Below are 71,923 nucleotides of genomic sequence, written 5' to 3' on the forward strand. Positions count from 1 at the left end.
GAGTCCGAAGTCGTCCTTCTCCGGCCGCAGCTGAAATCGCACCGGTCGTTATTACGCGCCCCGACGGATGATGGATTAGCCCACTGCACCTTACCACACTCTTGCCTCGCGCGCTCACCTCGATGTTTTTTTCCTCTCTCCCTCTCTCTCTCTCTTTCTCTCTCTCTCTCTTCCGATGGCGGCGGCGCGATTTTCCAAGATCGTGGACTTCGATATCACCTTGAAGCGGGTAAACGAGGGAACGCGCGTCGCCAGCGAAAAAGCCAAGGAGTTTTCGATGCTCCGTCTCGATTGCCACTTTCGACGAGTACACGGATTTGGGAAGATTCCCTTTGCTCGGATAGCGGAAGCTTCGGGCTTGAAAAAACTCGGCGTGCTGTGCGCGGACAATTTCAGAAACGGCCGGCTGAAAAATCACGCGATCAGCCGCGGTAACGATCCCTCGTGCCGAACAATGGGGCACACGCGCGCGACGCTCAATCAAACAGCCGTAATGCCGCGCGCGAAGAATTGCGAAAAGCGGCCTGTTAAAATGCAGAACCCAGCGCGCGGAAAGTACCTGACAATACGGCGGCGGCGAACAAAACGCAATTACACGGAAAACGCGCATTGTACACGCGAGAAAGAGAGAAAGAGAGAGAGAGAGAGAGAGAGAGAGAGAGAGGAGGCCCTTGAGAAAAAAGAAAAAAAGAACTCTTTCGCGGAGCTCTAATCCCGCTTAAAAATTTTGCGCGCGCGCGCGCGCGTGTGTGTGTGTATACGCGCGGGCCACTCATTAACGGAGCACAATGGCGAAATAAACTTGTAGCGTAAAGTGGCGAAACGCCGCCGAGCGCGAGAATGCAGGCGGCGCGAGGTGAAAACGGACGGGCATGAAACGCTGCGCGATCCTTCCACGGCAAGAAGCCCGCGCTTTATAACGGAGAAACAAGAGAGCGAGCGGGTTGGCGAGCCGCGCCCGATTTCCAAGGGGTGCGTCCTCCGTCTCGACTTTTCGGCTCTGCTCCGTCGAGCTCGCGATAATTCGCAAATCCCTCGCGTTGCGCTTCCAGCTGGGGCCGGCGAGGAGTGCGCGGCTTGCTTTCTCCGCGGTAGCCGACTTTTTGTCAGCCGACCGAGCGAGCGAGCGAGCGGCCGGCGGCGGCGCAGCGCGGGAACAGAAAGAAGCGCGCCGCGCGTCTCCGTCCGACCGTATAAAGGTATACGCGCACGGCTCGGCAGCGCGCCGGACACACGCACGGGCCGCTTCGAGCGAATTACGGGCGTGTGCGTCGGCCTGCCAAGTGAACTTGTGCGGCTGCAGCTGCCCGAAAGGAGGAAGAGGAGGAGGAGGAGGAGGAGGAGGCGGACGCCGGGCGCAGGTGAATCTCGCGCGCTCGCAGCTCGGGGCCCGTTGATCGAGCGAGGAAAAGCAGGTGATGTGTGTCGATCGCACGAATTATGGTCCACGCGCGCGGCGATGGTCGTTCCCCTTCTGCCCGGACGACTTGCGGCGCGTGTCGCTTACCCTTGTCTCCGCGAGTTGCGCGGCGCTTTCTTTGGGTCGGCCGGTCGGTCGACGACGCGCGCGAGCCGCCGTTGCGGCAGCGCGTCGAATTTTGCCGGGACCACCGGTTGCCGCCGCGAGCGCGCGCGTTCTTGCTTTTGGGTCACGGCGATTTTACGACCACGGCCCAGCTCGCGCATTTTTTTTTTGTTTTTTTGTCGTTGCGCCGAATGCTTTTTCTCCGATCTCGTCGACCGACTGCCACTCGGTCGATACGTGCGGAGCTCACTTTCAACGGAGTTTCACTTTCGTTTATACCTCCAAGCTTTTCTTTGAAAAGAATCTTAGAAAAACTTGGAAAAAAAATATCGAGCGTAATCCTCGATGCCTTGGAAGCTTTGCAGCGCAGCTTTTCTAAAAATCTTCGCCCCGAGTCGCAGCAATTAACTCTGCGGCTGCTTGCCGAGACCAGTAACGCGCGCATTCGCACGCTCCGTGCGCGCGCGCGCGCAAAAGGAAGGGAAGAGCGCGCGCCACGGCAGAAAAGTATATTTACGACTTGCGGATCATTTCCAATTTTCTCGAGCCGTTAACGAGGTTTGCGCGCACGGGGCGCGACTACCGCGCCTCTCCTCGATATATTGGCGATGAGCAAATAAAAGCTGCGCGCGGATCTCTCTCTCTCTCTCTCTCTCTCTCTCTTTTATTTTCCCTCTCTCGGCTCGACTCTCGGCGAAACAGCGAGGCAATCTTTTTTTTGTTGTGTCGTTTTATATATGTATATATATGGCGCAACGGCCAATCTCTGGTAATTACATAGCCGGGGCTGGCGCGTCCTATTAGACGCGGCTGCGGCCTCGATGCGCGCGCTCGCCGTATATATATGTGGGTTAGTTATAGAGCCGCGCGGGGTTGACTCTTTTGCGGAAGGGACTTTGCGCGCGGCGCCGTAAATCATCGTCGCCGTGCCGCGCTCGGGCATCGGCGCTCTCGGCGCTGCGTAGCTCGCCCTCGCAGCGCCGATTATTTTCGCGCTTGGCGCGATTCCGAGGCGCAATCCCCTGAAAAAGCCAATCGCGAGCTCTTCGAGAGCACTTATCCGGCTCGAGGCAGGCACTGCACACGGAGACGGGATGCTTTGAATAGTAGCGCGCACGAGCGCTTGGCAGGTGATAATTTACGTCGACACTAATAAACCAAAATCGTGCTCTCGGGGGGGAAAAACAGCACGTTCGGCAGTAAATCCACGCGGAAAGAGCGCAACGCTTTGCGGCCAGATCTCCGCCGCGAAATATCCCCGCGATAGAAGTTGGCAAAACGAGGAAGCGATCCGAGATATATATTGATTTTCCGCGAATCAGTGTAAAATCGAGCGATCGCTGTCCAATTAAAGCCGGCGCGATGCGGGCTCTCTCCTTCGTCGCTCTCCTCTCTCTCTCTCTCTCTCTCTCTCTCTCTCTCTCTCTCTCTCTCTCTCTCTCTCTCTAATCGCGCGCCGATCGGACGTAGAATTGCGATTTAATAGGGGAGGAGAGGAAGAGCCGATCGAGCGCGGAGAGGAGCACCTGTCTCGGAACGAATGAATTAGCGGCTACCGCGCGCGGGCCCCGGAGGCCCTCAGGAAGCGTTCTCCAAAAAATGTTCAACGCGCGCCACTCGCCGCTCGCCGCGTTGGTTGATATTAACATACCGCGCCCGTTCAGGGGCCTCGCCTTGCCTGCGCCCGTACTTTGTTCGCGAGTGAAGAGCTGCGGTTGCCGCGGTGCCGCGCGGCCTTGTGTGCTACTTGTTGCTCGAATTAATACGTCGCCGGCGCACGGCCACTTTGTTCGTCCGTCGTTCGCCGTGTCTCGACGATCCGTGCGCCGGGCGCCATCGATCACCGAACAATCGTTAAGAGCTCGGTAATGATCCGCGGCAGCGGCGACTCGATCGCAGCGCTGCCCGTCGAGTTAACGATTGAAAAGCCTTGGCCTCTCGAGTTCGGCCGGCAACGATCGCGCTGCGTGGAAAAACAAATTCGATTTCCCAAACGAGCCGTGAAATTCCAGATCGTCCACGGCGCATCGTGCGCGCACTCACGAAACAATTGGACGCCCTCGTCCAGAAGTAAGAGGAAGAAAGAAAGAAAGAAAGAAGAAAACGACGAAGAAGGAAGAAGGCAGAGGCGCCGAGGCGGAGACATGGATTGAATAGGACCATTAACCTCCGCTTAGGAGGCACTTACTGAGTCGGATCAGCGCGCTCGGACGAAAATATAGTTTGGCGCATGTTCGAGCGCAGGTGCGCGCATCTTTTTTCTCTCGTTAGTTCCTCGGGAGGACAGGTGAGGCGTGCGCCGGCTTTTCTTCCAGGAATTTCTCGCGCTTCCCGAGGAAAATTCGGTGTCTCCGAGTGGACGTTGCATTGCAGGTGCGAGACGTTCCGAGCCATTTGAGTTGGAATCCGGCGGCGGCGGCGGCGGCTGCTCTTCCAGAGAACGTTTAATTTGGCAGCCACGTGCTGCGGATTCTTGGGCGGCGTTTGTCGGCCGTCCGTTTCTTTAATACTCCCAGTTGTGTGCGTGCTACACTTTCGTAAGTTATTGTTCATGCTCGGAGAATCCCCTCCGAACCTCGAAAATTATACATTATGTATGATCGAGTTTTTTTTTCTCCTGTCTATTTTCGCGAGTATGCGAGTATTTCTCTTATGACTATAAAATCATTATGAATGGGAATATTTTTCATGCTTGGCCTTAGTTATACCTTTTGCGTGGCGCTCGGGATCAGGGGGGAAGGAACATTCTGTAGGGAAACGACAATTTATGGTCTGCAACTAAGTGGTTCTAGTGTAAAAACTGCGGGGAATATTATGCGCTAAACACTTGTGTAAGCGGAGCTAAGTTATTATTCAGAAAAAAATTGTTGTTTGGAATTTGTTTCACGGATGGCTTATGGCGTCGTCTTGCAATTACTTGAATTCTCTTTACATTCACGATAAAGAAACCTACTAAAATTGGACTTAATAGGGTATTCTACATGTTCATATTTATCTTTCATTAATTGCCTCTTCTTTTTAGTTCAATGCAACATCGGCATCTGAATTAGTGCATTACATACGTACATTATTTTTTCACACAAGGTTTCATTGACAAAGAACAATTACTTAATCAAAACTCAGTAATTAAAAATATACAAGTTCAAGGTGTCATTGGTACAATAAGAAATATATTAAAAGAAAGTAGGTAATAGTAGTAGCTTCGAATCGATCGAGACGAAGGAGAGATGAAGGTGAGCGAAGCTCCCGTCCCACCGTCTTATAAAAGATTTGTGAGAAATCAGTGATTAGAGATTCAATTTTTGAGATTAAAGGGAGTCAAACCAATTTTTATTTCGTTGTACGGAAGAATTAAAAAATTTTTTGTAAATCTACCAAAATTAAGATTGTATATCCATATAGTTACATTTTTGCATTTGTCGACATCTTTTAAAATCGTTATGCTTTGTATGTCTTTGCATCGAAATGTCGGTGCGCAATAAATTCAAAGTAACGGCTTTTGCCGCTTCCAGGAGTTCTTCCGACACATTACATCACCGTATACAGTTTTATCGGCATACGAACTAATTTCAAAACTTACGAAAAGATGAAAAATTAAATCTTGCCGTGTGTTGGGCGCGTGACACGTCGACCACGACCGACAATGAAGTGAAGCAAATGAGCAGGGCCGGATGACAATCCATTTCCGAAAATCGTAGATTTGCTAATGAAACCAGGAATAATTCATACGAAGCTTGGGAACAGCCGAATAGCCTGATCGTAATGCTACCCGGCTTTTTCGTGTAGCCGCGATTTTGGTGAGAGGCCGCCGCTCGCCGGTACTTGCAGTGCATGTGCGCCTAGCGTGCTTCCCGCACGCTGCCCGAGCGTTGCTCGCAATCTCGGTCCCGCATGGAAAAACGCACGGCGATGCCAACTTGCCTTACGCCGTGTGCAAAATTTATTTAAATGGACCCTTATGCTCGCGCTACGAGCGTCAAATCGAGTATGAAACTCGTAAAATGCGTTGCGCTAATCGACAGTAGTTTGCCGGCAATCCCCTTCAATTCGCGCTCAACCCCAATAAATCCCTCGTGCAAAACCAACTACTCCGGGTGATAAACCGTCGAGCAAATTGCAAACAAAGCAAACTGCGGCGCGCAGTAAACTTGTAACAAATGAAACGAGCCGGTAAAGACATTAAAAAAAGAAAAAAAAAAAGAAAAAAAAAAGCTACTTCCTTGCGCGCAATAAAACGGCAATCATCTTGGAGCTGCTGGCCGGCGGCTGAAAAACAGTGGGCTGACAGGTGCGCGCGCGTGCGTCTGGGCGCGCGGCGCTCGCAGCTGAGAGAGGGCAGCATAATTAGGGCCGCGGCGCGGAGACACGCGTTCGCGCCGAATTTATTGATTGCAATTACAGTAATTTTCGTGCCGCGAGCTCTCCGCGCGCGCGCCACGGCGGCTGGGGTAATTGCCTCGGCGACGGCGACGGTCTTTAACGAGGTGACGCTCGCAGCGGCGGCGGCTTCCAGGACGCGCGAGCCCCGGTCCGAGTCGGGATCGCCGCGCGGATAACCCGCGTTGACAAACGTCTCTATTAGCGGCGCGCGCTCGACAGACCAATCAATCATACGCAATCGGCAATTCCTAAGTAGATGATCGATCGCTCGAGAACATAGAATTGACACACTGCGCTCGGTCGATCTGTCGAGAGAGAAGGAGAAAAAAATAGATAATCTCGCCTAATTGAGACGCGATCGAAGGAAGCGTATACGTAGCGCGCGATATGCAAGGAGAGGGAATGCTTTCGGGAAGCTCTAACGCTCGCCAGTCACGAGATCGCGGCGCGCACGCGATCGATGCTCGTCCTCGCCCACGGGGCGTTAATCGATTTCGCCGCCACGAAACAGTCAACTTATACTTTTTAATATCGCGCGGCGCGGTGTGTCTGTCTGCGCGTCTCGTCTCCGCGGGCCGTCGGTCAATCGTTACCTTTGCCCGCGGTGGCGGCGGCGGCGGCGGCGTCGACGGCGTCGTTCTCGAGTTACCGGGGCCAAATTGATTTTTAAACCTATGCAATATATCCGCCGCGCGCAAATGCTCTCCAGGCATGTTACCTTTAAAGTCACGCTACGAGCTGCCCGTGTCGCGTGGCTCCTCGTTCCTCGTCTACGCCGATAAGCAAACACACTCGAGCTTTTCATTTGCCCATCTCCCCTCGTCGATTCCCGGTCGTCGGCCAACAATTTCACGCGGCAATGTTGCTGGCGCGCGTGCGACTTGATCGGCAAAAAGCGCGGCGCCGCTCTTCGACGCAAGCTGGCTTCGTTTCTGCCTTTTCGTTAGTTTTATATATACGAGCGCTGTTAAAACTGACTCGCGTGTCCTGCGCTGAAAGCAAAAGGGGAGCAGGTGCAACGGTAGCTCGGACAGTAACGACGAGGAGGACTACGGCTTACGTATATACACACGCGCGACTTACTTGACTTCGCCTTCGAGACAGCGGTGTAATTGCTGTTTGAAGTCACGTACACTCCGCAAGTATACCAATTAGATCCACGTCGGCACTTTTGCGTGTATGTATAATGATCAACAAAGTCGATGGTTTTCGAGTCGAATTGCAGAGAATGCAGCCCTCGAAGACACACTCGACTGCAACCAACGCGACGAGCCAATGTGCCCCGGCTCGATTGAATTTCTCGCGTACTCGCTTTCATCACCTGACCTTTTCGCTATCCATTGAACGGTATTTTTATTGGTCCGAAGTTTGGCAACCTCTTGATTCCAATGCAACAGCCATGAGAGCCGCTTCCGCGTAATGGAAATGCCTTTTAAGCAAGCAGCTTATTTCATGAAGGTTCTCGTAATATCAGGTGCGCGGCTCGCGATGAGAACCGAAGTAGCCTCGGCTGTCCCGGAGAGAAAGAAAAATCCACCAACGAAAGCTTGGATAGACATGCATGGAAAAGTGCGCACGGAAAGCGGATGCAAGCTTTTTCAGCCATAACGCATCCGATCTGATATTTTAACGGGCGTCGGTTTGTCGAAATCGGCCGGGACTTCCGTTTACGCGGAGTCTCGCCACGCACCTCGCATTGTGCAATTCTCTCGGGAAAATTTTTGCACGCCAACTTTCCTAATTAATGGCCACTTAATGCAGTCGCCCGTCTCTCGCCACTTTGTTGCAGTTGCGGGACCTTACTTTGTGTTCTCTCTCTCTCTCTCTCTTCTTTTCTTTCGTTCGCGCGCGCACGCCCGTAAAAGAATATATCTGATTAATAGTTGCCGAGTTACGTAATCGTTTGGGAGAGAAAGAGAGAGAAAGAGAAGTCGTGATTCGTTTATTTCTTATACAGTTTTGAAAGATTCATTAATTGGAGAATAACTTGCTTTTTGTGAGAATTGCGAGAACCAAATTTAATATTCGAGCTCGAACTGTACTTAGATTTAAATTAGGTTAATATGTGTATACTGACATTTTTTACCGTTAGATGGTTCATTATTTTGCTCTATATACAAGCACACCGAGAATTATTTAACGTACCAGATAAACTAACATTGATTGAGATTTAATGTTATTAAATGACAATAGAATTGTAATTTAGTGAATTAATTGTAATGTATTTCTTATCGTAATGAGTTTATAACCGAATATTTCGAAATTTTTATTGCTTACATACAATATCAGTAAACGTTATTTTTCTTGAGATCATGCCTGTGAGAGATAATCCGGAGTATCTCGCTGTAACCACATTTAACTTGATGAAAAGGAAAAAAAAAAGGAAGAGTAATTGGCGATTGTACACATTCGCAGAATACAATAATTAGCTGCAGCAGCAGTCGAAGGAATAGTACGAAAGAACAAGAAGAAAACAAAAGCGAACGCTCAGCAACAATCGTCAGTCAATTAACCGATAGCAATAGATTGTAAACCTCGGCTGCGTTAACGATTATTGTGCAATGCACCTTTGAAACACGCAAACACGTATACGTACGTACACGACCTCTTACTCGCCTTCTTTTTTTTTTCAGGGTCCACCTGCGCCGCCTGTGTATATCCTGGAGCAGAAAGAGAGAGCGAGAGAGAAAGAGAGAGGGGCGCTTCGTTGTCTCTTACAACAGTAAAAACAAGAACAGAACGAGCCCATTGTTTTACGTCGCTCGTAAAGGAGAGAGAGAGAGAGAGAGAGAGAGAGAGAGAGAGAGAGAGAGAGAGAGAGAGAGATTCTGCCGAATAAAATATAGTGGCGCACGCGCGACCCTTATACATACCCCGAATTAATTCCCTTGTACTATTTCATTTCTCCCTCCAAGAATAAGAGAAAGCCTCGCGCCGATTCTCGCGAGATAGCAGCGGCGACAAATTAAATTTATAACGGACGCGATGCTGCTGCTGCTGCCGATCGTAAAAAAACGTCTCTGAGCTTGGCCTTTCTCTCTCTTTCTCTCTCTCTTTCTCTCTCTCTTTCTCTCTTTCTCCTCTTGCTCGATTAGAATTTATGCTCGAGCTTATAAACCAGGCTTCTGGGTTTTGGCGCGCCTGGGAATGGAATATTCAAATTTCGAGGGATAGGGTTTTGCTTTACCTTTTTATTTGGAAGCTTGCGTGTTTAAGGTCGCGTTTTGTCTTTTTTTTTCCTTACGAGAGTTCGAACAAACGAGTTATCGTCTATAGCAGTGACGAGTCCGCGAGTTGCTGTTGTCTTCTATTTCAATGACTGGATATCCACTTCGTCGCGTGAAGTTGTTCGAGCGCGCAATCGCGAGCATCGCTCGTTTGTTTGTTGAATCCCGATTGAGCAACGCTCGATAGCCGCGCGAATAGCGCCGCGACTCGTAACTTGGCATCGAACGAGCGCGCGAGATAAGATGGAAGCGCGCGAATAGTCCAGACTAAATACAAATGACATATTCGTCGTCGGACAATAACCAATAAGTCTGCTCGGCAGGCCGCGCGCGCGGCTTATAATCATACGGACGCGGCGAGAAAATTAATGAAGCGACACCTTCGCGCGCACGGAGAATCGTGACTCCGCGAGCGTTTAATCTCGGAGGCCCGTCCGTCTGGTCGTTGCCGTGCGCGCTCGCGGGATAAGGGGGGGGGGAGGAGGGCGGCGGGGGCGTGCACCTTGGAACGAAGAAAAGAGCTAATATACGACGGCACGCCTCTATCGGCACCACCTAACGAGGACTGACTTTAACGGTTAAATAATATCGGTGCGAGGGCCAGATTAAAAAAGGCCGCGCCCGCGCGCTGCCGATTGAGGCACGGCGCGAGAGGCGAAATTTATACTTTGTTTTTCGCTCCGAGCGCAATTTACCTCGCGCCGCGGCGTGAGCGAGCGGGGCCTCGATTCTCCTTCTCATTTTTGCCGGCGCGAGCGCGCCGCGCGAGAGGGCGAGATGGTGTTGATTGGCGATAAAGGCGCGCGCGCGCGCGAGAGAGAGAGGCGGGGGGAGGGTTGAGTTGTTGCTCGCGCGAGAGATCGTTCGGCGGGGCAATACGGCGCGCCGAGGAAAGTTCGCGCGTCGTTAATTAGCGCGGACGACGATGGAAGCGAGAGCCGGCGCGCCCATAAATCCCCGTTTCGGGAAGCGAGCGAAGGGCGAGTTGACGCGCGTGCTCGCTCATGAAAATGCACATAGGCAATTGCGAAGGAGAGGGACAGAGGGGGTGGCGAGCAAGATCGAAACTGTCGCGGCGCCGGTGATGGATAACGCGACTGCGATTTCTCCGCGGATTACGTGATTTCAGCGATTAAGCTCGGTAAATCCGCCCGACCCCCTCCCGTCCCCCGGCCGACTACCAGCCGGACGCTCTTCGCTGGAAGTCATGCGTCTTGTGCGCTGCGAGGGAGACTACGCCGACGTTAACGATCCAAGCGCGAGCTTCCAGCTGTAGGCACACTTGTTTTTCGCAGATCGCAGCGAGGATTTCCGACGTCGAGGGGGGATGCCCGGAGGATTCTCCTTTTTATTTTACGAGCGATTTTCGATTGAGCGAGCAGACAAATCACCTTCATCGCGGCGGACCGAGTGCTTTTTGTGCCTCGGATCCGTCCGCTTTGGCTCGAGCTCTCCGTGACCCGCCCGAGGCAAGATACACTCTGCGCCACTTGCAGCTCCCTATTTATTCATTGCGATCGTTTCGTGTATTCATGATAATTAGAAATCGACCCTCGGTTGATTTTAATTATCATTAATACCGTGGCATTGCTCGGAACATCTACCAGTTTTCAACAGTTCGGCTTCGTCTATCGTTCGGCGATTTATTAGGCCACCTAGCGCCACGGAAATACACCAACTTGTCGATAGGTCAAATCGACAGACTGTTCGCTCTCCTCTCTGCAAGCCGTAACAAAGATCTACTTTCCGAAAGGCGCGCGCGTGCACCCGACAATGGCACGATTGCGCAAATCGCCAGGCTCACAAAGCCAATCCCACGACGGAGATATTTGTTCATTCCTACCACATCATCATCGTCGGCGCTTACGAAAGCGAATCAGTCACGAGAGCAAGCGGATCAGGTGGCTTTCGATAAATGCCACGCGGAGAGTAATTAACGGCGCGCGTGTAGCGGGTTAAAAGAAAGAAAAAGAAGAGAGAGGGAGAGAAAAAAAAAGAGGATCGAAAAGAGGAAAAAATAAACGGCGAATTAACCGGAGAGAAGAGAGAACGCCGTGGGTGGCCGCAGCAGCTTAGCAGCCCATCCATTTTTCTGATTGCTCGTTGTCTTCGCGCCGGGGGGCGCTTTTCACTTCTTGGTTTTCTCTTTTCGGGGCATTCGTTAAAATTCCAGCAGCCCGGAGTCCTCGGCGCGCGCGTTCGTCATGGCACAACGTAATGTCGTCGACGACGCGCGCGCGCGCCAATCAAACGGGCTCCCCTCTCGCTGTTTATGCGACGGTGGCGCACTTCTGCCGGGCCCGCGAGATCCCCGCGGTTCGTTCGAACGAGATGACGCGCGAGCGCCGGTATCTCGGGTGCTAGCCCGAGGAGGCCAATGCCGATTCGCACGGAGCAACGGGGAAAGCCGGCGTTTCGTGAAAATGATCTCGTTGAGCGCGAGCCGCCGACGCCCGCGCCGCTAACTGACCATTAAATTCGAATGTTCCGGGCATCATCCATCGGCAGGTTCCCCCACTCGCCAGCGGCGCCGAGCAGAGGGGGGGAAAAGGCCATCTCGTGTAATCTGCATCGATCTCCCTCTCGGGGAAAAACATTCCCGAGCGATCCAATTCTAACACCTCTAAACACGCAATCTCAGCTGCTGCTGCTCTCTCTCTCTCTCTCTCTCGCGCGCGCGCACGCTCGGATTCCACTGCCCGCGACTCTTTTTTTTCTCTTTTTGTTTTCGATGTGAGCGCCAAACGAGAAGAAAATGTACGCAGTCACGCCGCCCTCATCAATCTTGTTCGATTATTCCGTGATGGGCGAAAAAAGGAGAGTGCGCGTGGAGGTTGAGAAAGAAAGAGGCGAAACAAAAGAAGGAGAAGGAACCCCGAGAACGATTTTGATTTCTATTAGGCCACGGCCATTGTTGCTCACCTTGCGGGGGGGTCGCTCGATTCCGCGTACGCTTATAAGCTGATTTCTTACTCCTCTTGTGCCTTCGGTCTCTTTCTTTTCTCTCCTCTCCTCCGACTTTTGTCGCCTTTTGTGTGCGAGGAGAAGCCTCTCTCTCTCTCTCTCTCTCTCTCTCTCTCTCGAAAGGCTTTCTCCATCGAGGCTGGGATTTGTTTGGATACCAGCGAGAATTTATAGAGCTCGAAAATATTGTTGTGGTTTCTCTTCTGTTCCTCGGAGAATTAGAAACAGAAAAATTATGGTCCTTGACTTTATATTTTGACAGACTTCTGTTACCGATACTCGACTTGATGAAATGACCGCTCAAGAATGCGCGTACATAAGCAGTTTATGATGCAATCGTGCATTACCAACCCAACGGTGATATCGTAATAATAAAAAGATGAAAAAAACCGAAGCTGAGTATCCCCCGAAAAATACCTACTGGAATCGATATTTATTGGCTCTAAGGTATATATAAGCGTTTCCAATTTCCATTAGGTCATCCGACAATGGAGTATTGGAACGTCTCCTGTTCTTGCGCTCCAGTAGCCCACACCAATAATAGCACAACTCATCCCCCGAAAGTTTGTTGCGACAAAAGTAGCTAGAGTGGATGGGTACCTACCCTCGCGCCGCCCGTCTCGATTTCAGTCGGAGCGCGCTTTTTTTTTCTTTCGGCAACAATGAGGAATCAGAAGTACGGAAAATCGCGTCTCTCTTGGTACGTTTTTTTTTCTCCGGCGACAATGTCCGGATTACCGGGGCGGTACGTGAAATTATAGGTGCTGGAAATCCCCCAGGGTAAACAGGAAGGGACCTCGAGTCAGTTCATGCAGTAAATCGAGAGACGAGTGGTTGACCGAAGAGCTCAATGAGCTAATCCCCCCTCTGAGGAGAAAAAGAACGCTTTGCAAATAAGATTTCGCAGACGCGCGGCTGAGCTTCAAAGGGAAACGATTGGAGCTCTTTGTCGGACTATGTCACCTGAGAACTTCTTGAGTGGCGCTCTCGTTGAGGGCTGCACGAGAGAAAGCAAGCACGGACAATGATCGCTCGGACGCGATGCACGGGACCTTTCGAAGCATCGATATCTAATAGTCGTCTTTGTTACGCGTTGCCCTTCGTAGGCGACGCACCCGTTCAACGCAACCTGCCGTCGTGCAGAATTTCCAGTTCAACTTGAACGCAGTTGAGCTTCTCGAGGCCAGATCTGATTTTGCCGAACGTCCGTCCGTCCGGCGCTACAGCAAGGCTCGTTCGCGCGGTAAAGGGAGCACAACCGAGTATCGAAATTTCCTACTTCCTGCGAAGAGTCGAGCGAGGGAGCCTCGGCGTGCAAATGGGAAAAATCGATCGCTCGTCCTCGGGCCAAATTTCACGGGATCTTACGAGAAATTTGTATCCGGTCGTGCAACAACATATTCAGCACGGGTCGATTAGCATAGAGGAGAGCATAGGAGAGGCAGTCGAGCAATCGACAAGACAGAAGTCCCGAGCGCCGCGCGCGAGTCAATTGATTGTGCAATTTGGCGCGTCAAAAGAAAAGGAACGGGGAGGAGCGGACGCAAAGTCGCCGTTCCCACGATTAGCATGGAATTAACATACGGCCATAAAGCTACCTGCGACTTCTTTCCCTCCGCGCCGCGAAGAGCCGGCCGCGGCGCTCGACTCTCATTTCGCCGCGTAAATCATCGATCGTCCTCGGTCCGCGATGCGCGCAACGCCGTCCTCCCGTCGACGCCCTCGCGCGCGAACCGAGCTTTTGACGAGGCCACCTGTTCGTCTGTAAATATTGTTTATCGAGACGCCAGTTCGCGAGTCGAGCGGCGGAGAGAGCAAGAAAATGAAGACGAGGGCGCAGGAGAGGAGAAAAAAATAAAGTAAAATAAAATAAAACGGAGAAGAAAAAAAATGAGAAAAAAAGGCATTAACGCCACTTGGCAAGGCGGATACGCCTATCGTTTCCTCTTCGGCCGGCTTTAACGGCGCACGAGAAATGCGGACGAGCGAGTTTTCGCCCCGGCCGCGACGACGAGGAGGAGGTTACTCGGCTGTCTGAGCGCGAACAATGCCGAGCTGCCCGCGTAAAAATGCATTTCTCAATCAACGCTCTTGATGTCTTGGTTATTTATTATTGCTCCTTTTTTTTATTCTCTCTCTCTCTCTCTCTCTTTCTTTTTTCGCTCGCCGACGCTCTTCTCAGACAGTAAATTTTCACTATCTCTCGCTCCTCCACGTTGCAGGTTGCAAGCACGCCATTCCCACACGCGGCAGAGGATGCTGCCCGTGTATACAACTCGTATTATGCTAATTTGTTTACTTTCTTCTCGACTGCGCGAGGACGGGATTGCCGATCGGTCGATAAATCAACGGCGACGTACTGTCTCTCTCTCTCTCTGGATGACCGTTCCTCGGCCTGTGCGTTGACTCTTGACCAGATCGTAATTCTCCGAGACGTTCGTTAATTGATTGCGAGCTCGATTCGGTCACCGTGCTCAAGCAAGTAGCCGCAAATGTCGAAAAATATTCGACTTGATTGCCCATTAACACAACGACTCCGATGACCATTTTACGAGAGGCGCTGCTGGTCTCGCCGTCGCGCGTCGTTCGCTCGCTAACATCAGAGAAGGGTACCCGCGATTCTCCCGAAAACTTCGGGGCAACGACGCAGCCGTTCTTCCCGTTTCAATTTAAAAAAACGGCGGCGCTCGAGCCAAAACAAACCGAGAACGCGCCCGTGACAATTGTCCTTTCAATTTGGCGGCGCACAAAGGGCTTCGCAGAGTCATCGCCGAGCGAGGCCGCGAGGATAGGAGGCGCGAAATCGACGCGCGCATCCCCGCGAGGAACGCTAATGCAAACGAACGTTTTTAACGCCCGAGCGCGGAGCCCCCCTGCCGCGGTGGAATTGGATTAGGCTCTCTCTCTCTCTCGGGCGCGAGAAATGCAACAACGCCCATCGACCCGCGGCCGTCTAATTGTCGAGTTATTGATGCGAGCTCGCTTCGATTCGCGCGCCCGCGCGGGACTACGGCGGCCTTTTATTTCGTAGTGGGCTGTTATTAATGAGGCCGATTACGCGGCGAAATGCCGCGCGGCGAGCGCCTCTACACCTGCGCCGAGCTTGAACTCGCGCGAGACCCTCCCACAGCAACAATGCAGGCGCGCGCTCGCGCACGCTCGAGTTGTCCGCGCTGCCTCTTTTTCTTCGGCTCGCGCGCACCTCCCGCTGCCCTTCCCTCGCGCGGGCGGAGGAGGTGCCCCAGGAATTCGGAAGTGCTCGAGCGAGTCCGCGCGATTAGCGCGCGCGAGCTGCCCGTCGTCCGTGAATAATCGACTCATCCGCGGCGCGCAAAGAAGCGAGTCGGCGCCGAGGTAGCGCGGCCCATCAATTTTTACGCGCGCTCTCGCGCCGAGCCTCGCGGCCCCCCTTTATCGCGCGACAGCTCAATCGGGCATCCAGGCCTTTCCGGGCGATTTGCAAAAAGTAATTTTCCCCGAATCGAGGGAAAATCCAGAGATTGATTCTTCGCCGTACAAATCCTCGACCCCTCCCCCCCTCTAATGTCTCACACTCGATGCCTAGTGCGAGAGCTGACCCTTCTCTCTCACTCACTCTCTCTCTCTCTCCCCCCCGTCGGCCAATCGAACGGAAAAAAGGGATCTTCGGAATGTCCGAGAGAGCAGCTTATATACGCACACGCCAGCGAATCCAAGTTTATACTTGGCGCGTATATGAATTCGTTTCGCGCTCGACTGCACTTTTCACTTCGATATCAATTAGAATCTTGTCTCGCCTGAACGTATGTATGCTCCCAGTTTCTTTGCTGGCGCGCTCTCCTTGTGCATTATATATGTAGGCGATCAAGGAAGTCTGATTGGAAATGACTTTGAATTTATACGTACGGCGGGCATTAAGCAGTCGCTATACAGAGTGCCATGAAAAAACGAAGGCGAGCAAAACTGGTGCTATGCGCGCGCTCGAATGATTTGCCAAGTGAAATATCGCAGCCGTTAGGCGAATTTATCGCGCTAATTAAGCATTAATTTCACGCAGATGTAGAAAGCCATCGGCCAACGTATTTATAAAACTTGTAAAATAATGATGATTGAGTTATGTCCGCGATCATTGATTGCCCGCGCTCGGCTCGCGTTCGGATGACATTTGTTGATTTTCTCGACACTCCAACGTTCTGCAGATGCATACCCCAACGTACCCCACTGACTTGCCAAATTTATAATGAACGAACTATATCGTCAGCGTTCGCTCTGACCATTGAAGGCAATCTCGTTTAGTATTGTAATTTGAAAAATCATCTCAAAGCATAGTTCATTAGTTGTGGTTCATGATTTTTTTTTTCGAAGGCACCGCGATCACAAATAGACACGTAAAGTTTCATTGCACACGCAAAGTTCAGCCAGCGAATTTTACACTTTCGTACTCTGCCAAGTGTGAAAATTGCGTTCAATTGAAAATATTCAACGCGAGATACGCTTAAATTCTTACGCACACGCACAATCGCGAGAATGATATTTTTTACCCATGGACAGATCTTCAGTTGAAAATTGTGTAACCCTCAAATCTCCTTTCAGCCAAGACCTCAACAATGTGTGGTCTACTTTCTTTACTCATTAGTTTCACTTAAAAATGTTCCCTCGACAAAAAAAAAATGAAAGAACGAAAGAAAGAATAGCAAAGCTTGAACCTTTGAAGTATAAAAAAAACATCCAGGCGGATCGATGGCGTCGTGAAGAAGGGAAAAACCATCTTATCCCCCGATGTGGCGATCGCACCGACGGAAAAGTCGAAAAGGGAATAAAAAAAAATGAAAGAGAGCGAGCAGCGAAGATTGTCGTTTGTGAGAAAGGCAGCGGAGGATTAAGCGCAAATCCCGGTCAACTCGGCCGCGCTCTCTCGATCCGACGGGCGGAAGGGAGCGAGGAGAAGGAAAACGCGAAAGGTCAGCGTGGCGGAATCGGTTGCGTGATGCGACGGAGAGCAGCTGCTGCGCGGCCTAATTCCCCATGAAATGAAGCGTCTCGCGGCGACTTGTGCAGCGACTCGCGGGGATTTACGCGGCCGAGGATTTGCGGGCTTCTTCTTTTATTTATTTATTTCTTTTTTTATTCCGCCTCGCCGTGCACGCGCGCCCGGAATCCGATGGGAATGTACGTTTATTTACAAGGTGTCTAGCCATCCTCTTCCTCGGCGATGCCTCGCGCAACGATTTACATTTTAAATGATCGGCCGCTCGCGCCCAACTGGAAAAGAGAAAACGCACACACACGCACACACACACGTATGTAAATCGTCCGCGCGCCGCGAGAGAGCGAGGCTACTTTGAATTACAATTGGCCGCATTTAAATAAATTACGATTAATTCGGATTTTTAACGCGCTTTGTAATTGCCGCCGCTGCTATTGCACGCGTTATCCGACACATGCGACGTGATTCGCGCCCGCGCACGGCCACACGTAAGCAGCCGTCGATCGCTGCGTTCAACGTCGCTCGGACATTGTCAGCTGACTTTTTTGCATAATTCAATATTTATACGGCGCACCGACGCGACTATGAGCATCGAACGACAAAGGAAGCTGCTATGCAGATGCGCCGCAGCCGTGATCTTTCCGCTTCCTGCATCCTGGCATGCGCCGATGATTTTTTTTCTCGAAATTCACTCGATGACGATCATCCCGTTCGCGCGTCAACGTCATCCTGCATTTACACGAGACAGCGACACCTCTTTTTTTCCGGATCCCCAGACTGATTTTAATTGAGCTACACGTCTTAATTAATATCAATCGATCTGCTTTCTCGATCTAGATCGTCGCGCACGTTAAAACGAGAGCATCGTTCTTTTCTCTCGGTCGATCCGTGTAGCTTCGAGATCGTTATTTCCGATCGACTCGAGCGATATCTCCGCGCCGTGATTTCGCCTTTTATCGCTGTTTTTCTACGGAAAATTACTCGCCGCGTGAAACAATCTGTCAACAGATATATTTCGACATTCGGCACTTCATACGCCGATCGCGGCTCGTCTACGGAAATAGAAATGATAAGGCTCGGCCATTCTCTTCGTGCCGGCCGCCGCGATTCGCGAAGAAAGAAACGAGAATAGAGCGTTCCCCGAGACGTTCTGCCGATCGGCCGCTACGTCCTCGCAAATCCACGCTCGCGCGCACGAAAATAAACCCGTCGCCGCGCAGCCTCGTTTCCAACGGATCCACTTTGAGCACCAGGCTACGCGAACTAGTCGTGTCATCCTCGACGACGTTTTAATTACCCCCCCATAGTTGCCGAGCATAACGGTAGCCAATCGCGGCCGATACGCGTCAAGGATTTTCTAACGGACCTCTCCCCACTCCCTTTATTTGTCTGGTGAAATTTTTCTCTCGATTCTTTTTTTAAGGACAAGGAAGGATACAGACGTGAGGAGCAAGGTGTAATGTATGCATACATAATGAACACATGCGAATCACATTTTTGTCTCGTATTACTGCTGTACGATAATTATCGTTTAATTTATTTTTAAGTTAAAACTTTTTATACAATCATATCTTACAATGAAACTTTTTACATCCCGAGCATGACAGCATTTCTCCTCGTGCTCCCTACACGTTTAATACTACGGAGACGTGATTTATTATGTCTTCGGGAGGTGGCATTGGCGCGCGATACGACTCGTGTGATACGTTTTCCAAATAAAAAATCTGCGAAGCTCTCGCAAACTAATCATCAGTCTTTCTTACGTGCATTTTTTTGTTTGTTAGTTCTTCGTTTGGAAAAGGAGTCGTTCGCTTACCTCCCTCGCGCGCGACCTAACACGAACAGCGACTGATTTGCATTTAGCGATTTGAAGAAATCATGAATCACAATGTCTCGATGTGGCATCGTCTCTCTCTCTCTCTCTCTCTCTCTCTCTCTCTCTCTCTCTCTCTCTCTCACGCTCCAATTAAAGTCGTTCGATCTATTTTGTTTTGCGCAATAATTAATAATTAACTTGCTCTTAATACTTTTGACTATCTATGTTTATAGCGTATTATTACTGCGATACCTTGTGTGTTTTCAGTGAGTGTGAGCTTTGCTATAATTGGAGTTGTCTTTTGTCCGGTATGCACAAGTGGCGGATAGGAGGGTACGTATGGGTTTGTTTTCGCACACTAATTATTTCATTATACAATTAATCGTAAAACACGATACAAAATTTACACTCTCCCTCTCTCTCTCGCTCTTTGAGTCTGACTATGTATTATCTCGAAAATTGATGACAGCTTGGCATTTTTGAACGCGCACATATCATATCAAAATGCCAACGCCCAAACGGCAGCGAATTAATAGCAAAAGAAAAGCTAAACGAGGAGAGAGTGAGAATTCGACACACATGTATTTTATACATACATATACATACACACACACATACACACACACATATGTATGTATGTATGTATATACTTTATTTATTTATATAATATGATGGAATTTGCGTTTTGATTCTTTTTAACCAATTGTCTATTTATATCACTAATAACCATTTACAACACACAAAAAAACGACTTGTATTTCGAGAGCACAAAGGGCGTCGCACAGTAAAATTGCCCTATGGCAATCGAAAATTGCACGATAATACACGGTTGGGACAAGGGGGCGGGGGAAATAGAGAGACGAATTCTTATCCTTATATGTTTTACCTTTTCAGTCGAATAGTCGTGGACACTGAAAAGTCGAGTTGAGTCTTTGGAAGGTTCGACTGGGAAAGGCGGAACACACGCATTCGCGAACTCGCTCACTCGACGGGCGATTGCAACGACACACATCACTCTAAATCTGAATCAGTGAAATCTCCACTGTTTTTGGTAATGATGAAGAATTCCACTTGTAAAACAGTGACAACTTATACCGCCAACGCGTATTTTGCTTATTGCTTATTTTGATGAGTAATCATGTGAAATCTTCTATTTTAAAATTATTCGCGTACAAGTGATGAAAACAACGAAACATATAATTTTATAATCCGCGAGCTTGGGTGAATAATTGTAGAAAATCGCATCGACATAAGTATGACAAATCATTTATTCAACTAATACAAAAAACTTACAAAATGTCTAATTCGGAATGTTCACTTATCGAAAAGAAGTGAAGAAAAAAAATTCGTATTTAACCTAAAAAATTCCTTTATCGTATTCCTTTTAAAAAACATCCTTTTGTAACAATAAATACTTTACATTTTCATATTTTTGATTAACCTAACTAACAAAACATTTATAACACAACAATAATTAGTTTCAATTTAAAAACGGTGAACACTCACCATTGAAACAGTGACAACTCAGTTTACAGATGGACTTTCACTAGGAACATAACGATAATCCACTGCTAAAACAGCGAAAATCCTCCGATAGATCAGCAACAAATTATAGAAGAACCATTGAAATGTGACTAATTTTTCAGTGATGAATATTATTAATATTCAATATTCATCATGAATAATTCAATAGGATTTTCACGATTTTAGTTGGATTGAATTTTCACTCATATGAAAGTGAAATTTCAATTTTTTTCGCATTAAGCTTTCCTTGTTTCAACAGTGAGTTGACTGTTCATTCAGTGAAAACAATTTCACGGATTCAGATTCAAAAAGTAAGGACTTCAGTAACACTTCGCGCGGGGCTGTAAGTGCTTGTCGCGTACGATTGCTTTTTGGTGTACTTGTCATTATATGTTTGTGCACTTGTCTTTCCGCCGAGTGTTGAATGAGTGGTTGGCTTCGTTTGTACTTAAAAGGGGGAATTTCGGACTCTCTCTCGTTCTCCATTTTTTTCATCCCTATATCGCTGGACCCTTAATAAAATCTTGATTAAAATCTCTCCGACTTGAGTTCGTTTTCTTTACAATATGTACACACGCGTTTGATCAAATCGACGACGATAAAATCACGCACAACAAACGACGAAGTTCCTGAAAATTGGTTTTCCTTGTGAAGTCTCCTTAGTTTTGAGTAACGATAGGATTTCCAGTTGTTGGTACTTGAGGCATCATTATTCCCTAATAATGACGCCATTGCTGTTAAAGCTTGGTAAGACCGTCCATGTCCCTGGCCTTATCTCGTAGGAGCGTATATCGTACTCTGCTTTGCGTCTTCGTGGCAGGACATCTGGGCGGTTTTTTTAGTACGCAACGCTCGCCGTTCATGCGTACTCTGATCGCCAACCCGCCTGTGATTCACAAAAAGCAAACGACGTGTGTTTATTGAATTGTCTCCCTCGGCTCCTGGAAACATCGCGCTTGGCACAGCCCGTAGACATCGAATTGAATTTGTCGTTTTCGTTTCTTTATTTTCTTTTAACAATAACGCTGGAAACGTTGAAGAAGTCAAAGATTAGCGGAGGCAGAACTCACCATCGCGTTCGTCGTGGCAGCCAACTGAAGACCCTGCAAGCTTGTCATGTGATGCGAATGCGAGTGTGAATGGGGATGCGTGTGAAGTGGTGGCGGTGCCGGTGGCGCGAAACCTTGGTGCAACGAGCCCGTCACACCCACTCCGACTCCCGAGTGGTACATGTAATGCTGCATCGCTGGATGCATCGTGTGATGGTGCTGCGAGGACCCTGTCACGGCAATAAATGTCACGTAAAGTGGTCGCACGATGGCGAGGAGCGCCGGAAGAGAGTGAATGGCCGCACGGACACTTACGATACTCGCCCATGGGCGAACCGAAGCCAGTTGGGAATGGCTTGTTGTCGAGGTCGAGGTGTCCACTTGCTTTGATCATGTCTCCCATAACGCCCCCGAGGCCGAGGCAGTTGCCCGCCTTCTTCTTCTTGCTCTTCGACGAGAGCTTCCTATTGCGCGTCTGGATGCCCTCCTTCTTCATCGTCAGCGGTCGATTAACCTGCAACAGTCGTAGACGACACATACGTTGAGAAAGCCAGGACCACTTCGTGATCACACCGCTTTCTCGACGCGAGGGCCAAGTTCCGAGCGCGGCCGTGCCTCGCCACAAGATGGCGGCGGCCGTCGCCGAAATGGCGGAAGGAACGCAGTCCAGCAAAGTGCAGAACCGTCGTGCGTGAAATCAAAGGCCGACACGGTCTTATAGCGGGGGCAACTACCGACAACCGGCATGGCACGAGAGAGAGAGAGAGAGAGAGAGAGGAGAGAGAGAGAGAGATGCGCCGTGATTTATCGCGTGCAAAAAAGATCGCGTCGTCGCTATCTGCCGGCAGCCGGCTTAGATTGAAATAGTCAGCGTCGGGTAAAAGAGCGGCATTGTGCCCTTATCTGGCGACGCCATCTCAGCTACAGCAACGCCAGCAGCTCTCTTATAAATACACGCGCTGCTTTTATCGGCCAAGCTCATCGGGGTTAACGCCCCTACGCGTTTCTCTCTCTCTCTCTCTCTCTCTCTCTCTCTCTCCCTCTTGGGCTGGCTCGCGCGCCAGCCGCGGCTGAAAATTTCGTTCCTCGCGCTCTCAAGGATTTCCATGCCCCGGCGAGAGCGTCGAGAGAGCGAGCGAAGGATAAATCAGTCAAGGACGCGCGCCGCCGGGATTCATATTGCTGAAACAATGCTTAGGCAGGCAGGCAGGCAGGCAAGCAGGCAGGCAAGCGAGAGCGCCGCGCGGCCGTGTACGTGCGCGCATGTGTCTCCGTGACGCAACGCTGCACCGCGCTGCGAGCAAGGGAATACATGCACCGTTCGACGGATCGAGAAATTTATACGCGTGTGCCAACAGTCCGCGGACATTATTATTATTTCTCTCTTTAGTTTCAGCTTGTACGAGCGCGCGCTTTGGCACTGCCGCGGCACACTGCGCGCAGCGGCGCTCTCTGGGTGAAGGTTAATCGCGATCGTTTAAACTTTTCAAGACTGGCCGCGCTCGTCGCAAGCGCGACGCTCGCTCGCGCGCCGAGCAAGCTCGCAGATTGGACGCTTCTCTCGTGTTTATTCTCTCTCTCTCTCTCTCTCTTCTTCACTTTTTTTTGCTCGCGAGTTAGTTCGCTGTCTGCATTCGAGAGAACAATGATCGTCTCGATGAAGCCTTTCGAAACGTATAAATCTCATTGCGAGCTAGACTATAAAAAAAGAAAACAACAGAGAGGCAATGTTTATGTAAGTAACGCCTAGATGCAGAATATTTTACGCCTCGGAACGACGCAGCACGCTCCGACCGACGGAAAATGCGAATTTAAATAATCATCGCGAGTGCCAGACCGTGAAAAGCCAAACAACGCGCTCGCGCGCCGAAGCTAGAAAGTGAAAAGGAAAAAATAATAATAATAGCAAAATGAAAACGTAGCAATCAGAATTCGATTTTTTTCACGCTCGCGCGCAGACGGAAAGCGAGGGGGGGGGGGCCGAGACGAGCGTTCTCGCACGCGAGAGAAGGCAAAGATCGAGAAACTCGGTTGGCGCGAGGATATTCGCCGCGAGAGTTTTCGCGGGCGTTTTATCGAGCGTGGCGCTGGCGTCGAGAGCGAAAAGCTGCGCGCCGCGCGAGCGTGGCAATTAAGGAATGCCCCCGCCGCCCGCCCGCGGGTCGTCGTGTCCGGCAATTATAATTAACGAATCGACTACGCCTCGGTGCAGCTGCGCGGCGAAATCAACATCGACCAAAGCCGTGGGCAGCTTTTTTTATTATTATTATTTTTTTTTTCTTTTTTTTGATGCCACCGCCGGCTTCTGTTAATCAGACGCAATTGCCGCCGCCGTTCTGCCGAAAAAGAAGGGACGCGCAGCGCTACAGGGACGCGACTTCCGTTTAACGAGACGCAACGAGATGCGCATTTGAATACAATGTGACGAGAAAGAGAGAAAGAGAGAGAGAGAGAGAGAGAGAGAGAGAGAGAGAGCGAGAGAGGTGCAAACAAAAGAGACGCCGCGCCGCTCGCGCGATTGATGCGACGCTCGCACACGACGAGAGCCGCGCGATGCATTCGCGATTCGGCGAGTGCGCGCACTGTGGCGACGTGCGCAAACGCAGCCGAGCGAAGAGACACGAGATCGCGCGTCTCTCGGGGGAAAAAAAAGCGCGTCCAGCCGAGTTTTTCATCCGGTCGCCGCTCTCGGCGATGAATCATCGCGACGACGCGCACCACGAGGTGTACGATTTATTCGTCGAGAGCGGAAAGCGATCGGGCATTCCGCCGCGGCGTCGCTCTCGCGACGAGGAGGCGGCGGCGTGCCTCGCGCGTCGCCGCGAGCGGACGAGAGAGGAGAGTCGTAAGCGCGAGAGCCGCCACGCCGATGCGCGTATAAAAAATTCTAGGGAAGAGACGACGCGTGCAGCACGCACGTCGTCCGCCGAAGACACACAAAAATCCGAGAGAGGCTTCGCGCACGCATGATGCCGAAGAGGAGGCCGCCGGGCACATAAAGCTCGCGCGACTCGAATACATAATAATCCATGCCGCGCGGCTTGCGTTCTGCGTAATGCGATTTTATAGCTTCCGCCGCCGGGACAGAAGGAAAAAGAGCGCACAGAGAGAGAGAGAGAGAGAGAGAGAGAAATTTGTAATATTGCGACGTTGCGCAACGATGCGCGTACACGTTTATCGCGCGGATTCATCTCTCGAATTGGAATATATGTATATGGACCCAACGCGCGACCTCCTCGACAATGGAGAAGCATCCGGCTTTTTTTCTTTCTCTTTCTCTCTCGATGCGGGTCGTTCACCTAATTAACGATTACCGAGAAAAACGTTGTCGGTTAATTAGGAGTCGATTGATTTTTACCCGATTATCTCGAAGCTGTTATCTAGAGTAGTTGCAGACTCGCGGTTAATTAAAACGTCAACAAATCATATGAAGAGCGTCTCTCTCTCTCTCTCTTTCTCTCTCTCTCTCTCTCTGTCGACGATTTCGGGGAAACGCAGAAACTCTTCTTGCCAATTAACGGACGCGCCGCCACGACGACGACGACGACGACGACGACGAGAGATTATCTCTCTCTCTCTCTCTCTCTCTCTCCCGTGGTCACCGCGCGCGGGTGCATGTAAGTACGACGACGAGGGCAAAAAAAAAGAAAGAAGAGAGAGAGAGAGAGAGAGAGAGAGACGAAAAAAAGCACACGTTTCGCTTCTCCTTCGGCCGAGCGTGGGAGGTTAAAAAGCGCCAGGGAGACAGCGCATTAGCGATATATCAATTACTCGGCTATTGGAAAGCGGAGAGAGCGGAGAAAACATGCCCCCAAAGAGGGACACAATGGGTAGACGAAGAGCAGCGGCTTCCGTTGGGCGCGCGCACGTCCTGGGAGGCGTGCGCGCGCGCGGGGTAACGGATACCGCGCTCCCCGGGAGGAGTATCGAGTTTTGCCGCGCGCGTGCTGGCATCGCGGCCGTGGCGTGTCTCTCTCGCCACTCGAGGGTGGGGCGCGCTTCGCGCACAGTAATTTGGGTGCAGATACTTACGTTGTGCAGCTTGTAGTAGAGGCCGCAGGCGTTGCACACTGGCTCGCCGGCCTGGTTCCGCCGCCAGAGCGTCGTCGTGGCGGTCTTGCAATTCGCGCACGACGTGCCCGCTCTCCGCGCCGCCGACTGCAGTGACTGTACGGACAGAAGACACGAGCAAAACCCGTCGAGATTAGTACACAATTACACATCTGTGGTACGATTCGCGAGCAGCCAATGCAAGGAAAAGACGCGCTGCTCTCGACCGAAATTTTCGCGGGAGTGCGAGAAAGAGAGAGCGAGAGAGAGAGAGAGAGAGACGGAGCGATTTATCATGCAAATGCGCGCGCGAGGACGACGGAGAAGCAGCAGAAGAAACGAGCGCACAACCGGTTGTGCCACCGCTCGCCACAAACTCAGGAGGCTTGACGGATATGACATCTCCCGGCTTTATCACAAGCTGCTTCCCGCTGAGGAGGCTACTTCGGCCTTCCCCTCCCTCTTGCGGATTCCCCGCATTCGTTTCGTCGTCGTGCTTCCGAGCGGAGAGCGCAGCCGGCGAGCTTTATTAATTCTCTCGCTCTCCCTCGCGCGCGAGTGTCGCCGTTGTCGATGGCCGCGAGAGAACGCGCGTTCGAGTCGGGCGCAACGGCACCTCGATGCGCGCGCGGAAAAGCTTCGGGCGTGTCGGCGGGATTAGGCCAATGGACCGTCGGGTAATTAACATTGAAAAATCGTCCAAGGCTGCGCGCGGCTGCACGAGCGCTCGCTCGATCCGGTTCGTTCGCCCGCGTTACACACTTTGCTTCGGAGCTGTCTCCCTCTCCCTCTCTCTCTCTCTCTCTCTCTCTCTCTCTCTCTGGCTCTGCTACGTCCAGCACGCGAGATAAGGACGCCTGCTATTCGCGAATGCCTTTTCTTTGTGTGTACCCCACGGGAAAATCGATTGATATTCCGCGCTTGACTCGCTCACCGCGGGCGCTTACTTGTCATTCGCCCCGAGCACGCCGAAATTCCTCTTATTCTTGCTCCTTCTTCTTCTCCCGTTATGAATGTATAAGGTGAAAGTTGGACAAATTACGACGATACGTATGCGCCGATTTTTCCAGACGCAACGAAAACACGAAAGACAAAAAAAAACCGACGCGAGCAGTCCGAAGTGGAAGAACAGAAAGTGAAATAAAATAAAACGAGCGAGTTAGCTCAACGGTTATTTTTAAAATTGATGATCGCGAAGCGGCGCAATTACCGTCTCGCTCGCCTTCCAGGATCCGCGCGCGCGTGTCTCCATGGCGAACGCGAAAATATCGTTTCGCTTGATTAATAATAATCTGGATTAACGAGGAGCCGCTGGCTTATAATAGATTTGGCTCGAGCGGTGTACACGTGTAATCAGGGCACATCTTTCGGAATGCGGTTAGCACCGTTATCGATTCGCGATTTATTTATCCTACGCGCGCGCGGAAAGCGTGTAATCTTCTCTCTCTCTCTCTCTCTAGCGCGCGCCGAGACGATAATTATCGTCGGACCGAAAAAGCGATAGGAAATTGGCACGACACGAGGACGAAAATTTGTAATTGCTCGGCGACGCAGGCGAGTCATCGCGAGTGATAATGGTCCAATTAGAAAATGGCATTGCGCGACGCGGGGAGGACTGGGGAGAGAGAGAGAGAGGCGCTATCTGTCGAGCAGCGCGTGTGTGTTGTTTCACTGCGCGAGAGAGATAAACGCGTACCTGACTCATTGTCTTCGAACGTGATTCCCCCTCCCGCCGCCCCTCTTCTCTTCCCGAGTATCGACGAGCGAAACGCTCGAGGAGAGAAAAAAGGACTCGCCACGGCGAACCTGTTAGTCCTGCAGTCACGGCCACACCCGCGCACTGCCGGCTGACCCTTTCTCCTCTAGCGGCGCGAGAGAGGATATCGTGTATGTGCGCGCGCGCGCGCGCGCGTGTGTGTACGTTGACCCAGTTAGCGCGAAATTCCTCGCGCGCCTCCTTGCTTTGACAATGAAGCTGCTGATCGACGACGAGCGAGCACCGGGATTGATCGCTCGCCGATCGAACGCGTCGAAATTGTTCCGATCGTCGCCGGCTGCGCTCGCGCCGCGGCGCGCGTCGCTTCGTCTAAATCGAGCAACTTGCCGGACAGCAGTAGATAAATCAATAATAGCTCAACGTAGCAATTACCTGTCTCTCTCTCTCTCTCTCTCTCTCTCTCCCTCTCTAACGTTCGTATTTACGAAAAGGAAAAAAACCTCTCTCGCATAATTCAATTTCATTTCCAAGAATCTTCTCATCATTGTGTTCGAGTGTACACGTACGCGGCTATCGCGATAAATTGCCGAGCGTGCTATTTAAAATAGTCCCTCTCTCTCTCTCTCTCTCTCTCTCCGTCCGCTGCTGCGATCGCCTCGGGCGCGCGCAACGCGCGTACGTGCGGCTGTTGTGCAACGCGCACAATGCGCATGTATCCTGTTCGCGCGGGGCTCCGCCGTGCTGCAAGGCTTATCGGGGCAAGGTGCGCGCGCCGACGAGCCTCGCGGCTCGTCGTATTTTCGGATCGCGCGCGGCGCGAGTGGATCGCCCTCCCTCCCCCCTGCCCCTCTTTTTTTTTGTTCTCGTCGGCTCGTCGAGCTGCTCGCGGGTAACAGCGCCGCGCCCTCCCCCGAGCGTCGTCCGCGTGTTTCGCCGGAGCCGATATGGTATCGTCGGCGAAGCTGCTGGCCGGCTCCGATCGGGAACGCGCGACTGCCATTACGCGAGCCGCCGCGGCAAACCGGTCGTCGTCTCGCCGCGAAAGCCGCGCCAGCTACTTAGTCATCGACGCTAATTTGTTATCTCGGTAGCGCGCCGCGACGCGCGCGGTAGCTCTCTCTCTCTCTCTCTATCTCTCTCCGTCCCCGCGGATTCCTGGTGAAGGAGCTGCGATCGGAGGCTCGCGCGGACGTCTCGATGCGATCGACAGTCGATGGCTCCGGCGTGGTAATGGAGCGATAGAAATAACCAGCGGGATCGAATGGTCCACCAGACGAGCGCGCGAGCGCAGCCGATCGTTTTCTGCTCCATCATGCATTCGTTGTCCCGCAAATGACTACCGTCTCGCGGCGAATTGCCGTTAGTTACGCGCGAGGTTATCGAGCGGAAGGCGTTGCCGAGACGATCGAACGATCGAACGATCGTCTTCGCGCTCCGCGTTGTCGCGAGCCTGCCGCGGTGACAAATTAGGGAGCCCGATCGAGCTCGAAATAAGCGCGTCGCGACTGGAATGCCAACGAAAAATCGTTATCAGCGCCCTTACAGCCAGCAAAGAGCTAAACACGCGCAAATGCACACCTTGCCGTGCGACCGAGAGAAAGGGTGGCGCGCGAGGCGCATGCGCTTACGCCTGCGTCGTGCAAACACGCCGGAGGTCTATGAGTATTGACTCGGAGGACGGCGGCGGCGGAGGCGCCTTAACAATTGATTTTCGCGCGCGGCTACGATTTGCACACACACACGCGCGCGCGCGCGCGCCGAGGGTCATTAAGCGGTAATCCGAGCCCGGAGCATCAAGCGTTTCGGCGCCCGGCGACCATTGGCGGAAGATCGCGACCAATGATAGAGCGCCGACAGCTGCTTTTTTCAGCTCGCCCCTGCCGCGTGTAAGCTCCCTGGGAACGGGAGACGAGAAGAAGCGCCGAGTCAACTCCTCCCTTTCAGCCGGGAGCGCGCGACGCCGAGCAGACGCGGCGATCGGGGCGCACGCCGTGCTCGTCGCAAGCTCGCAAGCTCGAGCGCCGACGATGGCGCGCGCACGTACGATCGGCTGAATTATGTATGCCCGATGCAAATGGCGCCGACGCCATCCATCTCTTCGCCCGCTTGGACATTCTCGTCGCGCGAGCCGCGGCGTTCGCACGCGAATTTCGGAACGCGCGAATAAGGGAAAGCCCGCGCATTGACTCCTCGTGAATCTATGTTACGTTCGTGCGCGGATGATCGATCGTGCGACGGGAACGAAATCAAGGCGTACGGCGATCGTTAGAAGGCACGACGCACGCCTGCGACTTATCGAAATCGGAGTGCGGCGAAACGTCGATCGCCCGTTCAAACTCGTTTCGCGAGAAGCGTCTATTCGTCCGGCACCTTCGGGCTGCTCGAACAAGCGAGTACTGCGTGAAAAAAAAAAAAAAAAAAAAAAAAACTCGTGATTTTAGTTGATTCTGTTTTGAGGATATAAACTATAATTTTGGGGATCTGTCGATGGCATCGAGAATAAAATCGATTCTGATGAATGATGAGCGCTGGGGCGCATTACAAACTTGATAAATAAATCGTTTTGATTAAACCTACACGTCACGACTAGTGCAGCGAAATAGATTTGGCAACGTCGCTAGCAGCCAACGCCACTTAACCCTTCGGCCGGCTTGCTTCCAACCGAAAATAGAGTCGGAGAGCATTGCAAAATATGCAATATGGATTTGTTATATGATTCTGTGATTTCAATAGCTTCTGAATATAACGTAATGTTGCCGTTACGTGCGAACAACGGTACGAAGATACAACTATCTTTGGCTTTCCATGATAATCGATGTCAAGCAAAAACTGAACGCTCGGATGGAAAAATGAATACCCAGTGGGAGAGCGTTGGAGCGTCGAACGTTTCAGCGTCGGGACACGAGCAGCGCGGCATTGCCGCGTTGCATGTACCCCCCGAACTACGGCCTCCATTTTGCATCCTGAAAAACACGTTAATGTCCGCTCTTTGTACATTATAACTGCACGCACACTTGTATTTTTTGAAACTGCTTTTGGTTCCTTAGACTTTTATATAGCCTTGATGAGTTTTTGAATCAAATGGCAACTTTCTTTTTTTTTTTCCGATAAACAGAAGCTTCCTCGGGCTTGTCAAAATTAAATCTTTTATTGACGATCAGACGAAAACTAGGCGGTAAGCCGATTCCGAAGTTTGCTCACGCATTGATCCATATAAAAACTAGTTTTGCTTCAAATTTCATTCGAGTACCACTGGTTGGAGTTTACCACGGAACTACCTTGAGTATGGAGTACTGAGTTTTCCTTATTTCCAACTTGAGCGTCCAGAAAAGCGAAACGTCTCCCGAGCGAGCGAAAAGGCAGGCGAGTCGTGCAATTTTCGGGATCGGCTCGAGGGGCCGCGGCCCCAGCGGAGTAGGCGAGCGACGCGCTTCGAAGCTCACCGGCGTGCCGATGGAGGACAACGACGAATCTGGACGGTTCCTCTCGCGCGAGCGCCGAGGTGGGAACTGTGTCGGCGACGCAGCGCTGCACACTTCTGCGGGCTCGCGGAGCACGAGAAACGCGCCCGGAGCCAATTAGATGGGCGTGCGCCGAAATAAATCGCGCGACTACCGCGCGGAGAGCGCTGCGGCTAACCTATTAGCTTGTAAATTGCTTCCGACTGGTGGGCGAAGAAGCGCGAGCGCATAAATCGCCGATCGTACAGCAGCAGTGTACATAAATATCGAGAAGCCGAGGCCGAGGCTCGTGAGCGCGGTGAAATTGACTTTATTTTTCGTTTCTTTCTTTTCCTCTCTTTCTCCTCTCTCTCTCTCTCTCTCTCTCTCTCTCTCTCTCTCTCTCTCTCTCTCTCTCTTTTTTTATTTATCATTAATTCCTCGTCGTCGATCCATCACGCGAGCGACGCCGGCACAGAGCTACAAATGATTTGTCAGGCGGGCAAAGTGTATGCCTATCTGGAGCGTCGATATTAATCGCGCGCGCGCAAGAGAGAGGCGGCGAGCGGCGCGATGCTGTATATATACCGTTAGCAGCTTGGAAACCGATCGATCACCGTGCGCAACGCGAAAGGACCGCGCGAGCGCCACGGCTCTGTGGTCCGAAATCATTGTTTTCGCCGGAGGGCTCCGTTGCCTGCGTGGAATACGCCTCGTTAACGAATTAAGATGCTGCGGGCTCGAGGAGCCGATCGCCGCGGCTAGATACGCCCAACTCGGACTCTCGACTATTAATTAGGCTGCGCGCGCGAGCGGCGATAGCATCGCCGCGCACCGCGAGGAAGTTGTATAATGCCGATTGCCACTGCTGCTTTTCTGGGAAACCTGCCTTTTTGCGCGTTGTACGCTGTGCGCTGCTTGAAAAACCTCGACAACAATGCCAACTCCGCAAAAATTACAGTGCGGCCCCGGCCAAGCTGGAACGCTATGACCAGAACATTAAAAATGATAGATCGTACATTAATTTATCCAAGACTTCTCGCGATTGTTTCGAGAGCGTCACTGTAGCGATGTTGTTGCGAGCTCGTTTATCAAGATCAAATACAGCAGGAATAAAAGCGTTGCTGCTCTCGGTCAAAAACCGATAGGTCCGCCTGGTTACTGGCGAATAACTCGAAGCGAAAAAGGTCGTTCGATGACGGAACTTGCACGACACCAAAGGAAAATGTTTTGGCATCATCACGAGTTTTTTTGCGACTTATTAAGATTATTAGAACGAATTCGGCACCATGAGAAATATGGATTTTTGAGGATAATTTTCCTGTCCAACTTTGTCTGCATTTCAATAAAAAATTAATTGATATGTATGAAAAAAATTTGGTAGAATAAATCGATTTGCTTGAAACAAATCGGGTACATACATCGAAAATTGAAGAACGCGTAACCGTCGGTAAGTTGTTGGTTCGTCTTCGACGTTTCATTTTAATTAGTTTATACCTCTCGTGGTATCAAGTTTCTTTAAGCCATTTGATAGCAGATTAAATATTCAAAATTGTTTAGAAGATAATTTGTGACGAATGTCGATTTGTGAAAATTTTCATTACTCAATTGCTCAATGAAATGAAGAAGTTGATGAATTGTTTTAAATTGCCTGACCTAATTATGACGTCACAAATTGGAAACCTACTACCTCGACTGATCAATGACGACCAATAGTCTTCGCTGTCGTTTTCTCTGTTGTTTAATATCTCCATTTTCGAGTTGAAACGCTTTACCGTGCAACAAAAATACCATCTTCTATAAATTAATGTTCATACAAACGCACGAGGGTAGTGCGACGAAACAAAGAGACCGTCCTCGATTAACTATGGCCAACTAGTTTCTCAAACGTCTACAATAAACAATAAAAAATAGGAGCCCCTCGTGGCAACGTCCACCCCGTGGAGCGGCAAAAAAGCACAGAAGGGAGAGCGCACAGAGGAGTGTCGAGAGGCGAGCAAATAAAAAAGAGAGAGAGAGAGAGAGAGAGAAGGGCCGCCGAAAAATTTCCCAGCTGTTCGCGTCGCTATCTGCCGCGGCGATCAAAGATGGCGGCGCGGCGCAACCCTTGCTACCGCCAGGCCGCTATCTACCGCCCCATCGCCTGCCCGCCCGTGGGGGCTAGCGACTCGCACCCGCCTTTACGTGTGCGCGGATGCCGCGGAGTTTTTTTTTTTTTTTTTGGTTAATGACGGCGCGCAGCGAGAACAGCGCCCGGGAGCCAGAGGTTGCGATTCTTTATATTTTATACGTTTTGCTTTTGGCGCGATTCGTTGGAAATGAGCGCGAACGTCCGATCCTTTTCGGCTGAAAATAGCCCGAGTCGTTACGTGCACACACGGCTCGCCTCGAAAAATCGCCCCATTAACATTTCCATACATCCCTTTGTGCGCTTTCGCTCGTCCACCGCCAGCAGTTGCGCATATACGCGTAGCGCAAAAAGATCGTATCTCCGCGCTCTTTGGGCCTCTTTATCCGCGCTCGTTTTTAGACATTAGACGACGAACAAGCATACATATGCGAAAGAGAGAGAGAGAGAGAGAGACCCCCTATGACAAAAAAAAAAAAGTGCAGCAGCGAGGCATTGTGCGAAAGACATATGTCACCCGCACGAAGATTCTCGCGAGCGATAAGTGTCAACGGACGTTTGTTACCGATGAAGAAAAAAAAGCGAGAGTAAGCGTAGGCGAAGGCACGAGCGGAGAGCCTCGGCAATTTGTTTTATCGAGCGACCAAATATTATGACGAGATGCGCGGGGAAACGCCCCTGAGTGTACCCACACGATGACGTGGGAATGGTCGTATTAACAAGTGCGTAAGCAAAAGAATTAGTGCGGCTCGCGGGCTTAGCTGGTTCGACCGTCGACGACGATTTTTCCTTTCCTTGCATTCGCTGACGCTGTCGATCGATGAGGCAGCGAGGGTGCGACAGCGGGGATTGCTGCGTGCGTGTGATACTCACCAGGCGTCTTTTAGGCTTGATCAATGGTCGATTCTGGCCGTTCATCTTGTAATAAAGTCCACATGCATTACAGAGATAGTGGCCGGTGCCGTCCCGTCGCCAGAGCGGCGTGGACGTTGCTCCGCAGTTCACGCATTCGCGGCCCTCTGTTCGTGAAGAAAGAAAATACGGCTCTGGTTAGTGCTGCGATCGGCGAGCCGAGGCTGCTTAATGAAAGAACAAAAAAACCAAAAAAAAAAAAAAGAAAAGGAAAAGCACTACTGCCTGGCCGTCGCTGAAAATACGTGAAGCGCTTTTCGGCGACGGCCGGACTACTCGCGAGGTTCTCAAGCACGGCATTGCTCGCAGGAGATGTCGCGCTCGAGACTCTCTTTGCGCGCGAGCGAAAGTGGCGCGATGAAAATCGCGGCGCGCGGACTCTCGCGCGACATTAACTCCGCAGCGACGGCAGAAGAGAAAAGCAGAGCTCTAGCGAAGTTTTCTTCTGGCGTCGCGTGCAGAGCAACCACCACTATCGAAAAAGTGAATGAACGAGGTAATGAAAAATAAGAGGCATGCAATAGCAGACAGACCACCAAGCGATTACCAGAGCAAAAGCAGAAGTCGCTTCGTGTTAGTGACACAATAAATCGAGAGACAAATGCACGGAGATTATATTGGTCACAAAGATCGCCATTTCCCATTGGAGTTGTCGATATGTTAAGATCGTGGGACTATAGTAGGAGCAAGAATTAGAGGAAAAGGAAATCACACGAGAGGGAGATTTGCCCTTTTTGGCCAGGTTCCATCGTGTGTGTGTTTGTGTGTGTATGTGTGTGTATATCTGTGTCTATGTGTGTGCGTTACATGGTGCAGAGTAGTGAGACGGTTGAGTGAGTAACACGAGAGAGTTGGAAAAGTTAGATTAGGGTTGGGACATATTCACGTTATATCGTGCCGTCGCATCTTGATCTTCATCTTCATCGTTCACGTGTTCCCCTTCTCTTCAGCTGCTGCATAGCTTTTGTGTTTGTTGCGGGATAGAGTTGATTGCGCGAAAAAACAGAGACAAACGCCTGATTAATTAGTGCAAAAAACAGGTCGCGGAATAGGAAATCCAATTAGTCATTGTTTGCACGTCGTTTTTCTCCTTTTTCTTTTTGTCCCGCGGAAAAAAAGAAGAGCAGAAAACGCGCGGCGTGTGTGGATACAGAATGCTGCGTGTCGTATACGTGGTTCTTACTCCAAAAAAATAAAAAGTTACAAAAACGTAGCCACACCACATTGATATAGATAACTTCCAAAGAAAAATGAAAAAAAAAGGACTGAAAAGAAAATCGTGCTCTGCTCGTGGTTGTTGTTTTGTGACATTGCGTTACACGTTTACACAGAGGTTCGTGGGTGCCACTTCAAAAAACAGACTTGTTGCAAAATACAAAAGTATAATAAGGGCATATCGTGATTCGCGCGAAAAACTTCACTTGACGATAATTGCTTTTCGATTTTACGGCAAACAATTGCGTTGACCGTTTTAACAGCGACTTTGTTCTCTCACGACCGCCACCGAAAGCTTTTAGGTAATGATGGGATTCAAACAAAAGATAACTAGGAGTTGTTAAAGTTAATGAAAATAAAAATATGCTTAAATGACTAATGCAAACACCAGGAAAAATTACTTATTGTTGTTAAAAAATAACTCTGCTTACGAGTTAGCGGTAATATTCTCGCGTTAAATCGCCTTGGAAAGTTCAGAAATAGAAGCTGCAATTGCCAAAAATTAAGAAACTAGAGATAAATTTGTCACGAAGATTCATATTTCTTTGCAAATAATATGCAAATAACTTGGACGTGTTCTCAGCTATAAAATATCAGCACGGCGCACACGTATATGTAAAACAATCGTTGACATTTTTCAAAAGCAAAAGTGTTGATATAAGCAACAGTGCAATTTTTCATGGTGAAAACAAAAGGGAAAAGCAAACCGAACGAAACCAAAGTGTGACCAAGAGGAAAAAAAAATTAAAAACCAAAGAAAGTAAAAGTATAAAACAAAGAAAACGAAACTAAGAAAGAAAGAGGATTGGTGAAAGAAAGGAAAAGCTAAAAGTCATATATGTGCACGTGACGGGCGTGTTAAAGAACCGCTTACCGGCGGACGTCCTGGATTTGTTCCGAGGTTTCTGCTGCTGCTGCTGCTGCTGCTGATGTTGCGAGCCCGGCGAATTGGGAGTGTTTTGTCCGGCTACGTGGCCACCCAATAATTTGGAATCGGGACTGAGGCCGGGAACAACGGAAGCCGCAGCGGCGGCGGCCGCAGCCGCGGCCGCGGCAGCGTGACTCGAGGAGAACAGGGACGAGGCGGTGGCACCATTGTGGGGGTTGTGGGAGTGATGGCTTGGGTATTGCAAGTGCTGGTACATGTACGCGCTCGCGGGGTCGTAAGACGACTGCCCGTACGAGCTGGTCTCCCTAGGCGACGTCGGCTGATTGCTCTGGTAATCCTGACTCGTCGCCGTCGAATTCTGCTGCTGCTGTTGCTGTTGCTGCTGTTGCTGCTGTTGCTGCTGCTGCTGCTGCTGATTACCTTCGCGCTGCTTGACTTGTCCGCCCTGCGACTGCTGCTGCTGCGGTGGTGACGGCGCACCGTGCTGATGCCCCAGCATCACCGATGGCTTCACGTCACAGGAGCCCGTGGTGCCGAGATCCTGGTGGTGCATGAACGCACCCATCACCGCTGCGTGCGCCACCGCCGCCTGGTAGTCGCCTTGGCTGCTCGCCAAGCCCAGACCGTTGTTCGCGTTGCTCGTCTGACTGTTGTTGTTGTTGTTGCTGGCCGCACTGGCGCTGTTGCTGCTCGCCGTGATGGAGTCCGGCGTGGCGTCCTTCGGCGGCGTCGGCGGGAACGGGAACGGATGGCCGCTCGCGTGGCCCGCCAGGCTCGCCGCCGTGCTGCCCGGCGGCATTTGCGAGCCCAGGGGACTCTGAGGCTTCTCTTCCGACGAGCCGTTCGTCGAGGCGGACGTCGTCGCGAATCCCCACGGGTGCAGCGACGGCGCGAAGTGCGGTCGGCACACCTGGCTTATGGGCCCGCCTGGCATCCCACTGCTCGACATTCTGCCTGCAATCGCAAAGAGGGACGGGGGTGAGGCGGTTTGCATTGGCGCGCCTGTCGGGCCATTCCTGTCCCCGAGCAATTCGGAACCGTGCGCGCGGCTCCTCCGAGGTGACACGCGAGCGCACTCGAGGAAGCCCTCGCGTTGTCTTGCGAACGACATCGCTTCGCGTGCGCCCGACTGCGTTTGTGTTTACGTTTCAGAGCACGAGGAATAGACACCTGAACGTGTCCGCGCGCGTTCGCGTCGACGCGAAACCGAGTAAAACGCGCGGCGAAAAAGCCAATGGCGCCTCGGCTTTTCGGCGGCGGGGAGCGTTGATTAAGCGATGAGTATTATGCGAACTCGATAATGTTATTAGCATACACGGGAGAGAGCGTGCAAGTCGATCGATACTACAACGTCGCTGGCGGGTGAAGCGCACGTATATACGAACGTAGCGTGCCAGGGAGAAATTATGATTCAGAGCTCGCTCTCTCGCTCGACTATGAATTTTCCGTTCGGCGACAAATCTAATTTACTGAATTAGAAACTTGGTGCGTTGTAAATCATGACGTCATTATGCCCGTGTATTTTTCGAGGTGAAAGGTTTTTCGCCGAGCGCGCGCGTGTATTGCAAGAGCGGCAAAAGCGGTTATATGCTAATCGATCGAGAGTAGCGCGACCTCTTGCGCTCCTTTTAACGCGCGTCGGCCATTTTTCGCCGTGTTTTCTCCGCGAATCCGTTTACTTTGCGTTCGGAAGCCGGAAAGTCGAGCGTCGGCGCTTCACGCGACCCTCCGAGCGGCACGAGGAGAGCAAAGCCACCCTGCAAATTGATCGTTTGAGTAGCGGAGAAAAAGTAGCGGGCCCTCGAGAGCGAGAGAAGGAGAACGGGCCAGCAGCACTCGTCGACAGGCTCTCTGGCTTCGGCCAATACACAATACACACCCTCGAGCGAGCATCGAAAGGAGTCATAGCGCGTGCACGCGCACAAAAAAGAAAGACCGAAGAGGAAGAAAGAAGAAAAAAACAAAACAGGAGAGCAGCTCACTCGAGCCTCAAATTAATGGTCGCTCCGCTCGTCACAAGCTCGCGCTCGCGTGGATATGCTTTACGAGGTCGTCCCCCTTGGAATGCCAACGAGGCTCTCGCGGCGTACACGGCATATCAATGCGATTCCCCGTGGCCGAGCGCGCGAAAAAGAGGATTGCCGAGAAGACGACGAAGGAGAGGCTTTCTCAATCTCGCTGATTGAACTCTCTCTCTCTCTACGCGCCGGAGAGATAAATCTGGGCTCTGTGGCCCCTGTTATTTGTCGAGCGGGGGGTCGAGCTGCACGTACGCGCGCGCGCGCGCGCGCGCGAGAGAGAGAGAGAGAAAGAGCGAGCCCGCGATAAGAGAGGGAAGCTTCTCCTTGGCTCCGCCTTCGGAGCACTTGCAAGATGGCGTCGCTCGCGGAAAAGAAGGTCACTCGTGAGGCTGCGCGCGCGCGCGAGAGAGAGAGAGGTCGAGCGTGAAAAGAGCGGGCCCGCGCGCTGCAATTACGCGCTGCAGCTCCGCGCTCGGGCGCGCTTCCTTCCGGCCGCGGTTCCGCGGCGAGGCGCTCGCCCATCGATTGCTCCTCGCTCTCGGTCGCGAGCGGCGAGCGCTAATCGGCGCCGAGGAAAAAAGCCGTCCGGGGCGGCGACGTTGTGTACCCAGTCGTCTGCGCAAAGTCGAGAGCAAGACAGGGGGTTCCTCGACCCCGGGGGGCGCAAGAGCGCGTGCAACTTACTGTGGGCGTAGTGGGCGGCGGGGTGATGGGTGGGGCCGGGGTAGTACGCCCGGTAGTCGTTGCTGGCCGCGGCGTTGGCGGGGTGGCTGCCGGCGTTGGCCGCCGAGGCGCTCGTGGCGCCGCCGCCGCCGCCCGCCGAGCTCGTCGCCGCAGCCTCGAGGCTCCGCGGCGGCTCGTACCAGCGCGCCGCGCTCGATTCGCTGCTCATGTCCATCGCGTAGTCGAGAATTTTCGCGGCCTTGTCGAGCTTATATTGCGCGCGCAACCGACGTGCGAGCGCAATATAAGAGCCGGATCAGGGACGGATCTGCCGAGCGCCACTCGCCTCCTTGCTGCTCTCCGACGATCCTGGCGGCCTTCCTCTGCGCGCTTCAGACCCGCGCGAGCATCTGGCGCTCGCTCCGCTGCAAAACACTGGAACAACAGAAGCAAAAAAGAAACGCACACATAGTTTTCTTGGGCTGCCGTGCGCGCAGCTATTTCATTATCGGGCTCTATCGACGCCGAGAAATCACTTCGTTTATCGCGCCGGGTAATGATGAGAGACCATTGTGTTCCGTGCGAACGTACGTGCGCGCTGCGGCTCTTATCTGCCGATTGCCACAGCGCTACGCGATAATCATTCGGCTGGAGACTGCCGCGCGTTACATACTATCGTCGACGTGTCTTGCGAGAATACCTTTCGATTTATTATTTATCATCGGCTGGGTGCTGCGCCAATTTTCCCGCTTCGCGCCGTACAAGAAAAACAGTATACCGTCCAACTCGCTGCCTTCGGAGTATAATTTGCGAGTGTCGGCGTTGCGTCGAAGCTCGTGGAGTAGGATTGGATTGGATTGGACGTCAGCTCTCAGTCTGGCACGCACAAATCAAACGATAATTGATGCTTGTCTGACTGCGTCAGCCAGTTTTTTGCGCCGAATTCGGTCGAACTCACTCACTCTTCGAACGATTAAATTTCAAGCAACGGGAGCCTTACGCTCCTTACGCCACTGCTTTATTATCGGCAACTCGTCGCATATCGCAAGATTACGCCTTGTCGACCGAGCGATCGAATACTCGAAATAGCAATTTCGCGACGACGATTGCTATTGAGAAAGAAAAATGTCGCGGAAATTGTCCGAGCGGATCGGAATTACTCGATCGACTTGCCGTATTCCAGTTGAACGAATTGTCCGACGCGCGGTCGTTTATCTAATCTCTCGGGTTTTCCCGGCGCGCGGGGGACCAGAAAAGGCCGAGAAATCATCACGGGTTAACTGGCCTCCTTTTCGCGTTGCATCGATGCGCTCGTGGAAACGAAGCTGCCGTGCGCGCGCGCGCCTGCGGGGGGAGGAGGCTGATATCGAGTTAAGCGCACTTAATCTCGGCATATGCTGCAGGTGCATAACGAGACGAACACACGTAACGCGGGAGGGGAGAGGGGGAGGGCGATAAGCGAGCGTGCACTATAAAATCGCGATACGTCGGTGGATCTCGCGACGATAATCTGCCCGAGATCGAACTGAAATAGTCGAGTAGCGAGCGACGCTAGAGTAACAAGTTGAAAAACGACTTACCGATGCGATCGTCGCAGACTGCTTATATTTGGCAGCGATCTCGATTCTAGGCCTAAGATCGGGACACTGAGGCCTCGTCGCGAACGCCCAAATTATTTATCAACGCGATCATCCAAGGTCAGACTGACGCAAGCGAGCCTTATCAAACCACTCGAGAACGAAACGCTTATTTTTTTTACTTCGCTTTATTTTTCCTTTGCCTCGCGCGTCGCTCGAGCCCCTACGCGGCGGCGATCCTGGAACGCTGCGGGGCGCGCGAACACGATGTCGGCGGCGGCCCAGGCTCGACGGAAAAACTGGCGGCACTCGTTTGGCTTTTCCGACCCGACTCGCGCGAGTGAATCGCGGCCGTTCATTCGGCAAATAAAGTACTCCAGGTGAAATATCGATAAGATCCGGAGCCGAAAGCACGGCGATAAGATTAAGAGAGAAGACTCGATTAAAAATTAATTAAAACGCCGGGCGCTCGAGAAAGTACGGATATTTTATATTTGACGGCGAGAGAGGCTTATCTGCGCGACGCTGCGGAGTTCACGTATGTGCGCGCAATCTGCGCCAGCGTCGTCGCGGCCACTCGAGGACTGGGGCTTTTAGGCGGCCCGATAACGCGCCAGTTTTCGAGAATTCTTTGTTGCGATACGCGTATTATGCGCCTTCTCGTAATCTCCGCGCGAGACAGAAATCGTTCGATAATCAATTGATAGCTCGCGGCGACGACGAATATTATGTCAAGCAGTACCGTAATGCAATAGCCGAGTTTAAAAACTGATTTGAGCCGTCAGTCGAGGCATTCTGGGTCGCTCGTGTCATTGCGACGAGCGCAGTCTTCGCCCGATCTCCCCCAGTCGAGGTGCGTACCGAATGAAAATTGGTCTCGACCGTTCGGCCGAGCAGTGTCGGTGCACTCGCGCGCGACTGCCGCTCTCGCTCGGACGAGAGTTCGATTTCGACTAACCCGCGCGTCGTGACGCACCAGCGTCTCGACGTCTGCCGCACGCGCGGGACAATTATATCCGAACCGCTCGCTCCTCGTTTGGCCGTTCCTTCTCGCGCGGTCGTCTCAATCATCCGCCCACGCGTCGTCGTCGGCTAAATCTCTCGCATCCTCTGAGGCCACGGCTTCCCGGCGGCATTCCACAGCCCCGCGGCTCAAGTAAATAATTAGCTCGGACGTGAAGAAATTAGAGCGGCGAGGCGCGCGCCTCTCCGAGGTTGAGCCTCCGTAGCGGCCTTATCGGCGCGCGACTTTTGCGCACGGAGCGATCCACGAGCAACGCTCGTCCCCGGCAGCGATAACCTGCCGGCCGAGCGAAATTCAGAAATTCGCGCGACTCGCGCAGGTACCGCAGCCGGTTATTTTGCTGTTTCTTTGTTGTTCAAGTTACAGCGTGGAGAAGTACTCGTGTGTACGGTTCACTTTTTCTTCTTGAACTTTCGTTGCGAGCTGACTTTCTCGTCGGTGTGTGTATGTGTGCGTGTGTGTCTCTCTCTCTCACTCTCTCTCTATATATATATATACACATGTCGACTAATCTGGAAGCAAATATTGGCTTCCTGTTTTAATATATACTATACTGCTATGTGTATCAGATCTGTCCGGCGGACACGGCGAACAAGGCTTTTCAAGACTTTATACGCACAGTAATACTGTTGATTATATTTGCGTTGCTGAAGACCAATCGGTCCATATAGTAATGTGACTAATCTGATATCTGTAAGTCAAATTCTAACTAGCAAGCACACACAGGTTTCAGGAAAACAAAGCCAAAAAACACACAATCCGGAAAATAAAGTTAAGAACAGAAAGGAGAACAGAGGATTGAGAGAGCCTCACAACTTTACTGTCGTATCTACAGCTAATCAGTTATAAACCACTCAACAAGCATAGTCTCCAAACTGATTAACAATGCGAACAAACGCCTTCGTGCTTTGTCCACACATACAGACTTTCATAGTCTTATAGTCGTATAGCATTCAAGTCCAAATCGGATCTTATTGCATTAGACTATGTAAACAAAACATGTTTGGCGCAAGGAAACGCAGGGTATTCGCGCCTAACCTACACACTTTAGCCGACGATCAGTGAGCCGACGTGGGGACGGTCGAGGCGTCGCGACGACGCAGCACGGACTCGCGTGCGCGCGAAGCGACCTGCACTGTCGCGGAGTGGCGATCGGCTTGCCGTCGGCAGGCGGCGCGCCGACAAGATCTCCGCGAGGCAGGGCTCCGGGTTTCTCTATCGAACTAGGCCGCGGCGTTGCACTACCTACCTTATCTGTGCGTCTGTCTTCGCTTTCCACTTCGTTAAATTAAAGTCACACTGGCACAACCGCAAGCATCGGACCGAGCACAGTCAGAATGCACACTCGTACATAGGCATACATATACTGCATATATTATATATAAATATATATATATATGTATGTATGAATATATATTTATTTGGTCGTCAATCACACACTGCACTGCACGTAACTATCGTCGCGATAGTCGGCATCGTGACGCACTCGCGCGCGACGCTTGCTTATATGTATTTGGGCGATACAGGCGTGTAGGTGTGCATGTACGTGGGACGACGGACGAAAAGCACGGCGATGCGAGCTGCTTGGCACCCGGCGCGGAACTAAGGCTCGAGCGGAGCCTCTCTCTCTCCCTCGCTCCGGCGCGCTGCCCCTACCACCGCCGCTGCCGCCTACCCCCCCTCGCGACTCCCCCCCCCCCCCCCGGCCGACGGTCGCCGCCGCCCGCATACGTGCCGCTTCGTCCGAGCGCGCGCGGGCTCGAACTCGGCTACGCCTACGCAGCTGCCATTGGACGGCGCGGGCGGGGCTTGCGACCTGCTAGCTGGCTCTCTTCTCTCCCTTTTTCAGGCGAGCGAGGGAGACGAGACGGCGCACGGGGTCGCTCGTATGCGCTGTGGGTGTCCGCTCCTCGTTGTCGTCTCCTCTCGCACGCCGCGCGCCTCCGCGTCGCACCAGTCGGAAAATCGCGGGATCGCGCTGCCAGGGGCGCTCTAATTCAATCGATCGCTCACCCTCGCGATGCAATTGCGCGGATAATGGAATGCGCGAAACACGACGCCAAGATAATGGCCGATCGCGTCGACGAAAAAGCGCGATCATCGATGCACGCGCGCCCCGGAAAACAGCCCAATGACGACCGCGCACGGGGCATTCGTCACTGCGTTGGCCCGATGTCCCGTTTTATTTAGTGATTTTCCGCGCGCGCACGCGAACTATAATTTACGAAGACAACGTAACTTTAATTGCCGGACGCGATGTCACTCGCTGACGCGCGCTCTTTTATCCGTGGAATTGCCCCCGGAAAGGGAAAGTGCTCTCAAAAAACGCATCGTTATCGCGGGGAGAGATGCCTTCGCGCGATACTCGCCGCCGTTGTCGAAACCGACTAAACGTTTCATTACGGCGATTCATCGATAACTCGATCTTTCGAACGACGTTTGCCTCCGTACGCTAAAGATAATGATTTACGATTTGAGAAATGGAAAAAAAAATTGACGAGCGAAGGAAAATCAGTATGTGTTTTGCGTGATGCTATCGGCCAACGCACATAAAAGTAAACTGGCGAATTGACTTTTCTAGCACTCGTTCGTGCCTTTTTACTTTTACGGACAGTGCTCAGGGCAATTTCTAGATCGATCTTGTACAACGGTTTTATCTATTCGCACTGGTGATTTTGTTCGCACTACTCTCTCTCTCTCAGACTCTCAGTCAGGATTAAATGGCCTTTAAATGGTTAAATATATAATACGTAAGTTATCTGAATCGACATCGGAGACGAACATTTTAATTCCATTGTATCCATCCATTGTATCAACGTCTCAGTCGAAAGAGGGCCACGATATCGCAAACAAAGCTGACATCGACTCCTCGGCAAATATGGAAGCCCCTCGCACGATAGAAACGTCTCACACGTCGAAGCTCATCTCCTTCGCGCCGACGACATCCGACGGCAAGGCGCGAGAAGAGCGAGAGAGAAAGCGGCGGTGCGCCTATGATACGACATGAGGGATCAATCGGGAATGGTGTTCGGCGTGCGCGCGATGCGTTATCTCGACCGAAAAAACGAGAGCGCCACGCGCCTGCGCGTATAATATCGGGAGCCGGGCGGTGCGTGCGGGTATTATAATGCGAGATCTTGATAGGACGCGCGAGAGCTGGCGAGCTGCTGGCGCTTATCTTGATGAGATAGGCCGATTAAGATACGCCCCTATCTGCTGAAATCCGAGAGACGACAATGCGCGAGCTGAAGGCAATCGAGAGAGAGAGAGAGAGAGAGAGAGAGAGAGAGAGAGAGAGAGAGAGAGAGAGAGAGAGAGAGAGAGAAAGCGGGAGCTTCTTAATTCCCGACTTTTCCTTATCCACGCAGCACCGACGTAGGGCTTCGCTGCTGCACATACCTACGTGTCCTCCGCGCGTTCTTTTCTGGGTCGTTCTCTCGCGCGAAAAGCCGTCGCGCACGGACGCACTCGAACGTACAGCGACAACAATGGCACGCCACGACAGTTCCAGCGGCATCGATATTGCGAGCCGGTACGCGGGCCGCGTGCAGCGCGAGTCAAAGATTCGTCGCTGGACCTCTCGTCGTGGCGTGCCCGAGACGACCGCGGCGAGAGCTCCTCGACGCCGTGAAATTTTTGCCGAGCGAGCGCGATCTCGTAGAGCGAGAGATCAGCCAATCAGATAGGAGCGCCGGGAGCGCACAAAATGGCGGCTTTAAATCAGCCGCTCGGCCCCGCCTGCCGTTGCCCCCCCACCCCTCCCATCCCACCCTCCCTCCTACTCCGGCGCCGCGCGGCGCAGCAAGCCAGCGCGAAAGAACTCCGCCTATCGATTCATTTTTGACGCGCTTGTTTCGCCCGCTCTCCCCTCCCCGCGCGCCACCCCTTGCTCATCGTCACTCGCCCGAAAAAAGAACCCACGAGCGTTCAATTATCGACTGACCGGCGTTCGACCCTCATCTTTCATCTTATTGCGCTGTGCATCTTTCACTGCTGCTCCAGGCCGTGGATCTTGATTCGGAGTCGTTTGTTCGCTTGACTATTTGAGCTGTTATACGAGGGTTCAGATGCCGACGATGATGGCGTTAGAGGGATCCGCTGCAACGGAAAACATTGGTAAATGGCTTGACGGTGAATATCAGGAATATTTTTACAGAACCTGAGATTCTATCGTGGTTTTCAAATCAAACACGAAATGTACAAAACGTTCCTGTGAACGAACTTTGAGAGAAACTCGAAATTACCGTGATAATACAAAGCCTCGTGTTTCTCGTGCAACAATTACCATCTGACAGTTGTAAAGTTCAAATGCTTTAAAAAACATTTAAAAAGAAGATGAAGAAAAGAAAAACAATTTAAAATGTTATTTAAAAAGCGATTCCGGCAAACGAGAGAGTACAGGCCGGTCAGCGGAAAAAAAACAGCTTCGAAAAACAACAAATTGTCGTACAAAACCAAGTTGGCGGGTCTCCAAGTCCGCGCACCAGTGAATGTGTGCGTGTGTGCGCGGACTCCGAATCCAGTCGTCGAGTCTCCCTTTCTATCTGCGAGATAGCGTGTTTACTTAATACTTCAGCTACTTCCGCGTCTCTCTTTTTGCGCGCTCAGCCCATTACTTCTCCCTTGACCGGCAAGCGAGATAAGAAAACGACTCGTGTGTGTGTGTGTGCGCACGCGCGCGCGTCTATATGCGGAAGGGCACAAAAAATCCAGGAAAACGATGAGAGATCGCTCCGCCGAGGAAAAAAAGGCCAGCGTCTAAACTCTCTTGGCTTTCCTCTCTCTCTCTCTCTCTCTTTCGAGGAACAGATAACCCGCCGCATTGTCTTCTCCAGGCCGAACTCAAATTTGCGACGATAATAACTTTTCCCTTATATTTTTGCCTCGCCGAACGCTCTTGTCTCTCTTTCTCGCTCCCTCTTGTGCCTCGGGGGGGTGGCAGCCGAAAAACTTTATTTCCTTTTTTTTTTTTGTTTACTCTCGCGCGGGGCTTTTTCCGGGTGCGACGAACCCTTTTATAAATGCAGACTCGAATGAAGCTCCCGCAGAAAGGGAATTCAAAATGAAGCGTGGGTTTCGTATGTTTCCGTTGCTTTTTTTTTTAACTTGAGTCAATGCTCTCTGATACAAGACAGAATCTTACCTGAAAAGCGTTTAAGACTTTTTTTTCAAGGAAGCATTTTTATATTTTTTTCTTTCCTTACGGAAGGCTAAGCGCGTCGTGCGTTAACCTCTTGTTTGAGTTCAATAATATTGTTTGTTACTTGAATCAAATCAAGATTATTATAAGCGAAATAAAAAAATTCTAAAATACATTACACATAAAATAATTTTATCATTTGAAGCACTTATCATACATTGATATCAATTTGTAAATGAAAATCTAACCATATTCATATTCGCCGATAGCAATAATTTGAAATCTAATAATCTAACAGATTTTTAGATGTTTAGCTATATAGGTAAAGTTGGTAATGCACCAAGTTAGTTATTCTTTTTTCTTTTTCAAATAAATATATAGCAGTCAGCTCAGTCGAACAATTCAATTTTCTTTATTTTTCAACATAAATATTGGTATATGATTTCAAGCTTTTCGAAGCTATCTCCATATCAATAGATATGTTATTTTAACTAATTTTCAATTGTTCATTCGTGATCATTTACATTAATACATTAAATTCCAATTACTTTTCTACAATTAATTACACAGACCGAAGGTATTCGCTGAGTTAAATTCGAATCTGGCTTCAGAATTTATTTATCGCCAAAGGTTCTCGAGATATCCTAACCTAAAAGTGCAAGCATCACGATTTTTCGCTATGTTTGAGGATATGTAACACTGTGAATAGATTTTTTTCCAAAAACAAGTAGTCTTGATAAAGCATAAACAGATAACTCTAACCTCGAACATAGTGAAATATCGTGATTTTCACACGTTTAGGTTAGGATATCTCAAAGTGATAGATCAATTTTGAAGCCAGATTCGGATTCAGCGGTTTGAAAAACTACCGAAATATACTATCGCATTTCTGGAATTTTGCACTTTAAAATTTTGTTGGCCTGTGTTATTGGTACCGAATGCATCGTAATCAACTCGTATTATTTCACATAAAATGTCAAGTTATAATTCTCTTCATTGTTAATGATGTTTATTCAAAGCTAAATTTTACAATAAAGAAATTTAAAAAATGTATATATCCTATGAATAAATGTATTTGTAGTGTATTAAGATTACTTTATTTTATTATTTTTAAATTAAGTCGTTGAAAGAATCCGGAAGTCATTGTCTTTTCAATGCCTATAAATTATTCTACTTATTTATAGTAATAGAATATTAATAGATGTAAAATACCTCGATCTATTATTTAATGCCGATTTACTCATAACAGTGACCCACGTGACTACATTCAGTCAATCAGATCAAGAATAAAATGACTTCACTCGACAAGCCATAATATTTTTATATATAAAAAAAATAAAAGTATATATAGTCAGTTGCGCTTTACACGCTTTTACCTTCTTTTCTATTTCGTATTGTTATATTAATTAACATATTTAACATAAATAACTTTTTTCAAATTTATTTATCATTTTTTTTTATAAAACACATATTACAGCAGAAAAATGCATTAATGACAAAACATGTTTTCAAATTCATAATTTATCATATAAAAAATTGCAATAAACAATTTTTTCCTTTTTCTCAAAAGATAAAATTATTATTAAACGTTTATCCTACATTTTGAATAAAAATTGCAATATTATTTACTGCCTTTATTTCAATCTTACACATTCAAAAACCAGATAATTAATTAGTGATAGGAAATATTTAGAACAATTTTAATCTCTGCTTTTTACGAAACGATTTATTCACTGTCAGTATTATAAAATGTGTGTAAAAACAGCCATACTACAGCCTACTTTTTTTACTTTCATTATCAACAAAATTATCCACATCAATTATGATAAAATGAAGTTTTATTACTAAAATCGCAACCTGAAAGTATATCTACGCTTATTTAAAATAAAGCACACCTGGAGTGAATAAGTTGGTTACCCAAAATATTGTGATACTCTTTATTTTGATGCACTCAACTTACATCGACAAAAACATACTGAAATCGTCGTAATAAAAATATAGACTTTATTTAGTAGCAAAACGTTAACGTACTTTCTTCAAATAAAAATTAATTTGAACGAAGCCGTTTAATCATATAGGTAAATCACTTGAAACAATGACTTTATTGGAGCAAAATGGATAAAGCACAAGTCGTTTAATACACAAAAGATTGTTACAACTAAAAGTGTTTAAAATCGTCGAAAACTCTTAGCAACTAATTTTTATTGACGCAGTAGTCGCATGAGCTTTGCATCCTTGTCATAAGGAATCTTTAAAACTGAAAAAAGACCGAAAACAAGCATCAGGTAATATCCCGTACTAATGTCGGTACAAAATGCAGGCGCACGCTAGGGCACGAAAAACCATAAAGCAACATGTGTTTAGCATGAGCGTGACACTCGAAAGGCGAACTAAAGATGAACTAGATTTCGAATGAACTGTAAAACTCGAAAACCCGAGTAAGAGAACTCTGGCGTTCCGTAAAATAATTATAGTCACGTTGACGCTGTTTGAATTGATATTTTCGATCAATCGATGAGTAAGCTAACCGAAAAAAAAGATATTCTACGGGATTTATACAACGCATGAGAAAAAAAATACATGAATGATTATATATAGACAAATTATGGAAATGTCCAAGAACAACTCTGCGATTATAATATAGTATATATATTTATAAAAAAAAAAAGCTTGGGCACTGAACAGACTTGAAACTGTTTTCATCGCGAATCTGCAGCTCGGGAAGTCTCCGTTCACGTGACATCTCGTTTGTCAAAAGGACCAATCGGTCAAAGCGTACGTAAAGCATAAGCAGCACGCGAGAAAGAAGGGAAGTGAAAAAAAGGATAGCTGATCGATGACGCCGATATCGTAGGCCCGCTTGTCGCTCTGGCATCGATCCATCGGCTTTAATGATTTACGTCCTCGCAGTAGAACACTGAACGATGACGCTGGCGGAGCCGACTAATTTGACTAACGAGTGTCTGTCTGGAACATCCAGTGTGAAAACGTCTATGCCGCAGCAAATTAGTCTGAGAGCGGCTTTGGTGCAGTGAGCGAACGACCCAAAATGTAATCGCCAGACGGGGTTTTATGGAAGCGAGCAATTCGTTGTAGACGCTTAGACATTGTTCTTCCTCGTTTTGCCAGCGACGATTTACCTGTGTCTGAGCACACAATTGCCGAAGATCTTAAGCTACCAATGCTCAGACGAGACATCTTAATTTCTATCTCTAACCGTGTCTCCAACAGACAAATTTTCGCTCGGACGTTTTCGCATTTACAAGCGAGCGCCGCGTCCGTGATTTCTTTGGCAAACGTCCGACTCGCTGCAGCAACGCAATCCCTTATCTCCTGCTTTCTCGCAGCGAGCGAAACTCAATTTAATTAAAGCCGCTAAAGCAAGAATAAAAGTTATGAAGTGTCTGCTCCGGCATTATAAGGCAACAGGGGGGGGGGGGGTGGAGGAGAGAAAGAAATTGTTAAATGGAATCTATGAAACCTTGGTCTCGAGAAGGCCCTGCAGCCTTGTTGGAAGAATATAAGTCAGCCCATAACGAGAAAAGTTTTTTACCTTCGAGGCGGCAACCAAGAGAGAGTGAGGGAGAGAGAGAGCTAATAAATCTTTCGGTGAGGGCGATTAGAATTAATGCGAGATTAATTCCAATGGCACTGATAAAATTCTTATCGTACCTTGTAAGCTTATTTTCTCTCTGCTGCTGCAGGCTTTGGCGAATAAAATTGTCCTGTCGCCAAAGAAAAAAGGAGAATTCCTCGCGACGCGTTCGAAATTCTCTATTGAAGTTATTATACCGTTGTTTGGTCATACTTTTTTCCAGGCTGCTTACACCACGTAGTTTAAACTAAGGTTTCTCTGGTATCCCATATTTCAATACCGTTAACAGTATTTTCTTCTAATATTTGTTGTTGTTTCATACCAAAATTTATTTGACAAGAATATAACATTTGCTTGATATACGTGGTAAAACCTATTCAAAATTGTATTTATTCATTTAGTATATACGTTTGTTTACTCTCTTCAGCCTTCGAAGGAGCCCAAGAGGAAAAATTAATTTGACTACACAAAGAAACCTTAGCTTATTATACCGTTCGAGATTGCGCTTCGTTTTTTATTTTTTTTTTTACGCACCTGCACCCTTCTATCCCCCTACTTTATCATTTTGCGAACATAATTTTCAATCGCGAAGAAAATTGAAGCACCAGAAAGTACCTAATATATTGTTCAAGAAGTCTCTCAGCATGGACACTATTATAACCCGGCGCGCCAGAAACAGGGGAAACTGGAAAAAGGGATTATATCTTGCAATACATCTTCTAATTATGTCTGGGATTTCTAAAGTTAAACAAAAGGATCCCATTTACCGCGACATTTGTCGTTAAGGTTCCGTAGTTAGAAAATTCCCACAAATTTTCACGAATACAAGATTTCTTTTATGACTTGCATACTGAAAACTGAAAATTCTATTGTCGGCTAACAAACGACATCTAATAAATGTACTGCCGAATTTTTTGATACATTTTATTACTAAAAATCTAGTATATATGATTATAGACAGTTTATGAACTAGTATGCTGTTTGCATATTGCAATTTATGTAGGTGTTATTAATATTTTCAGTATATACATGCTACAAGATTACTAATTTTCAAAATATAATAGATCAACATTATTAATCATACATTATGTTAAGATCTTTCAGCAGTTTATAAGTGTTGTTTTGTATGCATTTTCTTAGTTTTTTTCTAGAGTATATATTACTTGTGTTCAGTGTTTTCAAATTACAATCTAATTTATTGAAAGTTTTAGTACTATGGTTTTATGATTTTATTAATTTAATTGTTTTATCAATATTTTGCAAAGTGAGTTTATTCTTTGCTGGTTTCATTGATTATTTATTATAAGACAAAAGTTGATCATAATTTGTCATCACAGCTTCAAGTAGGTAGTATTTTCTAATGGTTAAAGGGTACTCGTTATCTTGTTTGCAGAACAGAAAACAAGCAGAAATTTCAGGTCTTATATATTTATCTAGAGAACAACAACAATAAAAAATGTTTTAAATAAAAGTTATAGGCGTAACTGTGCCAATAAATGAATACCTCCAGTAAATGGTCCAATAATGGTCGTGAAATTCATGTAATTGTCATGATAAAATTCTATCTAGCCATAATTGAACAATTTTAGATATTAAATTAAATACATGTACATGAAATAGAACTAGTTCTTGCATGTTGATTTCTTTTCTTTCTTTTTGAAAACTTACATAAAATTTACTCAAAATTTGATCAAATGTGGTTTCTTTTAAGGATAATCCCATGAATGCAACAATTCTTGGAGAATCGATAATTAATAATCTAATGCATTAAGGAACCATCAATAAACTCATAATAAAAATAATTTAATTTAGCCCTTATTAATCGCTGTGCCTTTTAAATTATTAATTTTTGGATCATTCATGCATTGGTACCAATAATTGATATTACTAACCAGTGAATGAATGAGTATTTTGCCATAAGCAACTGTCTATCGATACTGGAAGTAAGATAATATTATATTTAGCATGTGCACCGATAGTTTTCTTATAGCTCTCAAAATTAAAATCTATTTTTAATTATCGTTTATTAACAATGAATACTTCAATTTGCCAAATTAAATACATAAATAGAATTCCGCTTTCTAAAATGTAGGATTCATTTGCTGGGTGGAAAGCATTCATTACTGACGGATTGGTATTCATTTACTGGTCCAGTCGTTTTTAAATATTATTTTAGTTTCTAAAAAATAATTACTTCTAGCACGTAAGCTATTTTTTTATTAATAAAATAAACCCCAATGAACCCAATGACATGAGATATGTTTCATTTGAGAATAGCTTGGAACTAATCTGAACTGTCTTAAAGCGCTCTTTGGCGTAACTATTTATTCACTGGATTTATCACTGACTCGAACCCTTAACATTACTTGTAAAACTTGACAGCGTTATTTAGAAAACTCAACTGTTTTTCTGCATTTCTCAATATCAGCGAAGAACTCAAAATTTTGTTTGTTTCCTGCTCTAGCGCCAATACACAGGAAATTTGAATCGTACCAATATAAAAATCGCCATCGTCAATCTAAACTACATTTTTTTTACTTTTTAGTCAACTGACACTCTTGTCCATAAAATTCAGTAGTTCGTTGATCGGATTAACTGGCCTGGTTTGCATTATAACCATCGTCTTCTACTACTCGCTCTATCCAATGTAAAATAAATAGCTAAGCTGTAAAAATGTAATATCTATGAGCAATAGGTTGAGTAATTAAAGCTCAACAATCAATAAATAATGATAACGATATAAGAATCTTTGCACCAATTGTACAATCAAGAAGAAATACAAAGCTACATCTCCTAAAAAACCTCGAGCGTCTCCATCACGCACGCATGCGATCAGCAAACAATCCAGCCGCCAATCGTGGCAACATCGACGCACGCTCGGGCGATATCGCAAGGCACATCGATAGCCTCGGCTAATTAGGCGCAGAGAGATAAAACGAAATATCCGCGTTATTCTCCGTTCGTGCAACACGTGGTTATAAGCTTTCGGCCTCATCGCGGTTGCCGAGCCATATATTTAAGCTGGTGGTTCGCTGCTGCCGCTGCTGCTGCTGCTGCTGCTGCTGCTGCTGCTGCTGTGGGCCGATAATCGCTGCGATAATCGTGCGCAATGGAAGGGTAGATAGCTTCTCTCTCTCTCTCTCTCTCTCTTTTGAAAAGACGTCGAAAAGACGCTCGAGCCTCCCAAAAGACTTCCATATCACGCGTGTTTCTTGCACAGTCACTCGGGCCACTTAAAGATGATGTCTTCTACTCGTTTCTCTTTTCTTCGCGCGGCTAGTTTTTACCCGGATACGCGTCAAGAGATTTCTATATATATATTTTTTTCCAGTTGATTGAGGTATGCATACGTTAAATTGTTTGGATTTCTATAGCATATATATGGGGGGAGGGGGGGCATGAACGCAACTTGATTATTCGACGCGATTTGATGGTGCCGTTACACGTGATTTCGTCATTGTGATATGTCACGAAGGTATTTGCTACCGAGAAATGTACGCTCTTTTTCACTTTTGTTGCATGGGAAGAAAGTTTGCGTAATTACAGTGATCGATCACGGTAAAAATGTGGTATCTAAACATGGAGCCTGAATATCTATAATGTATTGCGAATTACGAACAATTTGAGTTGTAAATTTTACCCTCAAAATCTGAGAAATATTGCAGCTTCGCATCGTAACTCTTTTTATTCGTAACTATTGTCACGAAAGTATGGAATTATCCAGAAGATTTTCATTGATTTTTGTACAATGCTTGATAAATTTTATGTTTGCATCTCGGTAATTTGTAATAATGGCAACTGCGAAAATTCACTTGCTGTAAAATAGAGAGACGCTACAAATTAAATGTGTCAAAATTTGGTTTCATTTGAAAGTAAATTATATAAAAACCATTTACATTCAATCTGAAGAACTTTATTTATTCATATTCAACCTCTATATTATAAAAAAAATTATGAAATTTTATGTCATTAATGCTCATTACCGACTAAGTAGAAAGAAGTTGAAATAAATAAATTAATTAGATTGAACTGAACCAAGCGCGCTCAACTCTTATCTTGATATGGCATCGAGGAAAAACAATTAAAACTCTATTCACAGTAATGCTGTTTTTGTCCTACTTGCGTCTAATCTTTCTCTAATGAGACCCACAAAGTTTAAACGCATTTAATTCATTTGTTTCAGACTTTGAAGGACCCATTTTTGCTCAGACGGTAACGCAATTCAATTGCATTTGTTTATATATAGGCTAAGAGTAATTGGTTCTGATTTATCGATTGAATTTTTAGATTTAAGAGGAGGGGAATTTTTAACGTAATGGTGTCATAAAATGTTCAGTGACGATCTCAGAAAAATTATAAAAGGTCTTGGAATAATTAATATACGATCTATAATTACTAATATTTTGGTCTCAGTGTCCCAGCATGACCATACCGCACTATAATGTTTTGAATGAAAATCTTTAAAATTTTTATGAAATATTTCTTGCCATGTGGTGAATCGGAAGTGTTTATCGAAACGTGGACGTTTATCGGAAAACATTCAGTCAGTTAAGCATATACTTCCTAGCTTGTGAATCCGCAGTGCGCGCGAATTATCTGATAAACTTGGAAAATGTATGAATTCACAGGTGTGCGAGCTGGATTTTAAGCAGAAAATTAAAAATTAATGTTTCGCTAATTGACGCTAATTGTTGGCTATCGAGGCAGTGATCGTGCGAATTGGCATAGCGTTTCGTCGTTTACCGCAGTGCAACCGGCATCGCGTAAATCTATTTCTCTTCAAATATCAAACCAAATATTCGCCAAGAAAGTTGAAGCGATCGATCGCCAGGCAATTCGCTGCAGCTGCAGCAGTGGCAAAAACGTCCCCGTCTATCCGCAGCGCGCATCTTCGACTCTCGCGCGCGCGCGCGCACGTATATACCAGTTGCTCCCCCCCCCCCCCCCTTAAAATTTCTCAAGCCATGAGAAAATCTCGATATTGCAACAAATTCAGCTTTTACGCGACTCCTTCTCGGTCACGACTCGTTCCTTCGCGTACGATATCGTCGCGTATTATTACAAGACGAGTCACGAGTGCCGCGACATGCAAATTTTACACAATCGGCGCTGCTCGGTCGTCACACGCGCATTCTTATCTCGGATCGGGCTTCGTCGTCCCTTTCGCGCTGCTTTTTTCTTTCTCCTCCGAGAGAGAGAGAGAGAGAGAGAGAATGAGAGAGAGAGGGCGGGGATCGATTTTTCCCCCAATACACGCGCGCGGAAAAAAAGGAAGAAGAAGACGATGAGCGAGCGAGATAAACGTTCTCTCCCGAAAAAGGGAGTGTTTTCTGCGCGCCACGGGCTTTTTCTTCGATCGCGCCCTCGATCTGCGCACTACTAGCGCGACCCTCATACCCAAAGTATAATGCCTGAGAAAAATCTCGGACGGAGATAAGGGTAATCTTTTGGATTATATACCTTTTTGTGTGTGAAAAGGGTTGATGTTTTTCTTTATTTTTTTTTTCAAGGGAGGAGGGTGTCGAGAAATGCATTAGTTTGACGAGTTCGCCGAAGAATTTATCGAGGGGCTGAAGTGCATCTCGAATTTCCGGAAAACGCGAGAGAATTGAACGATTTAAGCGTGGCGAGCCTCTATATACGCGTTATCGGTGAAAATCTCGACACTCGAGCAACAATCGTTCTCTCTCACACTGAAAATGTTAACCTGCTCATAATCGGTGTTTGCACCTCCTCCCCCTACCTCCCCCCGAACAAAAAGATAGAAAGAAGAACAAACTGTCGAAGATAAGATTCGACGGGGGACAAGGCCGTAAAACAAAAAAAAGAATCAAAGCAGCCGAGAAAAGTTCCGCCCGAGAAACGTTACACCCACGCGTGGACATTATTTTTAGAGAGTTCGTGTATCGCGTCTCTCACTCGTCAGAACTAATGCGCCGCGGCGCTCTTCTCTTTCATTTTTTTTTGTTTTCGCGGGGAGTGTCGACGTCGCCGTCATACGTGCACGTTGTCAACAATGTTATTTGAGAATATTGAAGTGTAACGAAAGCGTCTAGTTATATAGGAGCAGCTTACATCGAAGACAATCAACTCCAAAGTATCATGGACAATTTTTAAATTCATAACGATTTTAAAAAATTTTGGTAATTCACAGTAATTGCCATACTACTGGATTGGACTGAGTATTGTCAAAGGTCCGATAATTGTCCATGGTTACTTCGATTTTTGTTCAACGCAATCTGTAAGATAAAACAACTTGCGACGATTCTTGAAATATTTGACTTTTATTCCATTAATTGCTTGTCATTTTTCATTAAAGACCCGTGTCTACTTAGGTTAAAATACTTCGGAATTCGGAAAAATGTTATAAGCATGAGCGAAACTTTCTGGTATGTCATGTTGATTTTCATTTACGACAATGATTGCTTTAAAAATGTGCAGTTTTTGTAGAAATTGTGCAACAATACGACCAAGGATTCGCTGTCTAGGCTGTCCCATTCCTGACTGCCTATCACGGGTGCAGCAAGGGCCTAAAATGCGCGTCGCTCCATCTCTCTCACTGTCATTATGTCCGTCACTTCGAAAAAATCTGCTGCCCACGTTTCTCACTATACCCTACGACCCTTCTTTCTCTCCTAGCAGCTCAGCTCTTCTGACTCATACACTTTCGAATTCCATGCTTGAAAGAATGTAAAAGATATTAGGTAGAACTTAAGAAGCTAAAATTGTTGCATTTTCTACAACACGTTCATTGTCAAATTCAGTTAGATTGAAAAATACAAAATCAATTTATTTTACGTTTCGCCCCGTCGTCGCGACGTACATCCAAAGCATTGAAAAAGTGTCGATCCCAGCACTCGACGTATACTTATCGCGATGAAGATATACACACCTTCGGCAACCCACGGCGTTGAAAAAAGAAAAAGAAGGATGAGCAATATAAAAGAGACGAATGAACACAAGACAATTAAACCAGTACGTGAAGTTTACAACACGCACGGTTTATCTCGAGCAGGGAGCTGCCGATAACGTTGAAATAAGGAACATCATCGCTATTGGTTATCGCGGACAGATCGTGTCCGGTCGTCATGTCGGGCTGCGTGTCGCTCGGGGAGATAACTTCGCTTCCGAAAAAAAAAAAAATCACGGTTCCTTATGTCCCGCCGCCTGTCTTTTCTGATTAGATTACTCGCTAACAAGTTAATCGTTTCCGGCTGAAAGGCTGCAGCATCCGAGTGATGTTCTGCCGGGCGATTGAATGTTGCTTCGAAAGCTTATACAACTCGATTCGTTAAAAAAAAAGATAAATAATAAATAGTGATTGCATGAAAAACGTTCACCGCGCAAAGCTGTCGTCGGTAAGCAATTTGGCTGACCTCCTGAGGCTTTACGGGACAACTGGACAACGGGAATATATTTCAAGTGAGCAAGATCTCTCGTTGCCAGTTTGTTTGCTACTGAATTGTTTTTTTACTTTATTGGCGTCTCTCTGATACAGTCGCAGATCTTTAATCCGGTTACTCAAAGTACGACGCCCGATAGCCTCGTATAGTCAGCCTGCGGTGTTCTTTCATTGTTACACTTTCAGGCTCGCTCGTTGGTTATCACGACGCTAAACTACTGAATATTGGCACCAGTTATTTCGAAATCAAGACACATCCCCGAATATCCAAGTCATATTTCACTATACCTGCAGCTCGCAGGCAAAAACCAACTAAAGCCCTTAATACGGGAAATTCCATCACGAAATCCGTAGCCTCGAGGCCCTCGCATTTTTTTTCCGCCCCTTCGGCTCATAATATTAAATCTGTTTACCTGTCGTGGTGTGGTGGCGGCGACTACCTGCGGGTATGAGAGAGAGAGAGAGAGAGGGAGAGAGAGCAGGTAGGAGGTCCGTTGCCGAGACGCTGCGAGGCGCCAGTGTAACTATGCCTCCCACCCCTCGGCGCCGCCCTGACACTCGCTCCTAGCTCGGCCCAGACGTAAGCCGCAGCAGATCTAACGACTTTTTTTGTATTCCCGTAGTGCTTTTCCTTCTCCTTTTTTTCTTCTTTACGAGCGGCACGCCGTGTTGGACACAGATGTTTTGCATTTTCCAAAGGTTTTTTAGAGAGAGAAAGAGAGAGAGAACGAGAGTTTTTATGGGGGTAAAAGGAACTTGGTTTCTCTTTTGTCGTACGAAAGTGTGTCGCGCGTCCTCTTATTTATCTGCTGGCTTGTAGATAGACTTTTTTGTTGTAATTTTTCAGCCTTATCTTGATGATTGTCGACTCGCTGTGTTACAGTCGTAAGAGACGTTCTTATGGTTATTTATCTTACGTATGCGACTGTTGATTAACTATTTACTATGAAACTCAATGATTATACGCTCGACGATGCTACTTCAATGACTGAATTTAATAGTGAAACTGATTGCTCGAGAAGATAAACCTACGCGTTGTTCCCGAAAATCAAACAAATATATGTGATCAGTGAAATTTGTCCGCACTCTTCGTCACTTTCCAAAGCAAATATTCTGGAAGTAAATGGAGCTGCAACAGCCTAATAAAGAACAATGATGTCACAACAAGCATTATACTTATTGATTCTCAACTGAAAAGCAATCAATGACCCGCAAAACAAGTAAATTACGCCCAGAATCCACTCGAAGAAACAGCCCTCTTGTACGAATGACAATCGCCGAAGACACGCACAATGGGCGGGGATGGCTACCGTCCGGCACTCGAAAAGATACAAGCGCAAAACTCGCCTCGGCTGGCAGCAGCTGTGCGACGACGCGGCACTTGCATCGCGCGACCCAAATCCTCGAGTTGTATTTTCCCGGAAAAATCTCGGCCGCGGCTTAGCGCTAAATCTCAGGTAGAGCTTGCACTCCTCTCTCTCTCTCTCTCTCTCTCTCCCACTGCTCCAAAATGTCGCAAGAGGCGCCCTATTGTTCGTCGCCGTGCTGCGCCAAGTTTTTCCCAGCTGATTTATGGCGAGCGGCGCTGCTGCTCCGGTAAAAAAAGTGCGCAGAGCACTTGGCGCTGCCGCGCGGCAACGCCGACCAGAGTCTATATTTCCATGGTCGGTTCGCCGAGTATCGATTTCAACGCTCGTAAATTCCGATTCTGGCGGGAAAGCGATTTTTGTTTTTTTTTGTTTTTTTTTTTTAATTTTCTTCTTGCCCGCTTTTTTTCCTTTCGGGGCTTCGCATTCAATTTTAATGGATGGCGTGTAGTCTGCTATTTCTTTGATTTTGGAAGCTTCGTTCTCGAGTGACTGTCGTTTCACTTTGAGGAGAGTTATTTCATTGAGGATACAATTAAACGAATCTCTCTTTTCGTACGTCGAACGTATTTATTTATTTATGGGCACAGATAACTTGAAAATGATAAATGATTAAAAATAAGATGTGTCGACTGAGAGTTAACGTCGTAGAGGCTTTTTTCCAAATAGTTAGAAGCATCTGGCTAAGATCTGTATTAAAAAAAACCGATGCTTATCTAAACAATTGACAAATGACAAAAGCCATCCCTAATGAGCCCTCGAAAAATCCACCGTTAGGATACACGTCAGCTGTTATCTGGCAACCCTTTAAACATTACGCTCCTTTTTGGAAGCTTAGCCGTCCAAACCCAACCCATTTCCGAAATCCATGTCAAGAGAGCGACAACGCCAAAATGCTAAAAATCAGGATGCCACACGCCGAAATCCTTTCGGTGGTGCTTCTCATAATTGATTTGCCGGCGACAACGGGAACGAAGACGACGACGACGACGACGACGACGACGACGACCACGAGGGAGAGAATGGCCTCTGGAGAGGTATCGATTTCAAGCGTCGTAAATAAGCAGCCACGGGGGGTCCGGGGCTGCGCATTCTACCGAGGCGAAACTTGTCCCTCCCCGTCGGGTTGCCTCCACGGTGGTTTCCGTCTTTGACAAGTCCAAAGGCCCACCGACAACCGCGACGGAGCGCGTGCAGAGTAGCCTAGCTCTCGACCGTAGGCTGCAGGACGACTTTTGTCGGGACGGCCGAACCCCTATACTTATGGGACGATAACGAGGAGGGTGGAGCAGCTGCTTGGTGTGCGCGGGCCTTTCACGAGGCTCGCGGCGCGCGCTTCTCCGTCGCGCCTCCGGATCCCCGCTAATTTTCCGAAGACGCGCGTTCGTTCGGCCTCGCCGATCGACTCGCGCGAGCGAAATAGAAGGGTCGCTCGTGGCAGGGACAAGTAGCTCTATGCGAGAGCCTCGCCGAGCGGAGTGGCCTCCACTGACTGCGACTCGCCGTGACTCGACAAAGCGAGAGCCTCGGCTGGCTCTTCGGCCCCCGAGGATCTGCTCTATCGACATCTAGCGCTCGGGTGACCCGCCCCTGAGGACTTCGATTGAGCTCTCGGCCACTTTAGTTGCGACGAAAGCTCGTCGAAGTTTCCATTTTTTGCGCGCGGCCTCTCCGCCGCGAAGGGACAAAAAGGAGACATATGCATGTACGACGAGAGCGAGACGGCCGAGTTTCAATTGAAACGCGCGGATGAACTTCGCGCGACGAGATGCGGCCCGTACAACCAGCTAAATCGCAAAGCTCGCAATTGTCGCGCGCAATAAACAAAGGCGACTTACACGCGCGGAGACACGCGCGCGCTACTCGCCACGGCCCGGATAAGGCCGAGAAGCGCATATACGCGCGCGGCCAATTATCCCGCGTATGCGCGCGGGGCGGCGGAGGAGGCGCAAGGGGGGGGGGGGATGACAAAGGCGCCCATTGCCACCGAAGCCCGCGCGCTCGCGATTAAGCCCGCGCGCGCTCTCAAATCATCGCCGATTACACGTGCCATTAGAGAGCCAGCGGCGTGCCGCAATCGTCTAATTTACGCAAATTGCGAGCGAGCTAAGATCTAATAAAGCGACAAATCAGCCGCAAACGGCCATCGCGATACGAGTGCATAAGCCGACGATTCCGGCGCGCGCATGCAGATGCAAGCCGCGCCACGCTCGCCGCGCGGTGTATTTCAATAATTGCGCCCGGCGCGCCGCTCTAATTTGCGACGGCCCGCCCGCCGCATATTGCGCGTCGAGATTAGCGCGCGCGCGCGTGTCGCGCGAGCGGCCAAGATGCGCCGAATTAATTCACCGCGGCGTGAGTGACGGCCGAGGCCGCGCGTGTACACGCACGGCAGCTTATCGCGCGCATCCCGAATATGCCTACACATGCCGCCGCGTGCGTAATTGAGTTTCCGGACCGCGCGCGCGCGCCTTGTCTATATATGCGCTTGGATTCTGGCTCTGCCGGTCGGGCCAGTTCGATTTTAGATTTCGCTTACGACGCTTTTCTTTTCCACTCCACGAATTCATTTCTTTCCCCTGAATTCGGCAATTTCGGCCAATTCGTATTATTCTTTGCAGGCGTGTAATTTTGTAGCTTGCACGAGGTCGCTATTAAATTGTTATTCCTCGCAAATAGTTTTCATCGTCGAATTCCTTGCCCTTCTTACACTCGCAGTTTTAATATAATATTCATACGTAATTTTATACCAATAGCTATTGGTGTCAGCAATCGACTAGAAATGATTTGGTAAATCGATTCCAAGGAGAAAGCACAATCAAATAATAATAAAATATCCGCAATCCAGGCACGGAGCTATACAAACAGATGCTGCCCAAAGACAAAAAGGGTCATCGATCAGACGCGTCGGAGTTACGCCATAATGTCTGTTGGCACACAATTTTATCGCGATACGATCCGCGCAACGTCCCCGCACACCACACGTCTCACTCTCTCTCTCTCTCTCTCTCTCTCTCTTCTGTCGGTTCCGCAGTACATATGTGGTCTGAATTGACATCTTTGTAAGGCAGCACAGCGCCCGTCGAATGGCCATTTAGAGTTGGCTAAACAGCATGCGTGATCTCCATAAAAGATCGCGCGCAACTGCGACAAGTGAAACCTCGAAGGACCGAACGACAGTCGGCGCCGGGCCGATCGTTGGGGTTGGGAGAGGGGGTTTGCGGCCAATTAAGATCCGCAGAGACGGCATCTGCGTTGACAAGTGAAATTGTTTTATTGCTCCACCCCATCTGCCGCCGTGACCTGCCTTGACGTGACCGCGAACACGGATGTATAACACGCTGGTACGCCAGTGGGGTGGAGGGGGGGGGGGGGCTGAATAATGCAAACCGCGATTAATGAAGCGTGCCGCAATTAAGACTACTTTTATCATCTTTCCTTTGAATTTCAGATGGCTCGCCTCTCTCGAAGCTCGTTGCCTCGGAAAAGTCGGCAGAGCTAACTGAGCGTTGCAGGCTCGCGGTAATTGATGTATTTGTATATGAACGCCTTCGGGGGGGGGGGGGGGCCCTTTGTATAGTTTTGCCAGGTTAGACGGTGATACGTCGAGATAGCTATGCGCAGATAGTTTGCGGGTTTTTTCCTTTCAAGGATTATTAACTCACGCCGACGAGTGCGCGGAGGATAATTACTAGATAATTGACGCGAGGAATAATGCGAACATTTACTAATTTCACATTTTCACTTGCCATGCGAAGACGTTGCGTGGCGAGAAGGGGTTGCCTTGGAGAGGTCTCGGCTAAATATTTCCGAACGTCTCTGTTCGGCAACGCGCTCTCCATCGTGCTCGATGTAATTTTCGCGAGCAGCCTGGCTGTTCCGCGCTGTGGCGTAAGTAGCCTCTCCGAGAACGATTCCCGCTTTTCCTTCCTTTCGTTTTTCCGTTCTCGTCGGCACCATCTGGTTAACAATTATTTCAATGGTTTCCACTGCACTTGGGCAGCTTGACCGCTGATACATCGAAACGGTTCGGATAATGAGGTTATAATAAGAGGCTCAACAAAGCGATTTGCCGCGAGTCAGTGACACTTGGATGTGACATTTTTCATTCGGTGGAGGCTGTCGATGTATACATACGTAAACAGCAACTATTCTAAATTCACGTTTAGAATCATTTATCTTATCAGTTCCTGTGAGACTGGCCACTGTCATACAAACGTCATTATTGGCCGCCGCAGTGCTACTCGCGGTCAACGTATAGTGTTCACATAATTCGAAAACCAGTTCTCGACGGAAAAGAATTCAAATGAATATTGATTTGTTTCTCCTGCTTCCATGACACGCAACGGCAAGTGTTACGGAGCCAATGTTACTATAAGCTAACGTCGTAAGTACAAACTGATACTTGGAATACGCGCTACAAAGTAACTGTCATACAGTATCGTTATCAAAGATCTCCAGACATGGCGATCGAACAACAAGTAAAAGAGCCAAGTTCCCGACCGATCCTAATTTCGAGTCCGATTTTCATCCCGTAAACTATGGGGCACTCACCGACTTACGCTGTTTTTCTCTCTTCGATCAAGGTAGTTATTGTGCAGCTGTCAATTTAAAAAGTTTGTAACTAAATACACGTATTACTAAATAGTAAATATTTGTATTAAATTTTATTAGACATCAAATACGTCAAAATATTGATAGCTTTCGGAAAGTTATTTAACAGAGAACAATATTCACGCTCTTATTACTTCTAAACGGCGCTGTAACCTACATTTTTCTTCTTTTATCGATGTAGTTGTACATTTATACTGTACATTGTACTAATTTTTCGAGAAAACCCTAAGAAAAATAGAAGTTATATTTAATGAGTATATTTTGTAACAACCTCTCCATAAGGCACTACGTATAAGTCAACATTACAATTTTTATTTTTGAATATGATATAACCTAGATTAAGGATATTTTAATGTGTTATTGGTTAAACTCAAAGCCACCCTTATGAATCGCTTCAACAAACTCGGTAGAGAAATGAAATATCGCGATAATTTTTTTACTATACGTAGTAAATAATTCGAACGTACAGCTTTCATGCTGGAAAATTGAGAAGCTTCGAGCTTTGATAGTTCCTCCGCAAGAGATACGACGTGTGCCGGGGCGACCTTTTATTTTCCTGATCTACTCTGCGCGCGGAGCTCCGATGCTAGCAGAACGAAGATCAGACAGTGCAGCTCGTGCTGACGGCACTTTTTCCGCCTTCGCCTGAGCAAAAGTGGTACGGGAGCCTCGATGGCCAGCCGATACCCTTTTCCTACGCGACGAGATCACCTTCTGTCTGTCACGCGTCAGTCTACGTCAGTCGAATTATCGTCCGCTGCCCGCGCACCGCACTCCGACCACCAGTGCCCGCTCGAGTCATTCGCTTCTAGCTTTCCCGCGGACGAGCAGAGGGTGAGACTGTCGGGGGACGATCGACGGATCTCACCGGGATTTACAAAACACTGGTTTTCGAACGGAGCGCGAACTTGACGCTCCCGGATGGAGCGGCCGGCTTGTTTCCAAACGGGAATAACTCGTCGACTAGGAACTCCTGACGTACCACTCTAATATCGTGCGCTTGATAAACCGCGAGCGCGTCATCGTGCGAAATTACACCTACGCGTCGAAAGTATTATGTTTTGTTGCTTGCAAAAATAACGAACGACATGCTAACGGTGAAGAACAAGAAAGGAATAGGTAAAAGGGACACCAGAATGTTCTTGTGCAGTGATTACGATATCAACATTTACGGACTTTTACGAGGACTCGACGTTCGTCACTCGCACATACCGTATTTTATTAATGCTCCTATAATTGAGCTGCGACGAGTATTACGTAAAGGTGAGAACTTGGTAAACACTCAAGAGTTTGAAGGTATCGCAACAAGTTCAATTTGGAATGTTAAGGTGTTTTATTACCACGGAGACACGACGTAAGTCGAGCAGTTTAAAATGCCAGACTGCACGAAGTTTGGTCCCGTGAACAAGTATGTAGACAACGCGAATCGTCTGCTGGACTGAACAGTGATCGCAAAAATAAAGAACACTTGGAAACTCTGCTAAATTAATTTTTAAACTATTGAGCTTCTCGTCCCCGTGAAAAATACCCCACCAACGTAAATCTCGCCCGGAAAAACTCGGACGACGAGCGCAATCGAAAAAGTAGAATAGAGAATATCTTTTTTTCTTTCTCATGCGTCGCACTTTAACATTAGCGAGATAAGTCGTCCACGGGGAGAAAAGAGAGAGAGAGAGAGTGAGTTTGTCCGGAGAAGTATTTTTTTCACCCCTTTTTGGTGGTGCGCGCGCGCTCTCTCTCTCTCTCTCTCTCTCTCTCTCTCGCTCTCTTGGCGCGCAATAAATCGTGGCTCGCGGGAATTAGTTTCGAGATAAAGTATAATATCGGAGGGCCGACGTCAGACTCGGCTGATATTTATGGCCTCGATAGCGTCAGCCCCTTTTTCTTCTACGCGCGCGCGCTTAAATTATTGGAAAATGGTCGCGCGCGCTTTTCTTCTTTTCCGACGTCGCTCGCTTGCTTATTCCCTGCGCGAGAAGACGCGCCGCCGGCGCTGCACGCGGGCCACTCACAAATCTTGCTGTCCGCGACACGCTTTGCATTCGCGAGCTTCTTTTCTCGAGCTCGCCTTCGCGAGCCTCCGTTACCGCGCGCTCGTTTATCAATGTTTGCGTCTCCAAAGGGAAGCGTCCCTGTCTCTTTCGCTTGTTTACCCTGGCCCGCCCTCGACGACCTAACGAGCTATTATCCCTCTCCGGGATCGCGCAGTTGTTCGGCGCGTCGCGTGCAAAAGCTGCGACTTGCCTTTCGAGTTCGTCCGACTTTTTTCCATTTCGCCAACTGGCCTCAACCAAATGCTCCTACGTTGCTTGATTTTTTGACATTTTCAAAGAGGACAGAACGAAATAACGGTTACAGATAATCTGCGAATATAATATATATCTTGAATTTTATCGAAACATCTTTCTCTTTATTCGAAGACAAACCAGCTTCGTCAACGGATACCCTTTTTTTTATATAATGAAGATATTTGAATAATGTAACACGTATTACTTCAGCCGGAATAAGGTATAATCAGCGACCGACAATCAAAATTATCCTTTCATGTCGTCTCGTGAAAGCGTCAAGTGATACGATATCCTGCGCAAATATAATATGCGATGGCGATCGCGCTCAAATTGCAAATGTCTTTAGTCGCGCGCGTGAGAAATGCATTTTCGTCGCGCGACACCTGTCCGCGGATCACCTGTCGCTCTCCCGACATGAACGGCAATTAAAGCTCATTTGGATACTCTGATATCCGTTTTTATTGCCCGATCTGTGAAAAAAAAATTACGTACCCGCGGTCTTCGTCTGCTTCTCGGCAGACCGAAAGGCGGTCGACGGCTAACGATCACTCAACGCGGCCTTTATCGATGACGCAGAAAAAAAGGAGAGGACAAACGCGTTCGCATTAAAAATAACCGAACGCGCGTTTGTCCACATTGAAAACACTTGCTTTTTTTTTTCAACCTGACAACGAGCGCAAATCCCTTTCGTTTTAATCATTTTTTTCTCCATCCGCGCAATTTTCCGTAGCGACCGCGGCGCGCAAAGCAAATAACACGTGCGCCCTCGAAAAAAGACCGAGATACAAAAGCGCGGTGCATGCGCTCGCACGTAGCAGTACATCATGAAAAAAAAAGGAGAGAGAGAGAGAGAGAAACAAAAATGCATACAAACATATACCCGCGCACAGTGGCAGAATGAACTGTAAAATATGCGTGTCCGATATCATCTGAGCTCGGCAGCGTCGGACTTTTGCCTCTCTCTCTTTCTCTCTCTCTCTCTTCACCAGGCGGGCGGAAAACCATAAACAAAAAAGAGAGAGTGCGCGCGCCGCCAGCGTTTTCCTCGTAAAAATTCAGCAAAATAAAAAAAAAAAAGCATGTCGCGCTATCGAGGTCGCGACGCGATAACGGGCCGCTCTCGCGCGAGATATCACTGATATATTATGACCTCCGCGTTGTTACTCGGCGCGCTTCCTCTTTTTGCCCGCACGCGTCGCTATCTCTTTTCGCGCTTTTTACCTGGGCGAATCGAAAAAGCGCGTATCACTCGCTCCATTTGCCGATACACTCTCTTTTTCTCTCTCTCTCGTGCGCCCATAAATAACCGACGCTCGGAGCGTTTTTTTCACTCGCTGCAACCTCGTAAAAAGCATTATTCGCGATATCGAAGCGCGATTATTTACAAAAAAAAAAAAAAAGAAAACACGACAGCTAGCAAAACGCAAGCTCGTGAATGCGCGCGCCCGCGGGCGGGCTTGCATTTTTCTCCGAATGAAAGAGCCGCTTTTTTCCCTCTGCGCGTGGGCTTTTTAATCTGGCGGGGAGCATCGTGCGCCACACACTTTTCCTCGCGTCCCTCTTTACTCTTTGTTCGCGCAACGCCGGTGCGCACACGCGCGCAAGGGGGAGGGGAGAGGGGTCGCGCGGTTTTTTAATTTAAAAAATAATTAAAACGTGGGATCGGAGGGAGGCTCTCCTCGCGCGTTTCGGATTCCTGCTGGATTATTCGGTTTTAACTGCGCAGCGCGCTTTTTCAGATACGCTGTATATGCGCTTTCGCAATTAGCCTCGCGGTAAAGGAAGACGCGCAATTCCACGCGGATAGTCTTCATTCGACGGGGTTATTATTATTTTTTTCACTTTTAACCATTGTCGTGCTTGTGGCATCGAATGCAATTTGAAAATGTGGATACTTTCCGACGCCTCTCTTCGCTTCGAGTCTCGGTCAAGAGTAGAAAAATAGCTGACTCGATTGACAGCCGCATTAATAATGCAGGAGACACGCGAGCCGATCCACGCGTTCGCCGTTCAACAAACTCGCTCTCGGGGGCTCGATTTTTATCCGCGCGCGCCACGATCGGTCGTTCGGCCACGCGAACAATGTATACACACTGACGCAACGAGCCTCCATTGAGAAACTCTTGCCCGCAGAAAATAGGCCAACTATACAACAAACAAACGGGCAAAACAGAGACAGCAACGTGTCCTCCCCGCCGTCCCTCCGCCCCTTTCATTGGCAGATAATGCAAATAGATGGTCCGTGAAGTGGTGGCAAGCTCGCATTAGCATTGTGTTTTGCCGCAGTGAGAGCGGGGAAAAGATGGTGCGGCGCCAACTCTTTTTGTGCCGCGAAGGGATTAGCCGCGCTGATCTGCTTTTCTCCTTTTATTCTGCTTTCCTCTTTCTCTCCCTCTCTCTCTCTTTCGCGCAACCGGGCATTATTTTTTTCTCGGAGGATCGCTCCGCGCGTTGCGCAACCAATCTTTCTTCTTTTTCGGCTCGTTGCTTCCCCGGCAAGACGCGCGAGAGATGCGTGCGACGATAAAAAAAAATAATATAAAGATTATTTTGGTCTGTTTCGTGGGAGAGGGAGTGGGGAGGAGGAGTCAAACAATGGACTTGCGGCCGGCTGAAAATTTGTTCGGAGGTTTCTTCTTTCAGCGCGGATGGCTGCAGTCGCAGATTTCCTCTCGCAGATACGAAGCTACGCTCCGAACTACGCTTTTGTATTTTGTGGTTTCTTTACTTATGTGTTTCACGTTCGAAGCTAAGGGACACACCGAGAGACGATTACAGAGGCGACGTGGTGCTGCGGATTCTCGCGACGGAAAAGTGAAATGAAGCGTACGCTGTGGCCAACGGAGACGGCCGATCGCCGATAAACGCGACAGCCGGGTTCTCGGAAAAGATGCACCATTAACCGAATAATACAGCTGGCAATTATTCGCGCGCACGCTCCGAGAATTTCCGACAACTCGTCAAAATTCCGTCTCGGCCCGCGCTGCGACGATTGAATAAGCGCACTCGCGCGCATCACGCGACGAGAATCGGCGCACAAGTCAGGTGTGACGCTGGCAGCTGCGAGAGAGAGAGAGAGAGAGAGAGAGAGAGAGAAAGGAGCGCATATAGTATCGAGTGGCACCTGCGACACGTGCGCCAAATTGACACTCGACAAATCAGAACTGCGTGAAATTCCTTCGCGGCGATCGTCGCGCCTGCCTACGCGCGTCATTCGATTCTTCTCTCTCTCTCTCTCTCTTGTCGGGGTCGATCGTCTGTCCTCCTCCAACTTTTCATGGCGAATCTCCGAGCGTCACGCATGTCACTCTGCACACTGTCTGCTGCGCAGTGTCTAGCAAGCTCATTACCGATCAACAACCCCTCTGGTTTCGCAGGTTCGCGATTCTTGTCTCATTTAAAACACACCACGCCCAAAATGAGACAGAGAGAGAGAGAGAGAGAGAGAGAGAGAGAGAGAGAGAGAGAGAGAGAGAGAGAGAGGGAAGGGGAGAAAAAAAGGGAATTCGTAATTCCGAAAAACTCGTTAAGAGCGTCGTTATAAAGCATAAATCCGCGCGCGTCATGTGTTCACCGATCTACCGAGCGAATCTGCTTAGCGCGTCCATATAATTATTCGTCGAAGGGTTCAGCGCTGCTGCCTATCTTTATGGCTTATTGCCAAGCGCTTTGGGCAATTTGCGCGCACCCAGAGATTCATCTCTTCTTTCGCATGAACCGAGTGGAAATGAAAAAAAAAAGAAAAAAAAAAAAAAGAAGAAATACATCAACAACAAAAGAAGAAAAAAAAGAAATGAAAGAAGGAGAATTGATGGACAGCTGCGCGAGATACTGTGCGCGTACACCTTTTTTTGCGCAATAAATTTATGCATTAGATAATGAGAGCGGATTTGCCAAGTACACCTGTCTTGATGGAAAACGCTCCGAGGCAATTGAGAGAAAGAGAGAACAAGTATTCTCGTACTGTGTGTGTTATTATAAGTTAACGATGCATTATCGTTTTTCTTTTTTCTTATTCACGAGCCGAGTGAATGCCTCTCGCGCAACCGCGCCAGCGATTTTATCGGTTTGCCTTTTGAGTTTGCTTTTGCATAAAAGTTTGATACGATACTGCTTCGGTTTGGAAGGTTCACAAGTTGCCAGCTCTGCGCCTGATTAATCACGTGTGAAAATAATTTTGTTTTTCAGTCTGGATCACATTTGTTACATATGAAAGTCGAGGCTGGGAAAAGCTTCGCGACGAGACTAATATAAGATCTGATAACGAAGTATACAATGTACACAGGCACGATTTTTCGAATCAAGATTTTTCTTTTCTTGACGACACGTATGATAAATAAAATGTTTTATAAGCGTATACGTTGTTTGTAGTTGCATATCGGTATTTCTGTGTCCACATGAGTTCGAACATTTCGAGAGAAGTATTGAAAGATACCAGTAATCCTTCCAAAATATCCTCGCTTGTTTGAAACACTAGCTACTGCATAGACACTCGAAACAGACTGTAAGCAAAGCACGAATGGTGTATAAGATCGAATGTTTCAATATAATTATTCTTCATTGTATTACTTATCTTTCACCAAGATGTTTACTGTACGTTGAATAAAATTATTTATGAGTTAAGGGTATTTACTGTTAAAAGTAAGCATATTTTTGAAATATAGCTTGGAACACGAATAGTAATAAATATAATTTATATCTAGAGCAAATAAGTACCACAGCGCGTCCTCATTCAAATTGTTTTATCATCGTCTATAGAAATTTGAAATCTAACGAAGCCTGCTCTCTCCCAGCTTAGAAGCCTTGAAAAGCACGTAATCTCTAACATGTGTCGTTTTCGGACAGCGTTTCAGTATCAACCCGAACTCATATTTTACGACCGTGGCTGTCGACTACGTTTTCCTGTTGGCACTACATCTAAATTAATGTTTACGGGAAGCGCGCAAACGTGTGCTATTGAATAAACAGCAAACGACATCTTTCATAAATGTTCCGAAACTGCAAAGCAATGACAACTTCTCGAGTGGATGGAACAATCGTCGTTCACCACTCTCGATTTCGCACCACACTCCTTACCCCTTGGAAAGAAAAAGATAGGTGGAACTGTCCGAACGTCAATGCCGCTCAGCGTCCCATCTCAATCTAGCGCCGCGACAAAGGAAGGGAACAACTCGCGGAATCGAGTGACGTCGATTAGAGAGCGATAAACTCGTCAGCGGGCAAGCTGGCAAAACAAAAAATCGTGCGTTTAAAGCGCGCATTGTCTCCCGAAAAGACTCGTGTGACAGAGACGTCAGGTTTAGCTATTTCGAGTAACGCGCACAAACGTATCGCCAGCAGAATCGCAGCCCTTTCCGCCAGATAATCTCTCTTGCACTGCGCGCCGGCAAACCCCTGATAATATAGATAGCATTCAGCGTCGCGCACACACGACGAATTCAATAAAGCGAACTGCTACGTCTGCATGCGTGTGCTGAATGAGGGCATTGTCGGCCGCGACATTCATGCGGGAGTGAGCGAGCTTTGTTTTTTTCTTCTTTTTTTATTTTTTTTTTTTTTTTTTATTTTGCCCCTCTCTCGCCGAGTGGATCTGAAAAATGTGGGCGTTCGCTGCTTCTTTTTTGGCGAGCGACGGCTTTGGATCCTCTTGTGTGTGCGCGCCGCTGCTTTTTTGGCGGCTCGCGGATGTGGAAATGCTTCTGATAAAGGGGATGCGATTGAGCTTTTTTTGCGCTTCGTTGATGGATTTAATTCGACTTTGCTTCTTTCATGTGAACGGCACGTGGACCTTTGAATAATTGCTTAAATGAGCGTTTGGTATCATTTAAAATCAAATAGCTTAATAATATTTACACAACAGCAATGTTAATAAAAGTCGATTTTTGGTGGTGAACGAATCTTCAGTTAAAAGATACGACTGACCTTCTTGTTATATTTAATTTTTCATTGAATTTTTAACAAAGTATTAGTTATTCAATGTATCTTGCTTTACTCAACGGACTCTTCGTAATAAGAAATAGAGTGAATGAATTAGATTGACGAAGCAACTGAATGAAAAAGTGCAACTTGAAAAAGATGAAGCTGGATAGAAATAAAAAATCTGGCTCGCTAATGCTGCGATGAATCCAATTGAAATACTTGATATTTTGCGTTTAAATCTACCGATGGCGCTCTGAATACTCCATTGATTTGGCATTTAATGTCATTCATAAGGCCGCGAAAAATCGATCACTCGAGAATATCTTTATGAAAATCGTGACAAGCCATAATACAAAGTTCCAACGGAGTTTTGCAATCTGCGCATGAAATCAAAGATTCAGAAAAGACCAAACAAAAGAAAATCGAAGGCAAGATCTGCGGAAAAAGCTGCACGGCGCGCCTCAAATGAGTCTTAATGCCCACTAATGGCCGAATAGTCGTTGGCCCCCTC

General features: G+C 48.4%; 1 protein-coding gene across 2 annotated transcripts; it reads right to left on the reverse strand.

Moving 5' to 3' along the window:
- Nucleotides 1-18,569: 18,569 nt before the first annotated feature.
- On the reverse strand, nt 18,570-42,677 carry LOC131669739 (GATA-binding factor C). 2 transcript variants are annotated; one of them, XM_058944846.1, is made up of 8 exons: nt 42,337-42,677; nt 38,508-38,921; nt 35,788-36,756; nt 33,660-33,805; nt 25,484-25,618; nt 21,776-21,965; nt 21,473-21,681; nt 18,570-21,288 (listed from the first exon to the last, which is right to left on the reverse strand). In XM_058944846.1, exons 2-8 carry the CDS (start codon nt 38,719-38,721, stop codon nt 21,262-21,264), a joined length of 1,890 nt encoding a protein of 629 aa, XP_058800829.1. In that variant the 5' UTR covers nt 38,722-38,921; nt 42,337-42,677; the 3' UTR covers nt 18,570-21,261. The 2 variants fall into 2 exon arrangements, with proteins under 2 accessions (XP_058800829.1, XP_058800828.1); XM_058944845.1 differs by having other exon boundaries at nt 21,767-21,965.
- Nucleotides 42,678-71,923: the final 29,246 nt, after the last annotated feature.

The sequence above is a fragment of the Phymastichus coffea genome, unplaced genomic scaffold (assembly GCF_024137745.1).
Source record: "Phymastichus coffea isolate CEN01 unplaced genomic scaffold, Cenicafe_Pcof_1.1 PCOF00096, whole genome shotgun sequence".
NCBI lineage: Eukaryota > Metazoa > Arthropoda > Insecta > Hymenoptera > Eulophidae > Phymastichus > Phymastichus coffea.

What these genes read in the sequence shown, in the direction of transcription:
- LOC131669739 (XM_058944845.1), bottom strand. Translation starts at nt 38,721, where the DNA reads ATGGACATGAGCAGCGAATCGAGCGCGGCGCGCTGGTACGAGCCGCCG. An exon ending in TCTACTACAAGCTGCACAAC is followed by an intron (nt 21,966 to 25,483) that starts GTAAGTATCTGC and finishes CGACTGTTGCAG; the next exon opens with GTTAATCGACCGCTGACGAT. An exon ending in TTCGCCCATGGGCGAGTATC is followed by an intron (nt 21,682 to 21,766) that starts GTAAGTGTCCGT and finishes TTGCCGTGACAG; the next exon opens with GGTCCTCGCAGCACCATCAC.